Source organism: Lactuca serriola, chromosome 2, assembly GCF_051521515.1.
Source record: "Lactuca serriola cultivar US96UC23 chromosome 2, Lser_US96UC23_V15, whole genome shotgun sequence".
Taxonomy (NCBI): Eukaryota; Viridiplantae; Streptophyta; class Magnoliopsida; order Asterales; family Asteraceae; genus Lactuca; species Lactuca serriola.
This window is the reverse complement of record NC_136409.1, coordinates 22,503,359-22,575,447: the sequence shown is the minus strand read 5'-3', so window position 1 is coordinate 22,575,447 and position 72,089 is coordinate 22,503,359. Positions and strand designations below refer to the sequence as shown.

Genomic DNA, 72,089 nt, shown 5'->3' with positions numbered 1-72,089 from the left:
TGAAAAAACACGAGTTCCGGTGGCCATTTTCGCACAAACAACAAGCTTCTGCGAGGGGTGGCGGCGTGTTCGGTCAGCGGCTAGGGTTTGCGAGGAGTTTGTGGCCAAAATCTAGTTTGTGGTCCGAAGCTTGTTTACAACCGAGGAGAGTTTGCGGTCCGAAGTCGCACACATGTTCGGTTCAGTCCTCGCAGGTCAGCAGCCTCGTGTGCGTTCAGTAGTCCGTTTGCGGTCAGCAGCATTGGTGCATGAGTTCTCGATGGCAACGAGTATACAAAATAAATTAGGAGTTGCAAGATTCGAACTCGCACCTCTAGCATACCCAACCCACGCTCTTACCAATTGATCTAGCAAGGCACTTGTTATTTGTCTTCCGCATTTAACTCAAGTAGCTTCGCTGTTTCGACCTTAATTTCGGAATTTTGACAAATTTAGCCCAAAAATCAATTTTTTGAATTTTAAAAATTCCATTTTTTACCCAAAACTTGGACTTTTAATTTTTTACTTCCTAAATTGACTTTTGACCTTAACATTTGACTTTGACTTTCAAGTTTGACCTTTGACTTTAAACTTTGACTTTCTCGTTTAACTTTCAAATTTTCAAATTTAACTTTTCGGTTTGACTTTTAAGTTTGACTTTTAAAGTTTGACTTTTAAGTTTAACTTTTTAAGCTTGACTTTTAAGGTTGACTTTTGAGGTTTAAGTTAAAGGTCATTTTTTTTTAAAACAGTGAGTTCCTCAAACATCCCGGTCAATGAAGTTTCATGTTCTAAATCTTGGGAAGCTACAATTAAATTTCTTCGTGAACAAAATGATTTACTAAAAAGGGAAAATGAGGACCTTAAATATGAAGGATATACTCTTAGGAAGGCAAAAAAAACCCCTTAAAAACACAACTAGAGGCCAAAACTAAGAATTTTCGAAAACTTCAAGAGGAATATAGCAACAAAGGTGAAAACTATGACTATGTTAAGAGACAACTTGTCGAATTAACTGCCGAACTTGATGCACTGAAAGTTAATATATTGATGTTGAATTCACGTTTAAGAAATTTGATGTGTCAAGTGAGGTAGTTGCATTAATGATTGAAAAACAGCTAAAGTTCAAAGATAATCAAAGCAAGGGTCTAGGGTATATTAGCGTTCCACCTCCCTTTAATGACAACTATAACCTACCCCTTGAGACCAATGAGGAAGAAATTCTTGCTCAGTTCAGCCAAATCCATGTGTCAGCTTCAGTTAAGACTGAACAATCTGGGCCAACTGAGAATATTAAGGTGAACGTTTTTGATGATTCTACTTCTTGTGCAGGTAAAGTGATAGAAGATGAGAACAAGGAGAACACTATTGAAGAAACCAATGACTCTTTGAACTCTGAATATGTTGCTTCTAATTCAGTTACTTCTAAACCTGCTACTGGGAAATACAGGCCACCAAAATAAGCTAAACAAAGTGTCTGCAGCAAGTTTGCATGTGGGAACAATCAAAGACAAGGCAATGGCACACCACCAAGGGCAAGCAGAAACAACTCCTATGTGAAGAAACATACGTGTTTTCACTGTGGAACACTTGGACACATTGCCAGAAATTGTCCAAATTGTGCATACTTCCCTACTACGCACAAGGATGGCAGAACGCGCCAGGAGGGAGATTCTCCAAAGGAAATCATTCGAGGTCACAATCGCGAAATTGTGACTGGAACGCGAAAAAGGCCAAGAATCCAACTCCCAATGTCAAGAAGGGAATGTCGGTCAAGAACCCTAATCCAAGAGATGCTCCAGTGAAACCAAGATCGGTTAGATCAAAGTCATCTCGAAGATCGGCTTCAAGTTCAAAATCAAGTGCCGAGGCACCCATCCGCTCGAACAAGAAATGGATTAAACCCGACTACAAATGGGTACCAAAGGTTCATTCTCCCAAATCACCTAATGATTCTAACATTTCTTCATCTTCTGTTTGTGATAAGCAGGATATGTCATGTGAGAGAGTACCTTGCATAGATGAAAAAGGTCAACCCAACTTCAAAATGGATTGGGTTCCAAATACTAACTGATCCCGCTCTGTGCTGGAGCAGCTATGGAGGCATATCATCAAACTTCAGTTTATTTATAGTGGCTGATCCAAGCACATGATAGGGGACATCTCTCAACTATAAAACATTCAGAACTTCGTTTGAGAGTATGTGTCCTTTGTGGGAAGGGAAGAAAGGAAAGGATCACACATGGGGTTTTGTGCTTAATGATGTGAAGAATTTTCAGATTTGTTCTGAGATTACGCATGCTGTTCTCAGACCTTCTAGATGCAAATTCAATCGGTGACTTACGGTTTGAGTTTTCTTCTCGATACTCCTAAGTTATATTAAATTGATTCGTTTTGAAGACAATCTTTTATTTTCTTATAGTTTTTCATTTGAAAGTTTTGTAAATTGGGAAGTGACATGAAGTATAGTGCTAAAGGGCAATTTATGATGCGTGTAATGCACTAAAGCCGAATTGTCTAGACTTTGTGTTCAATGTGCTAGTAGGCACAAAGGATTTAAATGGACTAGACTAGGCATAAATGGACTGTGAAAAGACTTGACTAATATTGACTTAGATAGTTTTGTTTGGTCTGAAAATACGATGCTCGAATAGATTGAGCAGTGAGATAAACTAGGAACCTGTGAGATACACTAAAAATTAATTATCTAGAGTTGTGGTTTAACATTTCCCTGATGTATGGACTTATGTCCTTAATTCCAGTACTGTTAGGGCAACTCGAGGGTTCTGATAAAGTAGGTATGTAGGAAATTATTTTCTTGCTTTCTATCTGTCATTCATATGTTGCCTCTTTTGCGCAATTGAAACATATCCGACCTGGAATGCAACATATGCAACTATATTTCTATGCATCGTCTTATCTATGCAATTCTTTCTATATGTTAGCCATATGTTGTTCCCTTTGTGTGATCAGAAGATCCGACCTGAGACACAGCATATGCACCCTTCTACTTCTTTATCCCCTATCTATGTTAGTCATATGTTGTTCCCTCTGTGTGATTGGAAGACATCCGACCTGGGATACAACATATGCACTTCTATATCTGACTTCTTTCTGAATTGTAGTGGTGTTGATTGTAATGACATGTACGGAATTAGAAAAGATCTAGTGAATCATCATGTAAACTCAAGAACACAAGGAGTAAATAAATCTGTGTAAGCTCATATTAGATCTAGAAAGGATATACAAATGGGTTTGTACACAATTTCTATCTCCGGTCTAACACTCCAAATGATCATTCTTAAATATGAGTGTCACTCACTTCCTTATAAAGGAAAGACAACTCATTTACACATCAATAAAGGTAAGCCACATAAAAGCATGACTTTGCACCCTAACATTCTCCCCCTCAAAGTTAGGATTGGATGTCCCGGCTTCAGTCTCCAACGAGCTAGCGTGATCAAGACCAAACTCCCCATCGAAGTAACACCGGTCTTCAAATCCGCAAATTTATATGTGCATATTTGGCTATATATTTAGTATAGACTTTTGTTATTTATTGGCTAATTTATGGGCAAAAGGTACTTAATAGTGTTTAAATTGTATTTTTAGTCCAAAAGATATGCTCGGAAGCAAAAGGAAGCAGGAGAGGCGACCAAAAGCTCGGGAACTGAAGAGAGAAGAAAAAGAGCCAAATCCAGAAGCTACTCGGCGAGTAACAATGTCTACTCGACAAGTACCCACGAAGGTTCGCGAAGCAATACGTGAAGTCCTTGCCGTATACGGATTCCACAAAGGGGGCTCGACGACTCGGTTATTTAATCGACGAGTAGACCATGTTTTCTGAAAATTATAAATAGAAGTCACATTCCCGAATTGAGGCTCTCTAGAGAATCCTGGTGGAATTACTTTGCGACCAAGAACGAGTCTGGAGCTTAGAAATCGTGAGAGAACCCTAATCCTCAATTCTAAGAAGATTTAAGGTAACATAAGTTTACTTTTCCACTTTATTATTGAATAGAACTATGTTTGGATTATTAGAATTCATTTTTAGGTTGTTATCTGCTGCAATTATGAACTAATTCCTTTAGTTTCTGTTTAGGGTAGATAAGTTTGCTCCTATGGATTGATTTATATTTGGATTGATTGTTTATTGGTGAATCTTGTTAAATTAAGCTTGTTAAAGAACCTTATGCATTAACCATAGCTATTTTCTATTAATTGACAAGTAATTAAGCTGCATTAATATCTCTTAATTGCTTACCTCATATGATTTATGTGAAAACATTGTTATATTCCTAGGAATAGTGAATGTGAAACTAGGATTAACTAGAGAATGGGTAAATTAATGTGTGATCTAGTGTGATAAACCATCAACAAGAGGCTAATTGAATTATTAATTTGATTAACTAATTACAAGTCTTATTAACCCAAATAAATAAACTAGGGAATTTATTAGTTTAACCACTTGATCACTGCTCAAATTAATTTATTTTCTAAGGATTGGTAATAGCGAATGTGAATCTAATCACCTTAGTCGGTAACCAATAACAATTAATATATTGCATTACCATAAAATCAACCATAGGAGTAAATGAATTGAACCTAGATAGAAACCTTTTTATTACTAAATTTAGTTGGTTTTTACTTGTTTTTAACTGTTAGTTATTTAATTTGCGTGTTAGTTAGTATGTTTAAGTTTCTAGTTTTGCAAACTAGAGAAAAACTTTTTTACTTTTATTACTTGCTTAGTTAATTCTAGTTATTAGTTTAATTTCCATTCCTCGAGTTCGATACCCTACTTGCTCAAGTATACCACTAATAGACAGGTTCACTGCCTTTGTGTGTTTAAATTACATCTTAAAGTAGGACTAAAACCAGTGCATTTACATACACATCACAAATGAATATCCGAAAAAGTCACTTCGAATACCCATCATTCTCTCTTTTTATATAATAAAAAAAATTATTATAAAACCCATTAAGGGTGAGAAGCGCTCGAGGATTAATCTTCACAATACTCCCCCTTGATGTGTACCAAAAATCTTGCACGGAAAAAGAAATCACGAAAAAGCCTCAAAAAAATTTCAAATTCGTGAAAAATTTTGACTTTTTGGGTGAAAGTTGCAAGATTTTCCAAAATCCGGGTAAAAACTGTCAATAACAGAATTCTGCAGGGACCCGTTGCACCAAAAATAGCCAAATATGCGAAATTCTCCCCCATTTGTGAAACTGGATAGAAAATGTTAATTCGCACAAATTGCAGGGGTCTAATTCGAAAATTATTTAATTTCTCAACTTTATGACCCTGATTTCGAAATTGGGTAAGACCAGCCAACTTTTCGAAACTTCAGGGACCCTTTTCGAAACTTCTGCCGCCATTCTTCAAACTTTCGAAAATTAGTTCATCTTTCGAAAATGGGTATAAACTGTCAAAGTTTCGAAACTTTAAAGACCCATTTCGAAAAATCTGCATTCTCAACAAATTTTGTTACAATTTCGAAAGTGGACCTCTTTTGTCATATTTTCGAAAGTTCAGGTACCAACTTCGAAACTTCATGTTTTCTTCTTCCCCAATTTGTAAACTCGTGAACCACGTACCAATTTGTTACGAGTCGCATGTCGACACCAAAACCTTCGAAAGATTGAAAACAAAATTCGACTATCCCAATCAAAAATCTTCGACACTAACCCAAAATTTTCGTTAGCTGATACCCAATTCTCACAACCAAAACTTCCGAATCTTAGTAACCCAAATCCAAACTTTCGAAATTAACTCAAATACTTCTATTCGCTGCTTTGCATCAAAATCCAATTTGAATCCCAAATTATCAAATCATCGACATCAACTACTCCGAATCCATAGCCATTTGCTTTTTCCATCACAGCCTTCGAAATCAAAGTAAACTCAAGCCAAGTCGATTCTTCTTCGTTAGTGGATGTCGATTTCCAAATCTTCGACAATCAATGTTAACCATTAACCATCGAATAATCAACTCATTCCATTCAATTTCTTTGCTTTTTCAATCACTAACCTAAAATCAATATCATCGACATTCGAAATCAATATACCACCCAAAACCAATTTGGTTTTCAAGCAAAACATGTTCGTCATCAATCATCTACCATCACCCAAATCGATCTAAAAATTAACAATCGAAATTTGTTCAATCTTCCAGTCCAATCTTCGAAATCTGTTCAATCTTCCCAATCAACACTTAAAATTCGTTATCATGTTCTTCCCATCGAGCTTTAATATAACAAATACAACAACAGTCAAAATTGCTTTCTGCATCTAATAATCACAATCGACCTCAAAGCTTTCGATTCCTTTGTTCTCTTATACAGACCCATCGATCATACAATAAATCAAATCATCGACAATACAGGAACCATTCGCACATCAACCCAACAAGGCTTCGTTTTTAGATTTCAATCCAAATCAATTACCATCGCTTCGTTACCAATCGTTCCCAATAACGAATTCACAGCATTCGTTCTCCTCATACAAAATCAACTTCCCAGTCGACTCCAAATCACCAAACCAACATCGACTCTTCGTTATCAGAACAGTAACAGCAAATCAAACTCAATCTTTCGTTATTCATTCCAAAATCAATAGCAACCCATTCCCAGATCGTTCTTCAATCATTGACTTCAAAATCGAAATCTCCCAAGTCGATCTCAATATTCCAGTCTTCGCTTTTCAGAATCATTTCATCGACATCAATACATCAACTCCAAATATCGACTTCTCTTTTTAGCAGATCAACTTTCGAAATTAACAATCAAATTGCTTCATCTTGTTCGTTATCAAGCCATTGTTAACCAACATCGATTTCTTGACTCCATTCGTTCATCAATCAACTCCAACCTACTCCAAACCTTCCAAATTACTAAACAGCTCTTTGATTTCAGTTATCAGCCCAAAACACAGATATCAAACTATCAACTCTTCCAAATCTGATTTTGACTTTTTCAAGTTTGACTTCTCTTTTGAATCGATTCCAAGAGATTCCAAGAGAACAATCACAGATCAATCGTAACGTTAACGTGAACAAGTATTATTATTCAAAACTCAATAGTCTACTTGAACTCAATACCATTGATAACAACTTCAATTTTGACTTAGACACAAATTAATATTCAACGATAATCCAAGCAATACGAACTTTCAAAATCGAAATCGACATCAGTCAAATTAGTTCGACTCAAAAATGCCAATCAAACACGTGAGACTCAAATCAAACGATTGAGAAGAGACTAGAATCAACGATCTGTAAAAAAAATCGTGAACAGTAACAGATCATACCAATTGGACTGAATTAATTCAATGAACAATGATTTTATCACAATTGAATTTCGAATTATTGGGCTGAAACAATGATGAACAGTAAATGAATTTAGAAAAAGATTTTAAATTTTGATGTTTTGATTTTAAAAAAAATAATTTGATCGATCAACGTGCTTGAAACGGATTTGATCCAATGAGGCAACGTACGAATCGATCAAAAATGAAAAACGCAATCGAAATTAAGAACGTTTTGGAATTCATTTGAGAATTTGAGATACCTTTTTGACGAATCGATTTCCGTTTGCAACGAACGAATCAAATTTAGAAGATCTTGGTTCTTTAGTTGGAACAAGAAAATCTCCAATTTGAATATTGTACCATCCATTATGCAAGATGTACAACTCGTTCTTCATGTTCTTCATTAAACCAAGAACATCTTCAAAAGAATCACCAACAGTTTTGGGTTTTGACTCCAAATTCAATGCAACATTTGGAAATTGTTGCTTTGACACCAAAATTTGGTTCACGAATTTCAGATTCACAACAACATTTGACGATTTTTGTGAATAAACCCACTTGTTCTTCCTTTTAATCTTCTTCTTCTTTTTCTTTCTCATCTTTTTGCATCTTGAAGACTTGATTTCATGAACAAACCAACTTTCCACAACATCAACTTTGTGAATTTGAATCAAATCTTTTGGAGTTTGATACTTGTGAATTTATTGGATCACCGGATTTCGATAAGGAATCTTTCCTTCAAACGAATCACAAGAACACAAAATATCATCGTTTTGAACTCCAATCGAGCAAAAAAACTTTTTCATCATGAAAATCAACTTGATCTTCTTCTCATGAACTTCAAGAACATCACATTGAACTCCATTGTCTTGAACTTCAACAAACTTAAGAGCACAAAGATCATTTGGGTCTTCAATAAGAGAAACATATTTCTTATTGAACAAATATTTTTCTTCTTCATTCTTTTTATCAGAACTACGTGTTGATATGGACCAGTTAATTTCAGCCAACCATTTAATCTCACAAAGTGGGTGAAATATCAAGCTTCCATGATCATCATTCAATCCTCCGTAAGAAACCATAGTTCCCCATGTAATCAAATTGTTTAACACCAACCCATAATATTGATTTTTATTGACTTTGTATTTTACATCTTCAACGATCACAATCCAAGAATTATACGGCAAATTCACCATGATCACAAGAACTTGAAAATTTTCTAGAGAGAGTAAGTGAAAATCACTTGAATTCTAGTGAAGAAAATAGAATTGAATAGAATCAAATATGAATTCGATTTCTAGAATCAAAAAATCTCAAAAACACGAAGATCAATAAGAACATGAAGAATCACCAAATTAAGATTGCCACCATGGATCAATTCTGATCAAATCAAGAACACCCGCTTTGATACCAATTGTAGTGGTGGTGATTATGATGGCATGTGCGGAATTAGAAAAGATCTAGTGAATCATCATGTAAACTCAAGAACACAAGGAATAAATAAATATGTGTAAGCTCATATTAGATCTAGAAAGGATATACAAATGGGTTTGTACACAACTTCTCTCTCTAGTCTAACACTCCAAATGATCATTCTTAAATATGAGTGTCACTCACTTCCTTATAAAGGAAAGACAACTCATTTACACATCAATAAAGGTAAGCCACATACAAGCGTGACTTTGCACCCTAACATTCTCCCCCTCAAAGTTAGGATTGGATGTCCCAACTTCAGTCTCCAACGAGCTAGCGCGATCAAGACCGAACTCCCCATCGAAGTAACATTGGTCTTCAAATCCTTAAATGAATATCCGAAAAATTCACTTTGAATACCCATCATGAATGATTGTCTACTCACCTATAGTAAGGATTTCTTTGGAAGTTCTTGATTACCGGGGTATGTCAGGAAGTGGGGAACACATTCTAGAGCATTTAAAATTGAACCATTTAATAGGTTGTCTGTAGATCTCACTGCTGAATTTAAGTGGACAACAATATCCTTGGTCATCGTCAGCTAAATGTCTATTTAAGTATATAGGTACAACTATCTTGTCACTTATAACCTGTCCAATTTGTCAACATTCTTTATGTTTACATGGACCACAATACTAGTGATTAACCAGATCCAGACATGCAGGCGTGTGCTGATAATCAAGATTGAATTGCTTGACAACTTTGATCCCAAAAATTTGTTTTTATTAAATTTGTTCATAGTTTTCCTCTATACACAAATTTAGGGGGAGAATTAAAAATTAAAAAAAAAACAACAAACAATAATCCGAAAACCAAAAATTCAAAAAAAAAATAGTGTTCTTTCAGTTTTTTTTATTTTTTTTTCAGAAAAATATAAAAATGCAAAAATATTTTTTGTTTCTGTTTTACTTTTTTAAGAACATATGAAAAATCCAAAAATATCGTGTGCTAAGTTTTCTTTTTATCTCAAATTTTCTTTGTCATGAAAAGTGAATTCAGATGTAGATGAGACTCATGGAGACTGTATCGGAGATTTTCTGAGCAAGGCTTCATCTGTGATTTTCGAAGAATTCTCACTCGAAGGAACAAGAAATGAAGATTATTCTTTCAACAATCAATATTTTAACCCCAGAAGTAAGGTGAAACCAACTTGAAGATTATGTGACAAGTTGCATTGAAGCCTCCACAATCAATTTGCTACTATCTATGTACCTGCTGAAGTGATCCAGAATATTCGCTCTCTATTATTCTCTCTAAATATTCTCAAGATGAAAGTGTTGATTTTCAAGAATCCTTTCAAGAAGCCTCCTCACCCAACGTTTGTTCAAAACCAAATTCTGAAGAAATGCTCATCCATCCAAGATGAATTCATTCAGCTAGAAGATTCAGTTGTTCATCTTGAAGTTGTGAAGAAATAGAAGACAAAAAGTTGAAGCCAAGCTCCAAATGAAGATTGACAAGAAAAGCCAGCTACATTCTTAGGGGAGTTTGTTGGGTCAAAGAAAAGAACGCTATAAACCAAGGGGGAGATAGTTGGGTCAAAAATATGGTTTATACTTTGCTTTACTAAGCATTTATTATTTTTAGTCTTGGGCCGAAAAAATTATTAGTATATTTGTATTTTGGACCGAAAACGCATGTGTTTTTGGTCTTGGGCTTGAATTTTGGTCCATAATTATAAATAGGGTGCTAGAGGAGTGTTTTGAGATCATTAGCAAAGGAAGCCATTGTTGAGTGGAGCATATTCTAGAGAGAGAAAGTGAGAGAACTTGCATATGTGTGTGTGAATCTTGTGCTGGAACATCATTCTAATCATATAAACATTGAAGATTCATCAAGTTCATCTTCTTCTTCTTCTCCTTCTTCTCCAATTGATCTTGCATCATCCAATTGATTGGGATTCCGCACCATCAATTGGATCTAATTGATATATCAAGCCAAATTTTGGGACTTACAATTAAGTTGTTGGAGCGCAGTAACATTCCTAGTCTTATATGTGATTGACATACTAATTCTTGGAATAAGGATCTATATAGATAGATCATGGCAACTTAAATGATTAAGTAAAATTGCATTAATTGTTAAGGATCTTAAAGAGCTTAAGATAAAGGAATCTGAGAGACTCATCTTTTCAAATATCCCATGACATGATTTCGAGCACTCCTCAAAATTCTAGTACAATGTTCTGAACTAGATGATATGATTGTATTTCATATGTTGCGGCAATTGGATTGATTGTATATGTCATTATTACGCATAAAGGTCAGATAAGTCATATGCTTAGAGCATGTCGATTGATACGAGTATAATCCGAGAACAAGTCATGGTGTGACTTATAGGAACATTCTAAAGTACTTGCGAGAGCTAAAAAATATTCCGAATCTACGGAGAATTTGAAAGAAAGCTATGTTTAAGTTGTTAAACATATTTTGAACTTCGAAATAGATTAAGATGACTCTCAATCACAATTGGGTGTGTCCTCATGATGAATGAAGAAAAAGTTACATGGATAGTGTTTCCATGTAGATTTTAATTATAGTGACACATTAGAGTGAGAGTACATTGTGGTTTGGAGAACCACACACAAAGATGCTTAATGTATAGTTCATTATGACTATGAGTAATCCCATTACGCAAGTATTGGTATCTAAGTTATATTTAAACATCTAATACATTCTCGATAGTTTTCTTTATATATGAGTTATATATATATATATATATATATATATATATATATAACTGAAAATGTTTGTATCCGTAAAGTTTATACAAATCAAGTTTTTCAAAGCTACTTAACAAAGCTCCTTCATTAGCTAAAGCATGAAAGTCAAGTTGGTGCTATAGAGCATTGTTGATAAAGTAGATGTATAATGTATTTGATTAAAGTTTAGTACTTTGATATTGGAACTATACAAGCAACATATATTATAATGAGTTGATATATTGGATATGAGTCTTTCATTAAATAATTGTTGTGTTCTATATTACAATGTTTAAATCCTTGAATAACTAGGTTATTCTAAATGTACATAGTCGTTCATAGTTGTGGGAACATCTATGAGGTAAGACTAATATGAGTGGGTTGGTTGATTCTCATAAAGATGAGAATAGCAAAAGTTTCTACCAACTCCGTAGGTACTTGATTAGGAGAATAAATATTAGACCTGGCCCGCATCAAAATGATTTTATGGATCGTAGTCATGAGTGATTTTTTGATGAAGGTTGTATCTTTGTATTCCTAAACATGAGATACATATTTGGGACTTGAAGTGTAGGAATTGTTGTGCTTTGACATGGTTTAACGTTGTTCCATAAAAGGTAGTCATAAGGGCTATTGTTGGGTATGAAAGGAACTACATTGATGGGTGTATGCAGTCAAGATGGGATTTGTCCCTCTTATTCGTTGAGAGTTATACATCTAAGTCCTTACTAAAAGTTGAACACTAAATGAGATTGATCGTGATCCATATTTCATGTTCAACATGGTGTCTGAGACAAAGGAATAACTAATACCACACCTTTAGTAACAATTATAGCTTGGAGATCCTAGAAATTGTTGTTGATGAGATGGCACCCTTCATATGTTGTTAAGGGTAGTAGCTCGTTGCTAGACATCAGCTACTGTCTATGTCAGTCTGTAATGAATCTTGTGCAAGTGGGAGATTGTTGAATCTATATGCCCAATAATCATTATTAAGTGACATTTCTAATAATATATGATCCTATAGGGTCACACATTTATCAAGTTGTCACATTTGGTATAGTTATTATTAATATGATTATTAATAAATAATATCAATTCATGTATTTAATTAGGGAATAATTATTGTTTTGTGAAAATAATAATTATAAGAGAGTATAACTAGTTATTATTTCATATGGTATAAATTAATACGTCATGCATAACCTTTTCGACTAGTTGAATCCTTTTGTGTTTTACCTAAAGACAAAGTTTATATTTTATAATTTTTAGTTTATAAAATCCACACAATTTCTCTTGTTTATTAAGCATGGCCGAAAGTGTAGAAAGTTATGGGAAGTTGCTTGTCAACCTCCCTCCGTTGTCCCCCATGCCTCTAAAGTAAGGTCATTACTTTAGATTATAATATGGGGTTGATTTTACTTTTGCATGGTTATATAAGACAGTGTTTTGCATGAGTTTGAAGCTAGTTTTTTGGTCTTAATACCTCCCTTATTACTAGTGGCCGAAAGATCCATATCCCTCCTCCTCTCTCTCTTTTGAAGTTAGTATGGTGGTTTAAAAGCTTCCTTGAGTTGTCTCCTTTAGTGATTATATGATTTAAGCACTTAAAGTTTTAATACACTCAATACTAGCATTCCAAGTGCCTCACTCTTGATGGTGGATACACATAGAGAAATCATACTCTTTGATTTTTGCTATCTTCATTAACACCTCAAAACCAAGTCGGTTCAAAGGCTTCAAAGGTTGTCATTCTAAAACTCTCTTTCGTTGATTTTTTTTTCATTATAACCTCTATAAATAGATCATTGATGGTTTTGTTTTCTTATAAACTAAAAAATAAACTTGTTATTGTATAAGACAACCGTTGTGGTTTTTGTGAAAAACAAACTGATATTTTCTATTAAAACCCATCACTTAATTGTAATAGAATTTATTTACTGTTATAAATTAAATATTACCTATATACTAACAAAATAAGTAAAGAACATAAAATTTTGTCATATTCAGTTGTCTAAATATTTAAATTAGTGTATATAATAATTTTTAGACTAATTAAGGATCTTTTTAATCGTTTTAGTCATCAATCATCAGAATTTAGTCACCCAATATCATATATTTGTTGGGTTTTAGTTCAAAAATAGTTTCATAAACTAGAAAAATATGGCAACGGAATACTTTAATTTTTGAAATAACATAAACATTTTATACCCACCAAGGATCTTCTTGCAAGTTATAGAAAGATTAAACACCAACCAAAGAAAGGATGAAGAAATAACAACCTTTGTAGTTCTTTGGGTCCTCTTGCGAGGCTTGGAAGTTGATGAAGAATGTGGAACCTTTGAGACACCAACAATGACTCAACTTGATGTAGAATGCTAGTTCTTTATGTAAAACTCTTAAGTTTTGAACCAAACCCAAGTATGGTTCAAAAAGAGCAATATGCAAGCATCAAATCTTCAAAGTGCAAGACTAGAGAAGAGATGGAAGATGCTCTCGGCCAAGAAGAAGAAAGAATAGGGAAAAGCTTTCAAGAATGCAAGCCTCATTATATAGTGTCTTAAAGTGAAGTCTTTAACCATTAGGTCCTTCAACTTTAGACAAACATGTCCCCATGTCATAAGCATGTCCAATCATGCCTTCCCCCATGCTTGTACCTTTTTAATAAACAACTTGGAAAGCCATACTTCTCATTCTTTATGCAAATTACGAAATTATATATAAAAAGAAGAAAGTTAGTTTAAATTTTATAAACTCAAGGTTTATAAAATATAAGCTCTGTCTTTCGAGTAAAAGACAAAACGTTTCAACTAGTCTAAAAGGTGTGCATGACTTAATAATTCATACCATATGAAATAATGTAATGTTACTTGCTAATGAAAATTATTATTTCCATAAAATAAATAATTTCCAATTTAATTATAAGAGTTTTATTGAATATTTATTAAAATGAATTTCAAATAAATAATCAATTGTATCAAGTTGTTGTTAGTGTGACCCATTAGTATCATATGTTAGTTAGAAATATCATTTTAATATGACTCTTGAGCATACTAGATCTTTCAATCTTCCACTTGTGCAAGACTCATATTAGACTGATATAGATAGTGGTGAACGTCTAGCAACATTCCACTCTCCCTAAGACCATATGACTATTTGTTCCATGCTATCAACGCCCAATTTCCAAAAATCTCAAAGCTACAATTGGTGTATAAGGTAAGTGTAACGTCCCAAAATTCAAGACTGCAAATTTCATTTAATAAAACATTACGTTAAGCAAATTCATTGTTTTCAAACATAAGCAAGGTGTTAGTTTCCCAAATACATAATCATTATCAGAGTAAACATTCCCAGACTGTCTAAGCTATGGTGTGTGCCATGCGATCATCCCGAGCTCCATCATCCGCTACTGGAAGTACCTGAAACCAAAACTGAAAACCGTAAGCACGAAGCTTAGTGAGTTCCCCACCCTACCACATACCATGCATAACCACATACTGCACATACTGGGCCGCGCCCGCTATCCTGGGCCTCGCCCCCTACCTCGGGCCTCGCCCGCTACAACGGCCCCGCCGCTCTAGGCCCTGCCTGGCTTTGAGCCCTGCTCGGATACAGATCTGTTTCAGGTAGGCCTCGCCCACTAACATATAATAGCACATAAACATCTCACATAAGCTAAACACATACTAACGGATCTTGTCCTAAGGCCTCGCCTATCTCTGGGCCCCGCCCTTGACCTGCTACTGATGAGTCACGGAACCCCGTCCATGCTCCTACTAGTAGTGAGATACGGGCCCAACCCACACTCACTCCTTTCCTGACTTGGGCCTCGCCCCTGCTCTACTGCTACTGAGATGTGGAACACCATCCACACTCTGCTATTGGTGAGATACGGGACCTCGCCCACACTCACCTCCCTATCAGGCACATACAAGTATCACACAAACAACAAGTATAAACTATCACATAAACCATTCCTTGGGCACCCGCCCTCTATCATTGGACCTCGTCCCGAGTATCATACTAGCATACTGTGCCTAGGGCTAACCCCCGGGTCTTCTACTCATAACTACATGGGCCGGCATTGTGGCCGTAGACCCATTCATACAATGGGAAACTCACCTGATACTGTTGAACTGCTGCTGCTAATCCCTTTGACTGCTACCTGACCACTGACTCCGAACTGCTGCTCCACTAGCTCCCCGAGCTACCAATATCAATACAACACTAAGTCAAACTGACCCCTGACAGACAACCAAGTCAACTCTGGTCAAGTCAAAGTCCTGGTCAAAGTCAACCTTCTAGGTCAACCCTACTCGCCGAGTCCCTATGCTCAAAGTCCTTCCAATCACGACTTGACTCGCCGAGTCAGCCCTTGACTCGCCGAGTCTACTGATTCCCGAATCCTGTCATGTCCAACTCACTGAGTCCTTGCTCGACTCCCTGGCTCGAGTCTTAACTCGAAGGGTTTGGGACTACGCGACCTGACTCGTCGAGTCCAAGAGCAGACTCGCCGAGCACAAGGCAATCTTCATCCAACTCGCCGAGTTGTTCATCCAACTCGTCGAGTTCATGCCCATCTTCATTCGACTCGACGAGCTGTTCATCCCACTCGTCGAGTTCCTCCTCATCTTCAAGCTACTCGCCGAGTCCACTCGAAGGACTCGCCGAGTCCATTCAGATCTATATACATGCAGAGGACTTTCGAGTCATGTATGGACTCTAAACTGTGGATCTACCCTTCCCAAGCCTATCCCCCATGTAAAGTTGCAAACTTTACGTGTAGAGAGGGAGATCTAGGCAAAAAGCACCATAAACTAGGGTTTAAGGCCAAGGGGCTTCAAAATCGACTCAAGGGATGATACTTTATGCTTCTCCAGTCCATAACACACTTGGATCTGAAGTAGCAACTCCAGATCCGGCTCCTAACTCAAAATAATATCATTATTGCTAAAGAGCCCCAACAACCACACATAAATCTAGATGCAAAAAGGGTCCAGGAACTAGTTATACCTCCAAAAGCTCAGAAATGTCTTCCCAATCCCGGATCTACAGCCCCCTTCTTGCACTCTCAAGATTCTTCTTCTTTCTCCAAGCTTAATGCACTCTTGAAGACAATAAATGGCTCAAATAGAGGATATGGCGGCTAGGGTTTGATATCCAGGGTTTAAGAGGTAGTAAGGAACCCTAGGAAGGAGATTAAGATGTTTATATAGGCTCCAAGTCCCAAATTTAGGGTTTTCCACGCACAAACCAGACTCGCCGAGTCCACTTGGCCGACTCGCCGAGTTGGTCACTTACTCCTCGACCCGGATCCCGCTCCGACTCGCCGAGTCCGTCCTTGGACTCGCCGAGTCGACCCCTAAACTTAGGGTTTTCTTCCCTTTCTTGGTCTTCAAAACTTTGGGTGTTACACTAAGTTTATTAGTTATCCCTTTGCTACAGACATCATGTTGAACATTAGATTTGGATCGCGGTCAATCTAATTAGTTGTTCAACTTTTGGTTAGGCAATTTAGATGTCTAACTCTCAACAAATAAGAGGAACAAATCTCATCTTGACTACATAAGCCTCTTGCATACTTCACACCATACCTGAAAATGGCTTTTATAACTGCCCGATTAAGGAACAACATTTGATCATTATCAAAGCATATTACTTCCTACACTTAAGTCCCACTATGTATCTCAGGTGTTAAGGATACAAAGATAGTACCATTTAATCAAGTATCATTCATGATAGTGATCCATGAGATCATCTTGATGTGGGTCAGTTCAATACTAGTTCTCTGACAAGTACCTATGAAACTTGGTTCCAACCACTTGCCTACTTTCATCTAGTGAGAGTCAACTAATCCGATTCATATTAGTCTTACTTCATAATTGCTCCTACAGTTATAACCAACTATGAACTTTTAGAATAATAATATTATTCATGGATTAAATTTTAATATAGAACACAAGTATTAATGTGATGACTATATCCCAATATATCATAACATTATCTAATAGTTGATGTTATATTGTTCCAATATCCAAATACTAAATCCAAATCAAAAACCTATTTCTAGAATAATAAAGTCTTATAGCTGAAGTGTTACCAATCATACTTAGCCCAAAAGAATGACTTTATTAATGGATCTGTCAAATTTTAATTTGTGTGAATTATGTGAATACTATGATATCCACACTTAACTTTACTATAGGTATAGTTAAATATCTTGGAGAATATGATTGGTGTTCTTTCATTACATAGAGTCTCTTCGCTTGATTAAGTATACTCTCGAAGTCACAAAGATTTTTATGTGATCCTTGAATGGAAGAAATCAACATAGCTTTTCAATGATTCCATTCATCCAATCATATTTGAATTCAACTTCTAAATTAGTGTATTATTATTTTGTAGTAGATTGTGTCATTATGTTTTGCTTGGACCTTATTCCAAAAGAACTTACCCTTCATTCCATAATGAAGTCAAAATCCAATTATAATTCATAATTATTTGTATATGTTTAGAAATTAACGTCTTGTGTAGCTCTTTCCATAAAGATCTTTTCTAAACTGATTATCTCATATGTATTCTCTTAGTTCTTCTAAAGTACTCTTAGAATGCTCTCATATTCATCCAGTGACTTAACCATGTAGTCAATTAGTATCCTATGACATGCTTACAGCATGATCAAATATCATGTCCTACGCATAATATGGCGTAAATGATGAATTCATTTTCCAAGAAAATAGAATATAAATCATTTCATCTAGTTCAAACCTATGATCTATGTACTTTTGAGGCTAGCTCAAAATGGTGCCATATGGCAATGCCAAGAATTCTCCAAAAGAATCTTGTGTCTTGATCTTTTTCAAGATATTGCCAATATATGTATAAGGACATGAAACTTTTAACATTCATTTCATCTATCTCTTATAGATTTTTCATTCCAAGACTGTATCTTCTCCTTCCTAAGTCTTTCATTTCAGAACCACTTTCTGAGTCAAGGTGAAAACGAATTTGCTTAGTCAGAATGTGATTTCAAAAGATTAAGTATATCTTATTCATACAAGATTAGGAATTTCACTATGTTCCCACTAGTTCTTAGAAAACACACATGTTCTATTCATTTTAATATAAAAACACACATTGTGATTTTACATAAAATGATGATTATAGCATTTAGATGTTTGCTTTATATCCACAAGTGGATCCCAAGCTCTACACATTTTGTTAGGATAACATGGATTAAGAAAACCTCCACGCTAATCTATATAGATATCTTCCAGTAGATGTCTGTTAAGAAAATCGGTCTTTCTTGAAATCTAGTTGTTATATCTCATATTAAGAATATGAATTTATAGTAAATAATTTCCTTGTAGATCTAATCATTGCTACTTGTGAAAAAGGTTTGATCACAGTCAATTTCATGAGTATGATGAGGATCATAGTCAATGACATGAGTATGAGAATATCCTTTTACAACAAGCCTTGCTTTAAATGTGTATTGTTATCCATGTAATTTATTCTTTCCAGGAGAATCATTTTCTCCTTCTAGCCTTGCTATAGGGACAAATTTTAATCAAGCCTATACGTGATTCTCAAACATGGATTACATCTCATGTTCATGACTCTAACTCATTTATCAAATTCAAGATCTGACATAGCATCTTGGTATTTGATGGATTTTCCAGAAACCATCAATAAAAGCTCATCAATGAGAGATTCCACATTTCTCAAGTCATAGATGATTTTTACCACTAATGCGAACAATTTGTATTTATGAATAACTGTTATTCAATTTTAACAATCCTTGTTAAAACTAGTGCCAACTATTACAACATAAGGTTATGGTCCTTGAGCTGCTTCAAGTTCCATGTTCCTCCCACTTGTTTTTTCATTAGAAGCTTGCTTTCTACTAACTTAGCTTTCACAAGAATAAAAGAACTTATTCATGGTGGGTTTCCATATAATAATCTAAGCCACATTTAGATTATTATACAAATATGTACTTAGTAGATTTTGGATTTAGAAGCTTTAGTCCAACATCAGCTTCAAATCCATAAAACGTTAAGTAAGATGAGGATGGAGCATCTCCATACTTAATCTTATATAGATATTTAATCTACTTATTAGTTGGTATTTGTATTCAAGATACAATTAATAGTGATTGAAGTATTATCCCAAAAATATTAAAGGAGGATATTTCTACCAATTAGAAAGTAAATCATACCAAGTAAGATTTAATTCATCTTTTATTATCATTAAGGCCTTAGATGGATCTTACTGGTTTGTATCTCAACCTTTTTAAAACCTTCAACCAAGATTTCACAATTATGTTTTACCATGTAAAATATAATTAAAACTACTATAGTTGTTAATAAAGTTGATTTGGTATCTTGTGCTTGATCTCAGACATTCATTAGAAAGGATGTCATACATCAAAGTGTATAGTTCCTTAATTATTTTCTCTACACCTTAGTGAAAATATCATTAGGAATCCTTTACATATAAATAAGTTTCACATATGTCAAATAAAATGCATTATTTGTCTTCAAATATCAGTTTCTTGAAGTTGGAATATGTGAATGTCATTTATATAATAAAGATAACAAATGTCCAAGATGAGTTTGATTTAAAACAAGTTTAAGTCAAAAAGTGCTTGTATATAGAACTTGCTTTTATTTATGAAATGTTGATATTTACTTCAAATTCTATTAAGAGCTCGAATCTCATAAATAGAAGTTAATCATTTCAGAATATGAATATTATCGTTATGAAGTAAATTATCAAACATTTGAATAAAATAACTGAGACATAAATTTAGACATGCTAAATTAAAACATACTTTGTTCCAAAACAAACATTGTTTTACATTACAAGTAATTTATGTTTTAAGCATAAATAATAAACTAAACTCCGTGAGTGTAGTTCCAACTTGATTGTGCTCAGCTGGTACTCTTCAATAAATATCTGAAAGCCATTTACAAATATTTGGTTGACATTTAAGTACCAAGTATCTAAGTGTTATATGAAAAGTATGAGTTCTATCTAGTAGATACTAGAAGTACTAGTCTCTTCCAGACTTTCTTTCCAAATAAGAGGAGTAAATCCTCTTCCAGTGTCCAGTTTCTTCACAAAAGAAACAAGATCCATCTATGTGGGCTTTAGTAGATTTCTTGGACTTAAAGGTGTTCAGTCCATAAAACATGGGTCTCCTGGATCACACAAAGTGATTCTTTTAGCCTTATATTATTCCAATGTTTAAACTAGCTTTAAAAATATCACAGTATTTTTTGGAATATTGCTTGAATTGTCATATCATGAGATATATGTTTAATTTATCCAAGACTTCCTAGAAGTCATGAATAACTATTCCTAGTTTGATGTCAGAAGCATCTTAAGTATCACGGTGATGCTTTTACTAGGTATCATGTTCAGGTTCATTGCTCAAAGCAAATAGTTTAAGACTAGGACCTTTAAGTGTATACAATTTCATATCTATTACAAGATTGTCTCTTAAGACATGAACCCATTCATTGAAGTTGTATCTAGTGAATGTTACTGTTTCATTAAGTCATTAAGGAAAATGACAATTCATGATAATGAAAATGGATTATATAACTACAAAATTTCAACAAAATTCATTTAGTATTTTCAATATTTAATCTTTAATAATTAATACCCTTTTAGTTTCCAAAAACATTAATTATCAAAGACTAGGATCCAAGTTGCAAAACAAATAAATGGTTAGGTATCCTTTATCCCATACAATTGAATTCAACTCGATAGATATCGATTATCAATTATATCTTACTATATAATTCCTAAATTTATAGGATTTCTAATAATAAATTTAATTAGACATGTTTGATCTCATTTATGCCTCGGAACTCTCTTCTTTAGGTATCCTTTATCACAAAAGATTTCCGATCAAATCGCCCAATTTAAAAAAACATGTGTATTCGGCCTATAACTTGGTTATACAAATCGCGAAGACACCCCGGGCCATCAAAATACAACACTAAGCAGTTATGTATCTTTTATCCAACTAGTGCATACAAGAGATGTGCGAGTATTTTTCAAAAGGATTGCATAGATTTGAGGTTTGTAAAATAAGAGTCTTTATATGTTTTATAATTCTAGTTTAAAAACATATGATATCATGGTTATTACATGCATATAAAGCCATGGTATCAATTTTCAAAAGAAAATTACTTTTAAAGGTTCTATATAAAAAGCTAGTTTGTTATATAATTTGACGCAATTCAATTTTAATAACCGGTATTAACTTTGAGTGTATTTGAACCTTTTATATCTTTAATAAAACTTCATTTTATTACTTATATATGGATTTTGTATAAGTTACAAAAATCACCATTTTAAACTTAAAATGGAGTATTTCAAAATTTGACGTTATTAACGACTTTATAAAACTGGGTTTTATTTTTAAAATAATAACTTGTTACATTTTATGTCCAATTTTGAAAACTCAAACACCATGTGATGTTTATTTTGTCCAGAATTATTTTAGTATGTGAAAAAAACTAATTTTATCAACCACACAAAATAATGCATAAAATAAACAACACAAACATGCATAAAAAGATATGTGTATAAACATAACCATCTAATGACATTTTGTGAGCCCAAACAAAAAATGTCAAGTCCATTCCTAAAGGTACATTTAAAGGGACCAAAAACTTCTTGTAATGTTGTTGTAGAAGCTCTCACTTGAGTAAACACTTATTGCTTGCAAAAAAAAAGGAAAAACTTCTTGAAGGTTAAAATTCAGCAACTGTCGCTAAAAGTCCAACAGCCATTTTAGACTTGAAAATTGCTCTTTTTGTTTTCAAAAATGGTTCCAACTTGATCACTTGTTACATTTTGTACAAATAAATTGTTTCTAAAAACTAATCTATTACTTTACAAAAATAAACAAGAAAACTAATATATTCAATTTATTACATATCATATGAATATATAAATTATTACAACCATTTTTATAAAATAACCAACATAACAACATAACAACACATTGGTCATTGGCTAGTTTATACACATCATATACATCAATATACACATCAAACAACCTTTCTTTTTCTAAGACAACTTTAAATGAAAAAATGCATGGAGCTTTTGTCACATAACATAACAAAACTTCTTGAAGGCTAAAATTTAGCAACTGTCGCTAAAAGTCCAACAACCCTTTTAGACTTGAAAATTGCTCTTTTTTTCTTCAAAAATGGTTCCAACTTGATATATTGTTACATTTTGTACAAATAAATTGTTTCTAAAAACTAATCTATTACTTTACAAAAATAAACAAGAAAACTAATCTATTTAATTTATTACATACCAAATGAATAAATAAATTATTACAACCATTTTTATAAAACAACCAACATAACAACACATTGGTCATTGGCTAGTTTATGCACATCATATACATCAATATACACATCAAACAACCTTTGTTTTTGTAAGACAACTTTAAATGACAAAAGATGCATGAAACTTTGGTCACATAACATAACAAAAAAAAGTTGTCAAAGAAATTATGTATGAACTTATTTTATACAAAAACAAGTTATCCATATTCTCCAAAAACTAAGATTTCCAAAAATCAAAAAATCTAACCAAACTTGCAAGGTGGCTCTGATACCAATTGTTGGGTTTTAGTTCAAAAATAGTTTCATAAACTAAAAAAGTATGGCCACGGAAGACTTTAATTTTTGAAATAACATAAACATTTTATACCCACCAAGGATCTTCTTACATGTTATAGAAAGATTAAACACCAACCAAAGAAAGGATGAAGAAATAACAACCTTGGTAGTTCTTTGGGTCATCTTGCGAGGCTTGGAAGTTGATGAAAAATGTGGAACCTTTGAGACACCAACAATGACTCAACTTGATATAGATAGCTAATTCATTGTGTAAAAATATTAAGTTTTGAACCAAACCCAAGTATGGTTCAAAGAGAGCAAAATGCAAGCATCAAATCTTCAAAGTGCAAGACTGGAGAAGAGATGGAAGATGCTCTCAGCCAAGAAGAAGAAAGAATAGGGCCAAGCATTCAAGAATGCAAGCCTCATTATATAGTGTCTTAAATTGAATCCCTTAAACATTAGGTCCTTAAACTTTAGACAAACATGTCCCCATGTCATAAGCATGTCCAAGCATGCCTTCCCCCATGCTTGTACCTTTGTAACAAACAAATTGGAAAGCCATACTTCTCTTTCTTATATGCAAATTACGAAATTATATATAAAAAGAAGAAAATTAGTTTAAATTTTATAAACTCTAGGTTTATAAAATATAAACTTTGTCTTTTGAGTAAAAGACAAAAGGTTTCCAACTAGTCCAAAAAATTGTGCATGACTTAATAATTTATACCATATGAAATAATGTAATGTTACTTGCTAATGAAAATTATTATTTCCATAAAATAAATAATTTCCAATTTGATTATAAGAGTTTTATTGAATATTTATTAAAATCAATTTCTAATAAATAATCAAGTGTATCAAGTTGTTGTTAGTGTGACCCATTAGTATCATATGTTATTTAGCAATAACATTTTAATATGACTCTTGAGCATACTAGATCTTTCAATATTTGACTAATCAAAGATTTTTTTTGAAAATTTTGATTGTCTGGCTTTTTTATTAGCTTAGACCGCCTAGGACCGCCTATAATTGCCCATCAGTTACTCTGCCTAACTTGAACGACTAGCATTAATCATAGACAGTAAGAGCTCGCCTAGTGCCTAGGCAGTTGCCTAGGCTGATTTTTACAACATTGCCGCCAACATTACCTACATGCGAATTAGGAGTGGAGAGCACCAATGTGTAAGGATCCGTGAACCCGTGGGACACCCTGGTGGGTACTAGTTTTGTTTCTCAGTTTTCAAGTAATAGTTGGACGAATTATCGTCCCACAATAGATGAAGGAAAAGGAAGCTTGCAATATTTCAAAAGGCAATAAGAGCTCGCAAATCCAAATCCAGGCAACCATAGAAAAGAAAGGAAGATGAATTGCACCAAGTCGCAACTTATTGGGCTAACTAGATCAATAATTGCAAAACTGTCTATGACTTGGAAACAACTCGAGTTTGGGTAACAATAATGGAAAAGACGATGAAAAGAGCCCATGAAGGCACTGGAAATCAATTCAGAGGAGTGAATGTTGCTGAAAAACCATCTCTAAATGAAGACTCCAACGAGGAGGGCATTGAGGCTCCAATCATTGATGAACCAACATTTGGTTGTCGTTTAAGTGATGAAGAAGTTCAGAAACTTGCAAACAATGAAGACTTTCAGATATACATCTCAGAAGATGAACCGAGTGGTTCTAAACACTTCATTTTAAAGCCAAATCCCAGGAAGAATAAGCTTTCGGTTTCAAGGAAAGAGTTCCATGATCTCAAAGGAAAATTTGATCAAATCCTCACTGCAGTCTCAAGTACTCAACAAACCACAGACCCCTCAGTTGCCTCACTGCAACATTTAGAGCAAAGGATCATGGAGATTTAAGTAATGGAGAAGTTCACTGTTGATCTTATCTTTCTAAGAATTGAAATGGGAATCAGAAAGCTGGATGTTTAAAGGCAGCAAGATCATCAACAATTCCTCAAAAAGGAAGAAGAGTTCCTGAAAGAAGTTAATGCATTGAAAGAAAATCCAAAAAAAAGTGTTAGAGGAACAAGAGCTGAAGACGAAGTATCCTATCGATGAGACACACAAAGCTTATGAAGCTAGGTATACGGAACTACAACACACCATCAGAGGACTTAGGAGATCCGTCTCAGCGAGGGAAACTATTGATGAGATCTGTTACATCTTCAAGAAAGTCTATGAATACATCAAGAATCCTAACCTTATGACAACAAATGATGTGAGCGGACAAATAATGATCAATTTCTCCAAGACCTTTAAAAAGCTTGAAGAGTCGAAGGCAATGTTTGAGGAGAAATCTAATCCTTCTTTCTTAAAAGGGGAAAGGCCACTATTGAAGTAAGCTCCTCTAATAAAAGCTCCAAGTCACCCTCTCCTCGCCAAAAATCCCAAATGCCTCCTCAGAAAAAACCAACTCCTCCTACTAGGTCTCCATCTCCTCCTCCAAAACACAAAACTCCAACTCCACTGCAATCACCTAAGAAAACCTCGCCTCCAAAAGAGTCCACTCAAGAATACTACATGTCTGATGACAACTCCAACGACGCTACAGTCACCAGAAAAAGAAAAGCGGATTGGAGAACCACAAAGTTTTCTGAAGACATTTGTAAGGCTCAACGTTTTGATACCAAAATCATTGAAACTCTAATTCAAACGTGGTTGAATCCGTTCAGAACACTGGTTGACAAAGACTATGTCCCCCATTTGACTTATAGCGAGCCTCAAACTGACATTTATTGGGATATTCCTTTATCCCCCAATGCTCATTTCTTTCAAGTCTTTGAGGAATTTGATCCTTCAATCCCAAACCACCGCATAATGCCAATGGACTTAGAAAGATTGAATCAATTACACAACAAGCATGGGAAGAAAATTGAAGACATATGGTGAAATGATGCATCGGAAGTCGTCAAAACGTATAATCCTTGGTCTTTCAAAAATGCAACTTTCTTTTGATATACTCTTGTGCGATTTGGAAAAGGGTATTTTAGAACTCAAGCAGACTTCGTTTCAATGAATCTAAAGGAGATCTTCTTGATTTCCAGAGTCTTCAGCTTTAAGATCGAGAAGCATCACAAGATGAAGGTCGCATATGCTAAAACTTGTGACTTTCTCAAGTCTTTAGTGTGTGACTTCGCAACAATAGATATTGAAATTCATCCGGTACTTGTAAATCGAATGGGTCTTCCTCCATTTGATCCACAAACGATGATTACCGAAGACATTCAAGAAATGAGCTGCGGAGCCACCAATTCTTCTGATCTCGGCATAATCTTCAGGACATCCAAAGATACAGAAAAGCACTTCTTCCCTATAAGTATATTTCACGGTGCAACAAGAAAAATTTGGAAGATATTCTCAAGCTTACTGATAAATAAAAATTCACTGTCGATGAAGTGAAGTTTGAAACTGAAATGAGAATCAAATGGTTGTTCGTTGTAACGAAGTTTTGGTGGCTCCTTATCAGATTTCTCAAACTTGATAAGTACATATATATATATATATATATATATATATATATATATATATATACACATATATATATATATATATATATATATATTGTCACACCCCCGAACCAGACGACGGAAACGTCCGAGGGCTCGCGTGACTTAAATTGAGTATCATCACAATGAAATAAATGAAACATAACAAAAACATCATCATGCATTAATACATTACAACGGACCGTGTTCACATCAAGTACATTGTCTAAATATTACATGTACATAGCATAAATTTTTAGAGAGTTTTCAAAACATAACATCCTAACACACTTGGTATTATTCTTCCGCTTATCTGTTACCTAAGAATACAAGTTATTTTGAAAATGTCAACATATGGAATGTTGGTGAGTTCATAAGCAGGGTTGTTATGAAAATGTTTTGTGCAGTTTATAAAACCCAGAAAATCTGATATTTTCTGAAAAGACAATTGTTTATACTAAAGTGTGAAGATCCATAGGTTTGTGGATGAATGATTTCAAAGCGTGTATAAACAAGAAGTTTGGCATTATAGTTATTGAAAAATACAAGTGAATGGTGTTGATTTCCTCGAAAAACCTGGTTTTTTCCGATAATATAATATGATTGTTTCGAATTATTATACCGTCACAACGAATGATTATGAATTCCCTTGATTACTCAGATAGCATTGGATTTATTATGTGGGTCGTTATAACCATGCATGATAATGACTAGTTCGTCTGTTTTGGCATTCTAGTGAACGCCGAAATTGATCTTAAGATTTTGTCACCCTAGACTGGCCGAGTCTAACTGTAGCGAATAGCTGAGGTGTGGGGGAATCACCCCCGTATAGATCTATACACAAACTCTCACTCTCCCTCCAGGAGACTTTGATTATAACTACAGACTACGACCGACACTTAAAGGTGTCGTCCGTTATTACCCACTTAATCCAAACGAATTTGATTACTATTGATTAACGACATGTATTTGTTTACTTGAATTGAAGGTAAGCCTAACAAACGAGGAGAAGAGGATTACGAGATCCTACTAATTACATATGTTATTTAAGGTTGTTGGGTATACGAAGGACGCGTTGGCCCATTTCACGTATGATTTATTTGGACCTTACTAGCAATGCTAATGGGACACCGAGGCCCAATAGCACGTAAAAGCCATTGAGGGTCCCTTAAGCATATAATTGGGTCGCAGGAGGCCCAAAAGACATGTATTATTATTGTTAGGCCCAAAAGTCATGCTAATGGGTCACGAAGGCCCAATAGACATGATTAGAATCTTTCAAGCCCAACAACTTAAATATTTACTTGTTTTAGGTATATCATAATTGTCGGAAGGTCTGATTGTTCAATTGTTAAATCGCAAAGGCATAAAGTTTGTCGATTGTTTATAACGATATTTGAAAATATATATGTATTTTTCATTCTGTTTTCATAAGTTATAATTTGGTATTTTTGACCCAAATATCTTAATAATATAATAATTGACTCAAAAATATTGGTTTGACATATTCATCCCTTCTTTAATAAAAATGACAATCTTAGTCCCTTTTTATAAAAAAAATGACATTTTAGGCCCTTAAACTATTTTCTTGACATTTTTGGCCCATAGACTTATTTAAATCATGTTTTTAGCCCAAAATTTACATTTTGGCAGTTTCAGCCCCTTTAGTAAAGGATTTTCATTTAAAGTCCAAACTTTTCGCAACTTTTACAATTTTGACCCAAAATCCAAAAACTTTGCATTTTTTTATCCTTTTTGGAAAAAAGGTTCATTTTAACCCCTAAAATAGATTTATTTACCCTTTTACCCACTGTTTTGAGAAATTTACCATTTCAAGCCCTTAAAACACATTTTTTCGCAATTTTGGGCCTATGGGCCGAAAAGCCCAAAAATTTGGCCCATTAGGCTACAATTTACATTTCTAGTCCTTTGAAGAGAATAATATTCATAAAAACATCTATTTTAACTGTTTTGACCCTTTTGGTCCTTATGAAAACCGTGAATGACAATCTTTAACTCAACTTTTGTTTATTTGACAAATATAGCCCAAAAATGAGTTTTATGTTGTAATATGGTTATTATAACCTTAGAGGGTAATTTTTCTTGACTTGGTTAATGTAATATATCTTAGATCACATATATTTTCCTCCTTGAGCTATAGATCTCGATATTTCTTTCCTTTTTGGCACATATTTACCACATAAACACATGAAATCACACATAACATACACATACACATAGATCTACACATTTTACTTGTATTCTCCCCCATAAAACTTGTGAAAATCGAAAATAGAGGGGTATGAACTCACCTTTGCTTGTTTTCGGTTTGAAGAAAGAAATGGAAGAGTTTGATGTTGTTTTCGGCCCTAGAAAGCTTCTTGAGAAGACTTTGGCTTAGATAGGTTCTAATAAGCATGATCATGAACTTTCATGAGTTAGAAGGAGATTTATAAAAGATTCAAGAAGCTAAACCATGGATCTAAGCATCAACTTACCTAGGATGATGATTTTTGTGGAAGAACCTCCTTGAAATGTTCCAAGATCTCGAAAATTTTGATGGAGGAATAAGAGTGTTCTTGAGAGAGTTTGGGATGAGAGTTTGAAGATGTGCGTGTGTGTTTGGTGATCCTTGGCCGAGAGTAGAAGAAGGAGAAGATAGAGAGAGGGTGAGGTGACCATTATAGATGCATGTTGGTCCATGCATGGGTACATGGTGTGCAATAAGGAGGTGACACCTCCCAAAGTCAACCCTCCCCATTTTTACATCTTTCTTTTTTTTGTTTCCTACTTGGGCTGAGAGAGGGAGAGAAAGAGAGAGAGAGAGAGAGAGAGAGAGAGAGAGGAGAAAGAATTTGGGCCTTTAATGCTTGAGTCCATAATATGGGTCCAATTTGATGGTTTTTAGCCCATTGGGCCTTTTAGAGTAATTCACAACCCAATATACATCAAGGGGTGAGTTTTATGGCCCATTAGGGCTAATTAGATTTGTTATGGCCCAATAAGGCCCATTTAGATAAACTAGCCCATTTTAGGCTTATAAGGCCCAAAAAGATTAAGTTTTATGAAAGTGGGTCCAATTAGGGCCCATTTAAGATTTCTTAGCCCAACATAGTTAAATTGGAAGTTTATTGGTCCATTAGGCCCAATAAAAAAATCCTAGTCCAAAATGGACTTGAACCGGAATTTTTAGGGTTTCCAACCTTTTGTTGACTATTTGAATATTCGTATAGAGTATTTGATGGAATTTTGTTGTCATTGAATAAGTACCATTCATGTTTTCAAGTTTTAGTTACAATGTTATCCTTGTTAAGGGTTTTACAAAGCATCAAAATCTGGGCTTAATCAAAGGTCACTTAGGAGGAGATTAATAAGGATTCTTGAGAAGATGTGAATAGATGAAGCCTCACTGAACCGAAGAGTTGCTTGTTTTGATGTATTGAAGAATGTATGAAGACCGGAGAAAAAGACATAGTGAAGAGTTGCTGGCAGTTTGTTGTTTTGTATGACCGTAAAGTTACAACAATGGTAAGCTTTTGCTGGCATTGAGTGTTTGGTTGTAAGTGTCAGTTTAGGCGTGACAAGCATGGCCGCCTATCCTTATCCTACTTTTTGTATAGACCAATTCAAGACATGTACTCTTTGCTTCTATAAATAAATGATCTTGTTGATCGATAGAAGTGTCTCCGATTTTATCTTCCTTGTAATTTTCTCAATATTAAAATACAAGTCTCCTTATCTTCATTATCTTATACTTTGTTGTTCATTAATTACTAACTTGTGTTTGCATTCAAACCATGATTCAACAAGTATCTTTAAACTTGTTTACGTTTATTGTATTTTGTTGTTATATTTCCTTCTTAATTCCACAATCTTATTATTGTTAAGGTAACTAAAGATCTATGAAATTAACTTAATCTTACGCACCCTAATCTCTTATGCATAAGATCTTATCTCAACATCTTTCATAAATGGTCCATATGGTTAGGAAAAGACGATTTTATCGTCACATGTCACACATATATTCAGACTTCACATATAAAAATAAATGATGTTAGTCACAAGGATGATCCATTAAAAATTTTCAAACCATATTGACCATCTTTTATATTAAAAATTAGCACGGATTATACTTTATATTTTCAAAAACAATAGGAACATTTAGGAAGATTTGTTTTTTTTATTAATATTGATAAAATAGGTGTACACCATTATTCCATGTATATTAATTCCAATCCATGTCAGCCTAAAAAAAACCTATCAAACCGGCAATAACATGTAAGAGTGGTCCTAATGGAAATTTTGTTAAAAAATTGTTGGCTGCTAGAAAAAAATTTAAATATATTTGTTTAAAAAAAAAAGAAAAAACAATATATAACGAATTATATGTAAATTATCCACTAAATAAAGCTGGACCGAAAAGACACATCTTGACAAATACTTTTTTTCAGAAATCCAAACAACTAATACCAGAAACAGAAAATAATCTTTTTGCATCTATAGAAGACCATGCATACTTCAGAAGGGATAACATTTCGTACCATATAGTGCCCGTCATAATACTGCTTTATCTTCAGTGTTTTTGGAGCGTCATGCCAAGTTGTTATAAAACAATGCATGTTAAAAAATTCAATAGCTACAGCAAAATATTTAATGTGAAACTTTTAACTAAACCAACTGATACAACTTTCTATTGTGACCCAATAAAACGTCAAGTCAAAATGATCGGCATAAAAAAATTCACAACTTGGGTTGCTTTATTTGATAAATGAATAATATAGTGATAAAATACAAAACGATCAAAATATAATGGTTTTTATATAATTTACCAAATATTTAAACACACCGAAAAGAATAAAAATCAACATCTAGAAATCTAAAAAACAATCCCAAAAATTAAAGATACCATAAAACATTCTACCAAAATCACAAAAACAAGTCTAGGTATATCAAGAATCTATAAATTCAAAGTCTCATTATACGGTTCCAAAACCCAAAAAAAAAAAAAAAAAAAAAAAAAAAAAAAAAAAAAAGGTAAAAATCCAAGTTAAATCCAAATCCAAACACATCCCATCCAAATCTTCATCAAAAAAACACCAATCCAATTCCCATCCTCCCACAACCTCAAAATTTGGCTTCCAATATCTATACAATCAACGAACCCCATAAAACACTTGACTTGATCATCCATCCAACCACTCATCATCATATTATTTACTTCAAAATCTGGGCTTAATCAAAGGTCTTGATTTGAATTTGGCATCGAAGACTGATCGCCATTCGGTGAGGCTGCATGCGCAGGATCTGAACTGCTGGTGCTTGTTTCGCCAGGTGTCGATTCGGTTAAAGTGAGGTTCTGTAAAGAAGCTTCTAGAAGTGGGCCTTTTGCGTATTTTTGCCAATCTCTGCGACTTCTAATGTTTTCACCCTGAAATGTAATAAACCAATTGTCCGAGAGTTTTGTATAGAAATGTCCATTAGTATCATATACCCTGAATTATTCAATTGTTGTCCCAAAAAGTCTCCTTTTTTACATTTTTTGTTCTTATTTGGGGCTTTTGTAACATTTTTTAGCCCCTATTATAAGAGGGTATTACATTTTGGTCCCTGGATATTCTTGATTTTTTTAATTTTGGAAACAAAAAGCTTTTTTTTAATCTGGTTCTTATATGAGTTTGGGTCCCTGTTTTAATTAAAAAATAACATGTGGACAAGATTTGCGAAAATCAACAATGCCTTGAGGAGGACCAAAAACAGTTTTTGTAATTGGAACAGGGGCCAAAAATGTTAAAAGAATAAATTTGGGACCAAAATTGTAAAAATCAGCTATAATCAGAGACTAAAAATGTAGTAATAAACTAATAATAATATATCGGTATCTATTTAAAAATGGATATATTAGGGTATATACAAATACTGAAAAATCACTTGTACTTCCATTTAATCAAAATATGTAATTAAACCATTTTTCTCTCTTAAGTAAATTATAGTTTGCTACGTGAATATAACTGATTTTTGCAACATTGGTTTTAAAACATTTTCTTGCAAATTTGGTCCTTATTTGAGGTTTTTTTTTAACGTTTTTGGTCCCTATTCATAGTTAAATTACTATTTATGGTCTACAAGTATAACTGATTTTTGCAATTTTTGTTCCAAAAGTAGTCATTTTACCACTTAAAAAATCTCAAAAGAAAAGCCCAAAGTTTGACCTTTATATCAACTTAGCTAATGAAGTATTATTTTTTTAGCGATTTAGCCACTGAGTGAACTATTATATGATAATCATAATGAGTAATAGTCCATTTAACTAAAATGATAAAATGATGGAAGTACATTGAGCTTTTTTGTAATTTACTTTTTTCAGAACTTTGTAAACAAGAAAATTGGTTTTTTTGTGGTTAAAAAGTATAATGGTTTAATCAATAAAAAGATAGTCAAGTGGATAAATTGATAAAAAGGTGAAAATACAAGTACTGATCTGTATAATGCCCTAAATATCTAAATAATATAACAATAAGTATATGATTTATTTGTATAATTTTACTAATTAATCGATATAAGTATATGATTTAGACATGCATATAGAAAGTACCTGAACTTCAATAACAGTAGAGTCTCTCAAGGAATTTAAGATTAGTTGAATATCGCTTGTTAAACTTTGAACCTGAAAAATCACACACACACACACACACAAAAAAAAAAAAAAAAAAAAAAAAAAAAAAAAAAAAACTGTGGATTAAATTGAGAAAGTGATACATGAAGTTTTTTACAAGGTTAATTTTTAAACATAAAGTTATTGGAAGAAGCTCAGATCATATATTGACAATATATCAATTCAACATGAACAACTCCCTGTCATTACAGAAAAACACATCAAAAATATTTACCAATTAGAACAAAAGTATAAAACATTTACAAATAACAAGCAGAAATACACACACATAACAAGTGAAGTTTAAAAAAAAAATCAAAAGTTAATAGTTTATATGTTTTGTTAATTATAGTACATACAATATACATAATTTTTCAAATTATTTTACGATATAACATAAATAAAATAAATTTAATTTACTTCAAAAGCACATTTAAAAACAACAACATCAGTATTTAAACAGGAGGTTAAAACAGTCATTTAGTAGACAGTTCATCCAGTTAAAAAAACACTCGTTATGTATACACTAACAAACATATCATTTTCCATTCAATTACTTTTATGACTTACTCCATAATAAATAAATAATTAATTACTTACCCTTCGAAATCCAGCTATTAAACTGAGTGACACCCAACCTTCTTCATCCATGTTTGACTTCAAATAATCATCTTTCTTCAAATTTTCTTCACTGTGGTAAATAAAAATTGCATGAAAACCAAGTTACAAGTGAGTGAACAAAGTATGATGTTTAAAATAGAACAATTATAATATATTATATATAGTTTAATGAAGTTAAAATACCTGAAATAATATTCAATCTGTTGTAGGATCTTAACAGGTAAAGGTGTATCCACAAGAGGGATAAACATAGGAGGTGGAGGAGCACGAGGGAGAATAGGTGCATTCCTGTAAGCCTCTGTAGGTAGTGAGGACACATACACAAATGGTGCTGCCATTTCTGCAAAATTTATAAATATTTATTCATAAAAGAATTTTTCAAGATATATATATATATATATATATATATATATATATGTAAATACAGCATATAGCTTTAACATTATTTTATTACAATGAATGAGACTATATGTACATAAATCTGAAAGGGTTGTATTACAATGTTCATTCATTCCATGATAAAATTAAAGTGTTTGGATGTGCATTTTGAAAGTGATTAATTCATGATGAACAATTAAAAAGTATTAATTAAAACTGTAATAAAACATGGAGCAAAGAGAGATTCTATTTTGATGTAATTGTAAAACTTGAAGTTGTAAAAACCACTTTTGGCAATATTAGGGTTTGGATGCTAATTATTTATTAAAGTGATAAAAAAGGATTTACAAGTAAATTTATTTAATCTTTAATCACAAGTTCCATTGCATCTAGCATTAAAATTAATTATTCAAAGAGTTATATGCAAAACGGGGATGTCATGTTACAAAATGACCACTTTATGGAAAACTATAACACGCTGAAATCAGTTTACATGGTCCCCACTGTGTGATCATTTTTTCATTTGTCATTTCATGAAACTATTTCTCAGCATAAGATCAATTTTGTGAAATAAGAACAATGTGGAAAAAGAGAAACAAATTTGCAAATTATTAGAAAAAAAAAAAAGTGGTCAAGATTCATTGAAATGGTCAGCAAAGAAATTTGACAAATGAAAGTAATTTCTCAAAGCCCAATTTGGAAAACAAGTGGTTATTTTTTGAAACTTTTTTTCAAAAGGGGGTTATTTTGTGACAAGTTACCTCTCATTTTGGTGATTACAGTTGTTAATCCTTATTTTACATATAACCAGAAGTAGAGCATGCAACTTGAAGTTGTAATAATCACACTTATAAAATGTGCATAACAATATGAACTCACCATAACCCATGGGGGTTCCATATGGTCTTATAGGCTGGGGAGCAATAAAAGGAGCAGGACCCAGGTGAGCTTGTTGCATATAACCCCTAGGAGGAGGTGGAGGTGGTGGAGCCATTGGAGGTTGTATAGCAGCATGATTTTGAGGACCCCTCCAATCACGATCATGGTGATCTCGCCTACCTCCATGGCCATTGTTAAGAAAAGGTCCTCCATCACCACGAGGACGAGGGCCAAAGTTATTCCTCCTCCTATTTGATGAATGATGATCATTCATGGCATTTGAGTGACCCATAGGTCTTGGAGCAAAACTGTTGCCATTATAGGGTGATTGATCCCTTACTGAAGTATCCAACACAGCTGGTACATAACCACGATATGACATGTCATAAAGAGGAAAACGTGGCATTGGTGGTGGTGTTGGTGGTTGTGGTGGAGGAGGTGGTGGTGGTCGATTGTAGCCACCCCCTGAACTTCCACCTCGTTTCATTGACCTTTGCCGGACAGGGTTGACATGGTTTTGATTAGCATGATGGCTTGCATTAGGTCTAACAGGTCTCTGCGGCTGTTGTGAAATTACAGGTGCCTGTAGAAAAGCAATAACGATAAACAATCATGAACTCGAACAAAATGTGAGCAACTATTTTTTTTCCCTGAATTTGGAATTATTAGTATTGATTGCGACGAAAATAGCAGTTTCACACCGAATATGTATGTGATTTTATAAGTAAAAAATCAAGCAACATAATCGAACCTGAGAGACAGTGACGGATCCATCAGATGTATGTTTAGATGTCTCCGACGTGAAAGACGTCGATTTCGGTAACGCTCGAGTCAATTCCGAGAGCGCTGGCCAGGAAGCAGCGCCCATCACAGGCGTACTACTCCCCTCAACGACGCCGTTTGGCGAGGGTTTGTTCCAAGCCGACTTCTTTAAACCACTCGCATTGCCGTTACTACTACCCTCAGACGCCTCCAGAAGCGTTTCCACAGCCGCCGCCTGCTGCGGCTCCGTTACCGTCAACTGATCAGAAACCACAAGGTTTTGCTCCGGCAAAACAGACGATTGCGATGCAGACGGCGAACGCGGAGCAACCGGGTCCGGCTCACCACCTCCACGAACGACTTGAGCCCACGGCGATGGTAAACAGTTCCGCTGTGAATAACTGTTAGCACCGCTGCCGCTAGTTCCTTCCGCGGAAGGGGACGAATCGGACGTCATTCTGTTTGTAGATTTTTGATCAAATTGCAACAATGAGGGTCGGTTGGATTGAAGAGAAGATGGAATTTGAAGAAACTTTACATTAATCTAATTAGGGTTTGCAAAAGTGAGTGATCGAGCCGTCGTCGACTGCTACAGCCACCACAAGGGAATGATCGGAAAGTGAACGCGAAAGGGAGGGGTTTGCCCAGGGCTTTGGGAATCTATAAACTATAAGGCCCATTCATTCTTCTTACTGGGCTTTTTACAAATCTCATTTGCCTCTATAACAATACCACTATATTGTATGGAAACATTTTTCGGAAACAAAGTGGTATTTTGGGAATGAGAAAATCAAATAAATTAATTTCATTCTTAATTGTTCACTAGACTTTAATATCTAAGAAACTATCAACATCATTCATAAGTCATAATGAATGAATTTTGCTTGATGATGTTGTATTTGTAGACTAGTACGTTGATTTTTTTAAAGATAATGTGTAAATAGTAAGAGTGGACCCTTAAATATATATTTTGATATGTAAGCAAAAATTATTTAATATTATGATAAGATTTGACGTTGAATAGGCAAGTCATAGCTAATTATATTAGTGACTAGGATTTAAACCGGAAAAATTGTTTATTTGTAAATAACCAACAATGGTAAACAGTGACTGACCTGTGACAAAATTCATTAATTCCAATGTGTTTTACGACAAGCTAATTCGTTCGTTAAGTTCCTCCCGAATTTCGTTGATGATATGTCATTGTTGGCCTTTAATGGCGAATTTCCAAGGGCATGTCCATTGTTGATTCTTATGTTTTTAGTAGCGTAAACAAAATTTTTGGCTCCCTTTATGATACATGTCATATGCGGTTGTATACCTTGCACCTCTTCAAATTCAACCTTGTGTATATGTATAAATTGGCTTGCTAGTCCATATATTAAAGATTTTAGAAAAATAGATTGTACTTTTATAAATAATATGTGCAAAAGGTTCTATTTTTATAATACTGTTGAGGTCTGAAAAAAAATATATATATCATCCCTGAAGTCATTAACCATGTGAATGCATTTATAATATCTCCATTTTTTTATGATATTATGGAATTAGATAAAAATATTCTTTGGATTTAAGTTTAACATCCGACATTATTGGATTTATATTGATCATTCAATGTTTAGTTAGCAAAAAAGAAAAAATGAACTGGTTTAAATAAAGGAAACATCGTCACATAACTAAATTAGCTTAAGCTAAATACAAGGTGCCATCAAAACTATTGTGAGAACGTAAAAGTAATCAACTAAACACATGATGTAATCTAAATTATTATAAGAACGTCAAAAATGATTATTTAGGGTTGATCAATTTGAACCTAACTATCAAAGACATTCTCTTAATCTTGTATATGTAGTAATATTTATCCATGATTTGTCTATTATAATTTAGGAATTTTCTAAATAAAGCAATATTATATTAGGTAGATTGTTATATTGATTAATGAGTAGGATATCGATTCATGGAAAAACATCTCAAGATCAGATTGCATGTTTCAACCATGATATGTGTTGGAATTTTGTAGTATAATAGTTATTTTAGGTATTCGGTTTTGTTATTTATTTAATATCTGCAATATATATATATATATATATATATATATATATATATATATATATTAAAAACGATGTTGTTTATGTAATTTTTTTTAAAAAGTTTACTATAAATGACTAATAATATATTGTTTTATATGTATTTGGAGTTGTTTTTTTGTTAAAATGGCAAAATAATAATTTGCTCATTTATTAGATTTGTTCATCATTCTTATGAGACAACATTTAGACTTCTTAAATGGTTCTTCTCTTAATAACATTGTACTAAATTATTCAGTTTTATCCAACCAACCACTTACTTTGTTGTACCACTAATACCTTACAAAATGTTGTCAAATCGGTTTGAAAAAGAGGTACAATATAGAAAACATGTTTTACATCAATAACAAGATGAATGATTACATATGAATACTTTTTTCCGATCTTTTTTCTAGTTATAATCATTTCTTCCTTGAAGAATACAAGTAACATCTTGTACAATATAAGCTTTAAATTTTTGGCATTGCCACACACATTTGAGTGTACATGAGTTTCCTTGTTTTGGTAGGAAAACTCGTTATTCTCCTATATTTAAATATTTTCAAAACATAATTGTCTAGAGCAAAAAGGAATGGAGTGCTTCCTTATAGAGAACATGCATACCGCTCCTTGAAATCCTAAAACTTAAACCTTTGAATAAAAATATTTAGAATTGTACTCGACTTGAGTAAGTTTGACCGAGTCTCCAATTTGAAGAAACGATGTTTGAAAACGTTTTTGTCACACCATCTGTTGTTGTAACGATGAACGAAAGAGACTGGTCGTTCAAATACGAATGTGATTACCAATTAGACCCCCAAATGCTTGACATGGACGTCCAACCGGTTCTCGACCCCTTCACCTGCACGGATTGAAGTGACCCGGCCCCACCAAGAATTGTAATCAAAACAAGCTCAAAATAGTCTCTCCCGTTCATGGTAAACCGAACTCCACCATGTCTCTTACATGGTACCCTAATGTTAATGCATTTATAATATTTTCATTTTTTTTACGATATTATCGTTAGATAAAAATATTTTTTTGGATTTAAGTTAAAAATACCAACTTTATTGGATTTATGTTGATCATTCAATGTTTAGTTTGCGAAAAGGAAAAAATGAAAGGGTTGAAATAAAGGAAACATCTTAAATAACTAATTGAGCTTAAGCTAAATACAAGGTGCCATCAAAATTATTATGAAAACGTAAAAATAATCAACTAAACACATGATGTCATCGAAATTATTGTAATAACGTAAAAAATGATTATGTAGCGTTGATCAATTTGAACCTAATTATCAAAGGCATTCTCTTAATCTTGTACATTTACTAATATTTATCCATGATTAGTCTACTATCATTTTGGAATTTTTTAAATAAAGCAATATCATATTCAGAAGATCGTTATATTGATTAATAAGCAGGATATCGGTTCATGGGGAAATATCTCAATATCATATTGCATGTATTCAACCATGATATGTGTTGGAATTTTGTAGTATGATAGTTATTTGAGGTATTCAGTTTTGTTATTTATTTAATATCTGTAAGATTATATATATATAATTAAAAGCGATGTTATTTATTTAATTTATTGTCAAAAAGTTTACAATATGTTTTATATGTATTTGGAGTTGTTTATTGTTAAAAGGGCAAAATAATAATTTGCTCATTTAGTAGATTTGTTACGAAACAACATTTAGACCTCTTAAATGGTTCTTCTCTTAATAACTCAACACTAAATTATTCGGTTTTATCCAAACAATCTCTTACTTTGTTGTACCACTAATACCTTACAAAATGTTATCAAAGCGGTTTAAAAAAGAAGGTACAATATAGAAAACAACATGTTTTACATCGATGACAAGATGAATGATTACATATGAATACTTTTTCCGATCTTTTTTTCTAGTGATAATCATTTTTTCCTTGAAGAATACGTGTAACATCTCGTACAATATAAGTTTTAAATTTTTGGCATTGCCACACACATTTGAGTGTACATGAGTTTCCTTGTTTTTGTAGGAAAACTCATTATTCTCCTATATTTAAATATCTTCGTAACATAATTTTCTAGAGAAAAAATGAATGGATTGCTTCCTTATAGAGAACATGCATACCGCTCCTTGAAATCCTAAAACTTAAACCTTCAGATAAATATATTTAAAACTGTATTCGACTTGAGTAAGTTTGACCGAATCTCCAGTTTGCAGGAACGATATTTGAAAAAGTTTTTGTCACACCATCTGTTGTTGTGACCATGAACGAAAGAGATTGGCCGTTCAAATACGAATTTGATTGCCAATTAGACCCCCAATTGCTTGACATGGATGTCCAACCGGTTCTCGACCCCTTCACCCGCACCGATTGAATCGACCCGGCCCCACCAAGATTTGTAATCAAAACAAGCTCAAAATAATCTCTCCCGTTCAAGGTAAACCGAACTCCACCATGTCTCTTACATGGTACCCTAAAAACCACAACACAAAACACAAATAAAAACATAAATTTTCTCATGCCCATGTTCATAGACAATTTTACTATATTTTTGAAAAAGAAACATATTAGTTTATATTATATTTTGTTTATAATCGCAGACCTCACGAGAGTATACTATTTACAATCTTCAATTTTGATTTATTAAAAGAATTGTATAATTGCAAGTTGCATGCAAATGCAACATGTTTCTTTTACTATTCTATGTAACGCATTCAATAAATCTTAGCAATTAAATCTTGTGATGATAATAATTTTTTGCAATCTTAACTACTTACAAAATTTAAGAAAACAACAAAAAAAAAAAGTGTAACAAATGTCAAAAATTATATGTTAAACCTATTTGACCTATTACTCGATATGTTTTGTTTGACAGTATAATCAATCACCGATTCATACAATAAAAAACACGAGAAAAAAATACCTTTGAAAGATAACAGGAATGATTCCACCTTTGTAGATTCCAATTTTCTCCCAAGCAGGCTGAGCCATATCGAAATGCTGGAGGGGTGGGTTACACCACCCTCCAGCATTATTCGGTAGCGCATAATTCGGTGGGCAAAAGTTCGTTGCAGTAATAGTAACCGAGCCCTTCTTGCACCACCTTGAGTCAGCCTTTCGGTCGCATACAATCTTGTAGCATTGGCCACACGCTTTGCCCTTGTTGAAAAGAGATGTACTCAATGCAGCAGTTCTTGTACCATATCCGGCTAAGTGCAAGTCACCATAGCCACATGCTCCACCTGCAACCAAGGGAATACAATCAACATTTGTGCTTCATGGATTCTACAATATGCATTAGTGACGAAAAAACTCTACACAATGGGTGTAAATTCAGGATTTTTAACTAGGGTTTGTACTATTAAGAGTAGAAGAAATGCATTATCGTACGATTATGAACTTGAACTTAATGATATTCATTTATAGTTGCTTCATGTGAAAAGTGAGACGCATTTTACAATGTAGTACTACTTTTTACAAAGGTGTAAATGCTTATATATATGCAATAATATTTCAAGTTTTTACTATTTCTTGAAACACATTTTTGTTAATATATGCAAGAGAAAATTGGTGACTAACAGAAAGACAAATGATAAGAACACATTACCCATTGTTCCTGAAGCATCGCTGCCTCCATAAAATGTGGCATGACCTTTACTCCACCCTGAAGCAGTCAAGGCATCAATGTCAACAAGAAGGTAACAGAAAATATATAACAACAAAATGTTGGTTTTTGCCATTTTTAGTTTGCAAACAAAGTGAAGAAAAATGTGAGGAATGAAGAAGTTTGAGAGAAAATGTATGACATTTAAGGATTTACAAGATCGCGATTGGGAAGATGGTAAATTAATGACAAGTGTATCATCTATGGAACATCTTCACATGTAACCATAGTGTAGAATAATTTATTTTTAGATTATAAATATCATTAAAATTATTTTGATGAAATGTTGGGATCCTGTCATAGATTTGAATCTTGAAACAAAATCAATAAACTTCTAAGAAAATAAAGGGATCATTGCATAATAATTTTTTTTGTCATATACAACAATTTATGTCTTAGAAGATTATACAATCTGGATATTGTAAAACCATCAAGAGTATAAATTGTTGTATATAAGGAAAAGTTATTATGGATCACCTCGGCTAAGAAAATCATGCTAAAAATACCTATTGAAGTTGATAACAAATTAGGCGTTGTAGAATTTGAAAAAGATAATTTAAAATAATAGTTTTTAAATTTGAAATATAAAATAAGTAAAAGAGCTCGGTGAAAGTTAGTACATATTTATATTGAGAATGGCGGAGCTAGGATGAAAGTTAATTGTTGTCCATATGAAACTAAAAATTAGTTAATATAACAAAACACCAATTGAATTTTCTCTTGTAAATAAATCAAATCCATGGAAAAAAAAAAATCAAACCTACTTAAAAGATTACTATTCAAATGCAAGAGAGAAGAGAAACCAATTGAAAATATCAACTATAGAAACACACTTGATGCAATAAAAACTAAACAAAAAACGCAATGTAAATTTGTTTACAGTCTATGGAAACAATTTATACATTAAGTCATTGCTAAATTGCTAATAGCCTTTTATTGCTATTTCAGTTGATTTGAAATTAATTAAACCTTTAAGGCTGAAACGTGCAAAAATCCTCAAAATCTTTGGTTGAATTTATTAATATTAATGCATATGCTTTTTGAGGTGCCATAACTTCCCTGTCTAAGTTCTATTATTTGATACATGTACTAATTTAAGATTTAATAAATTATAAAATATAAAGTACATATTTTAGTCTTATGTATGGTGAAACGAGTTTAGTAACAAGTCAAAAATGTTAAAAACAAATTTTGGTACGGATTAGAACATTAGGCCGCGGTTTGATTGATACATAGTACATTATTGTCTCCTACTTATAAATACACAATACGATAAACTTGATAAGGAAAAGTATATTATTACAATATTTTAACTCTATTGGAAAGTGATTTAAAAATGTTATATTTTATTAAATATTGAAGAATTTGCATCTATTTTAAACTTTCGATGACATCATACAAAAAGCCATGATAGATGTCTTTGTGTAAAAAAAAATAGATTTACGAATAGAATATAGGTTTTTTAATTAGTTTGAGTTACTCGTTATAAAAAAAATGATATAAATACATATAGATGTTTGTTGTCGATTAATAGAAGGCAAAATATAGGTTTTTTAATTAGTTTGAGTTACTCGTTATAAAAAAAAATGATATAAATACATATAGATGTTTGTTGTCGATTAATGGAAAGCAAACTTAGATGTTTGGTGTCGATTAATAGAAGGTAAACTTAAATTATGTATTTACTATGGCTAAGGGTGCCGACTATCATCTCATTTTACTATTTTCCAGTCAATTCATCATCAAGTCATTTCCTCCTATTTTTCCTCACCCCTCCTTGATAAAAAAACGACCACTTATTATTTTTTAAATTAATAAAAATACATATTGCTTGGCTTCCTTATACTTCTTGCATTAAAAAAATATACTGCTTAACTTGGGAAGATGTAAGAGAGGAGACGCTTGAGTTTTGTATAATTGTATCCTACGGTAATAGGCACCATACAAGGACATGTGGGTGTGGCGGTGTGGCCCCACCCACCACAGTCCCAGGTGGGCATACCGCAAGGTGCAATTGTGGTACATCCACCAACCTAATATCTTATCCGGGTTGCTTATGAGATACAAGAGAGAGATATGAGTTGTTGCTCAAAGTGAAAGCAAAAATGATGTATATATGTTGTAGTAGATTAAAGTGTGCAATGCTTTTAATGTTTGTACGATTTTTCCTATACTTGACTTACTTTTAGATAACTTATCTTTTATGTTATCAATTTGTCTTGATAGTGATAGTGATCAATTTGTTGATGGTGATGAAATAATTCAAATCAATTAATTCATAAGCAAATAAGTTAAACTTATCTTCTTTTTACTCTAATATACCATAAATATTTTGGGGTTTAATTTGACTTGGAAGATCTAAAATTTGTTAAATTTAATTATATAAAGATGACATTTTAATTTGACTATGCATATGAGAAATAAAAATTATATGTACCAATAATATCTTAATTTAATATTATTGAGGAATCTCTTCATATTCATAGCATCCACCTTAAGCATGGATTTTCATAGATATGCAAAGATATGGACATTATAAATTTATATCCTTTTTGGATTATATTTATAATTAGATTTTCTACTACAAAGATAAAACTTTAATATTGATTATAATAATTATTTTTTTTCTTAAACGACTTAGTTCACAAATTCACTAAGTTCATAAATTACATATTTCGTCCTAAATAAATTTTGAACCTATTGGGTTTGATAATAGAAAAAGGCTAAGATAATTAGGATTTTTTATCTATTTCAATAATAAACCAAAAAATAACCTCTCCCTATATATATAAGGATGGCAACGGGGCGGGTTTGGGACAGGTTTTGGTAATCCCGCCCCCGTCCCTGAATATGAAAATCGATCCCATCACCGACTCGATTCCCAACGGGTACCCATTTACCAAACACTATCGGGTCTGCAGGTATCCCAACGGGGTAATGGGGATCCTCATTTAACATTCAAATTAAGAATAATTTTAATGCAATGAGAATACAAAACCATTAGACTTATTGATACAAGAATTAATTCATATCCAAAATAATTTTGATAATTTACAAAACCATTAAGAGTAGACATATTTATTCTGATACATAAGTGGTTACTAGTGGCAAAAAAAAACAGTAAATACACTAGCATTCATAAACCTTAATATCACTATTACTCTAAATACTATGAATAAAGAAAATGTAAAAACACTAGCACTACAGATAAACAGAAAGCTATCTAAGATATTATTTTTAAATCGTTCACGACAAAGAAGATAACTCAAAGAAATATATATATATATATATATATATATATATATATATATATATATATATATATATATATATATATATATATGAACGGTTTCAGGTAATGGGTTTCGGTTTCGGTTTTGGTTTCGGGTAATCGGGACGGGTATTTTGTTTACCATCCCCATAACCAAACCCGCGAAAATTTTCTAAAAGCATACCAAACCCAATCCCGACCCCGATTAACCGACCCCAGACCCGACCCTAATATGTTGGTTTTCGGTTTTTACCATCGGGTTTGGTTTCTTTTGCCATCCCTATATATATATATATATATATATATATATATATATATATATATATATATATATATATATATATATATATATATAAGGTACATACAAGAAAGGCCTAGGAAAAATAGGAGAAAATAAGGAAAAGATAAGGACCCATATATGGTCAATATACGGTCTTCAATACTCTCTCTCAAGCTAGAGTATGGATGTTAATGTTCAACTTACCAAGAAGAAGATTAAGTTGATGAGCTCTCAATCCTTTCGTAAATAAATCTGCTATCTGCATCTTCGAAAAGATGGGAAGAACACTCACTTCCTCACTTTCAACTCTTTCATGAACGAAGTAGCAATCCATCTCTACGTGTTTGGTTCTTTGTGGAAAATCGGGTTGTTGGCGATGTGTATAAGTGTCTGGTTATCACAAAACAAAGGAGTTGGTCCATCAATGGTAACATCGAGTTCGCTTAGAAGCCAACACATCCATAAGAGCTCACTGACAATGGATGCCATTAAGCAATTGTAACATCCCGAAACTCAGGTAAGCTTTATAACCCTTCTACTTTTGCAAGTTGTCAAGATAAGTCCCTTAAGTTGAACATTGGACTTATGAGTACGTTGGGCGTAATTAGGTGTACGCCGCGCGTACTCGCGTGCTTATTTTGGACGCAGACTCACTTAGGTACGTTGGGCGTACTCAGGGTTACGCTGGGCGTAATGTGCCCAGATGCAAACCCTAATTATGGCTTGTGCACTATAAAAGGAATGTTAAGTCCTTTACCCCCAGCCACCATACTTCATTGAGTGAGGCCTAAGAGAGCAAAAAACCTGTTTTGAGCTTGTGTGTGTGTTCTTAAGCTTGAAGGTGCCTTCTTAAGGTGAAGAAGGAGAAGAGGAAGCCATTGTTGGAGCTAGAAGTTTGAGAGCAAAAGTAGATCCGAGTTCTATAGAGGTTGGAGCTCCTTTTTGAGGTAAAAAGCTCAAAGCTTTCCTTGTATTTCATGATTTTTGTTTATGGACCCATTTTTAGGGTTTTTGGTTCAAAGGTGGAGACTTTTTGTGCAAAGGATCTCCATAAGCTTAGATCTGGCCTTTCCCAATGTATTATGTGATGAAAGTTCATAAAAATCCAATCTTGGTCGTGGATGTTGAGTCATGCATGAGATATGGACTTAATATGGAAAGAGGAAAGGTGTTTTGAGGGTATAAGGGCCTTTACAGCCATGCAAAGGCTTAAAGGTTCCGAATTTATGGAATAAGAGGTTTTGAGGGAGTCAGATTTGGAAGTTGGAGAAGTGGCCTAACCGTTTAAGACCAAAATCCATAAAGAAGCTGAAATGGGACTTACGTTGGGCGTAATCCCAGTACGCGCAGCGTAAGGGGTCGCACACCCCGATTCTGTAAAGGCACCGGGTACGCCCAGTGTATATGTTTGGTACGCGCAGCGTAACCCGGAGGATTGACTTTTGTTGACTTTTAGGGTTTGGTCAACTTTAGTGTATTTAAGCCATGAGAGGGGTAAAATGGTCTTTTAGTCTCCTGAGAATGATAGGAAAGGAAGGAGTCTAGCCTTGGGGAAATGTATTAATGTGAAGTGTTTGTTATGATTAGGCGGAGGCTAGACCCGATTCATAGAGTTCGAGATTATTCGAGATACCGAGGTGAGTCTTCTCACTATACTGTACCTGGAAGGGTACCTATGTGTGACCAAAAGGTCTTGTATGATATGATGTATGTGCTATATGCAGTTATGTGATATGTATGTGCTATGTATGTTATGTATGATAAGGACTGAAAGGTTAAGATGACATTTATGTGTTATGTATGTTATGTATGCTAAGGACCGGAAGGTCAAGACGATATGGACCAGAAGGTCAAGAGGATACGGACCGGAAGGTCGATACGGGTAGGGCTGGAAGGTCTACTGGAGTGCGGGACGGAAGTCCCCTGAGACACCTGGATCGGAAGATCCCATAGAGTGTGGCATGGAAAGGCGTATGTGTGGTATGTGGTATTTTGGGGAACTCACTAAGCATTTATGCTTACAGTTTTGTGTTATGTGTTTCAGGTACTAGTGACGATCGCGGGAAGGCGCCGACTTGACTCGTACACACACTAATGGATTTGGATATGTTTTGATATTGGGATGTAATGTTATGGATTTATATGCGATACAAATGATATTTTTATAACTATTATGAATAAAAGTGTGTTTTAAATGTGAAAAATTGTTTTGAAAATTTACGTCATTACAGCAATATTCCGCCTCGGCAGACGAGCACAAAACGACAGACTATTTTTTCTTTTTCCACAAATTAGGAGCCCTCCCCTAAGAGAAGGACGTAACTGGTCCTAGACCGTTTAGAAAATGGGTAGCCAAGCCAGTTGGAATCACTATATGTTGTAAGATTGTATCCTCCACCATGAGGAAGAAGAATCCCTTGTCCAGGAGTGGCTTTAAGGTACTGTAAGACATGATGAGTTGCATCAAGGCAGGTTTGTCTGGAATCTGCAACAAATTGACTTAAAACATTCACAACATATGTGATCTCTGGGCGGGTAGCTTGTACATAGAGAAGCCGGCCAACCACTCTTCAATATTGACGACCATCAACCTTTGGTTCTGTATCTCCTTTATTGAGTTTTATGTTAGGATCGATGAGAAACGAGCTACGACAACACCCTTGAAAGCCACAATCTTTAAGGATATCAAGAATATACTTTCTTTTACTCAAAACCATGCCCTTTGAAGTACGTGTTACCTCTATACCAAGAAAGTAGTTGAGAGTCCCTAAATCTTTTATGTTGAATTGTCTATGCAAATCTGCCTTTACAGAGTCAATCTATTCTTTGCAATTTCCAATAATTATGATATCGTCTACATATATTAAAGTTGTAACGAAATTGTTGTTTTGATTGTAGATGAAAAGTGAGTAATCGACCTTGCACTGTTTAAAACCGAGATCAATGAGGGAGGCAGTGAATTTTTGCCACCAATTGTGGGATGCCTGTTTAAGCCAATAAAGAGACTTTCTTAATCAACAAACTATCGTTTCATTTTCTCTAGAATAACCTTCTGGAATCTTCATATAGACCTTTTCATTAAGGCCTCTGTGTAGGAAAGCATTACTAACATCGAGTTGATTAATGATCCAGTTTTTCTTGGTAGCTACAGCTAAAAGGATCCTAACCGTGACCAGATTTGCCACTGGAGCAAAAGTATCATGCTAATCAACTCCTTCTTGTTGCGTAAATCCCTTGCAACAAGTCAAGATTTGTATCGTTCAACTCCACCTTCGGGTTTGTATTTAACCTTGTACACCCATCTTGAGTCATGGCGCAGACCGAGTCTCCTTTTGCATAGCATCTTTCCATTTTTCATCCTGTATGGCTTGATTAAAATTCTTTGGTTCATCGCGGGATTCGATGGCCACTAAGAAGCTTTTGTGAGAACTAGAAAAATTATAATATGAGACAAAGTTAGAAATAAGATGTACCGTGGATGGGGTCTTGATTGGAAACATACTACAAATGGTCAATCGATGAGGGAAGGTCTACATGAAAGTCTTTCAGGTGAGTCGGCTGTGTTTTGATTCTTTTAACACGTTCCTGGGAAAAAATGGTTTCCTTATTGTTTTCGAAATGAGGTGTTGGGCTATTGGAGTCATGATCCAAGTCTTCTTGTATTTCATGTGATTCATTATATTCTTGCGATGGCCTATCTGTTTCTATAGGCCCATCATTTGTTTATTCATTGTTTTTATAGTCGGTATTTTTAGTGCTAATAGGATCTTCAATCTTTTTAAATAAATCCTCATGCAAAGGATTGGGAGCAACCTCCTTACAAGAGAAGACATCTTCACAACATTTGGTGGCTCTAGATATGATAATTTTCTTATATTCTAGGTCATAAATCTTGTAACCCTTTGTCCCGATTGGATAACCTAAGAAAATTTCAGGTCTACCTCTTGTCTCGAACTTGTCTCCACCGTTGTTAGTGTTCTGGTAGTACACAAGACATCTGCAAACTCTCATGAAGTCATAGTTCGGCTTTTCCTTATGAAGTAGCTCGAAAGGAGTTTTATCATTGATTACCTTGGATGGTAACCGGTTAATGATATGTGTTGTGGTCAAGACACATTCTCCCCATAATTGTTTTGGGAGCTTAGCCTCAAAGCGTACGGCCCTAGCTGTCTCAAGAAGGTGTTAATGCTTTCTTTCAACGACTCCGTTCTGTTGAGGCGTATGGATGCAAGTAGTTTCAAGTAAAATATTGTTTTCTTGGTAGAAAGACAACATTTATTTCGATGTAAATTCTCTCCCAATGTCACATCTAATTCTTTTAATATTTTTGCCAAATTGCGTTTGAACCATTTTGTGAAACGACCTTAAATGACTACTTGCTTCATGCTTAAACTTTAAAAGAAACAACCAGACAGATCTACTATAACCATCTATGATGGTCAAAAATATCATGCCCCGGTGGAGGAAGGTGTACAATATGCACCCCAAATATCACAATGCATTAAATCGAAACAATCCTTGGTTTTAGTAACACTACTCGAAAAAGTAGACTTGGTATGTTTAGCCCTTGAACAGGAATCACACATGTTATTTAGAACAATATTTTTAAGAAAACTAATCTTGTTGAGTTTCGTAGCAGAAACATGTCCTAATATTCTGTGTCACGTCTTATGTGTAACAGCCATAACCTTTCTCTCACTTCTGACCATGCCATCCAATAAAGACCCTTCTCGCGTAATCAAACCTCTCGTGGAAAGGTTCTGCATGACACAAAAATCTGGGAAGAATGAGATAATACATTGTAAACCGTTGGATAATTGTCCAACAGATAACATATTGCAATTAAATTTTGGGACATAAAGCACGTCTTTGATTTTAGTACCCCCTGTGAGGGTACATTCACATTTTCCTTTGACAGGAACTTTGATGCCATTAGCGATAGTAACAGGTGCTTCAAACTTGGCTTCAGTTCTGTTATGAAGACAATTCGGATTGTAAGTTATGTGTTATGTGGCTCCTGAGTCCACCACCCACTCATCATCATCTTCCTATTTACCTACGAAGTTCACAACACATGGTTTCTCACTTCTTTGGTTGTCATTATCTTGTTTGAAAGTCTTTAGGAACAACTCGTATTGCTCCTTTGAAAGTCCAGGGATAGGACGCGATTCGTTCTCTGTGTAAGCGACTTTGGTTCCATCACGTTTCGCCTGGTTTCTTGACTACCATTCGGGATAGCCAATCACTTTGAAGCATCCTTCTTTGTTGTGATCGTCCCTTCTACAAATAGTGCGGTTTTGCACGTCATTGCGTTTCCCGTCTCTTAAACTGCTTTTGTCTCGTTTCACAACATCTCGTCTTCTATTGTTTTACTTTCGGTTCTGGAAGGAGTCCTTGAAAGCGATGGCTTCACTCGCTGGTTTCCTGTCTAAGCAAATGGTTCTTTGTCTCTCATCCTCGGCCACCATATGAAAAGCATTGCTCAAAGTAGGAATTGGTTTGGTAGCCAAGATCTGTGTTTTGATTACTGTGAAGTCGTTATCTAGTCCCACGAGGAATTTGCAGAGCCTCTCCTTCTCCTTTGCTTCACTTAGTTGTTTCCCGATGTCACAATTGCACTTATCACAGATGCATTGGGGCGTAGGCATTACAGAACCAACTGCATCCCAGAGGTTGCGAAGTTTAGTGTAGTAAGCCGACATAGAGGTTCCAGATTGTTGTGTTGTGGTTAGGGAAAATTTTAACTCATAGGCTCTAGGAGCACTTTCTTTTCCAAATCTTTCAAGTAGGTCGGACCAGATGTCATAAGTCATTCCAACGTACTTCACGTTGCTTCTTATCTCCTTTTCCATGGCTGTTGTGAGCTACCCTTTGATCATAGCATCACAACGCATCCAAGGCATATAGTTGGGTGTTTCTTTGTCGGGTTTTTTGATTGTTCCATCAACAAATCCTACCTTGTTTTTGGCGAACAGGAAATTCATCGTCTCTTTAGACAAATCGTTGAGGAGATCATTTACGTGTAGTTGTTTTGGGTAGTCTAAGGCATGAACGTAATAGGGTGAGTTCATGTTGGGATCGTCTTCATCCTTGTTTCCACTGGCACTGCCCTTTTCTCCCATCATGATGCGGATAGAATTGATCGAGATTTAGGTTTGGTGAGTTTAGAATATGATCGATGAAAACCGTTCTAATACCATATTGAGTTTGATAATAAAAAGCGGCTAAGATAATTAGGATTTTTATCTATTTCAATAATAAACCAAAAAACAATCTCTCTCTCTCTCTATCTCTCTCTCTCTCTCTCTCTCTCTCTATATATATATATATATATATATATATATATATATATATAGAGAGAGAGAGAGAGAGTACGTACAAGAAAGAGCTAGGAAAAATAGGAGAAAATGAGGAAAATATAAGGACCCATATACGGTCAAAATACGATCTTCAATAGAACCATTCATCTTAGGCTTTGGCTGAGGAAAATACTTTTGTAAAATCCTAATATCACTAGGTCAAACGTCATTTGTTAATAGTTGTATCTAAAATCATATTTTTAAAGTTCGTCAATAGAAAAACTTTGGGTACAAAATACAAGTCACACCTCCAACTTGAAACCACATCACCCCATCGTCGTCATCACTATGGACCTGAGACAAGACCATAACATGGACCAAAGCAGGTCTCCATGAGATTTTGAAACATCTTATTACGACCCAAATTAAACATGATCTCCCAAACAACTCCTTATGAGATGGAGACAAACAATTCATCCCTATTACATTTATGATACAGAGCTTGTTCTTGGTGGTAAGTATGCTATGGTAGTAACCTTGATCGAAATTAAAAACATATGTTAGAAAATACGACAAACTAGAATATGGTTAGTAACTATAATTTTAAATTTTAGCGATTGATTCTTGATTTTGGAAGAATAAGTTTCTATAGCGTACTTCATTTTCACATACTAAAGGAAACTACATTATTGTTGGAAATTATGTAAAAACAAAACTATAGACATTCTACAAAGTTAGTAATGTCAGATTTGGGGTATAGTAAGGCTTGGAATTCTGAGAATTGTGTAAAACACTTTCAGATTAAAGCATTTGGGTGGTACTCCTAATATTCTTTAATCGGATAAGACTCAGAGAGACAAGAATTTGGAATGCTTTGATGATTATTTCATTTGTACCAGAAAATGAGACCAAAACCGAATTTATGATCTTTGTCTGAAAACTGTCATATGACAGTTTCAAACTGTCATAAACTGTAAAAACTGACATAAAACGGAAGTTTGGATAAGGGTCAAACAATGGTCAATTCTCTGAAAATACGTTTTTCTGATGCATTTTTTATATAGCAACATACCCTATATGACCCCAGCCAAGGACTCTGCCCCTTGGACCCCGCTCCTAGGGGCACTGCACCTGGACCCCCGTTCGTTTAGGGGCTTCGCCCCTAAATGATAGTGTACTTTGAAAAGTTGATCAAACTTAAACAAGTGTGTACTCCACACCTTCCTTACTTGTTTAATATTTATCAAGATCACCTTTGGTCAACAAAGTAATCCCATTACACTTAAATAATATTGATGACAACAAATCACCAACAAACCTCCCCCATTTAAGTGTAATCTTGATTAATTTAAAATGAAAAATAACACCAACAAACTGATGCATAAATGAAATATCGTGACGATTGAATTTCACCTTAGTATATTACACAATCCAAATATTCGAATATCAGGGTGTCATTAAGGATTGAACCATTTCTATCCATAGTGAATACATGAAGATAATACACACAACAGTTTACATTCTAATAAGTTCTAACTTGACACTATATTTTACTAGCTTGTGTCCCATCCTTCAATAAGCATATCAAAGCCAAGTGCTAACTTCTTGAAGCAGCTAAACTTCATGCTTATATAGGTAGACCTTTTATTCTTGCACCTGCAAATGCAATTTTTCAAAAGAACTATTAAGAATATAAATTCAACCTCCTTTACTTGCAGTACTGAACACATACCTTGGGATGATGATAATAATGTGTTCCAATCTTCAAATATCAAGATTTCCACATTGAATTCAACATCTAATATCACATTAGATGGGAATTGCGTATCTCAATATAAAAGATTTTAAGTGGACTTTAAACCCATCCCTACAGCTGCCTTGTGCACAAGATCTCTTGCTAACCCTTTGGTTAGATGATCGGCTAAATTCAACTGAGTTCTTACAAACTCCACAGATATCACACCAGTCATGATGAGCTCACGAATCATGCTATGTCTAACACCTAAATGTCTAGACTTTCCATTGTATACTTGACTATAAGCCTTAGCCAAGGTTGCAGCACTATCACATCTGATAGAAATGGTAGATATCGGTTTGGGCCATAATGTAATTTCATAAATCAAATTCCTTAGCCACTCAACTTCTTTACCAGCAGCAGACATAGCAACAAATTCAGACTCCATGGTTGAGTTAGTAATACAAGTCTGTTTCTTAGATGCCTAAGAAATGGCACCCCCTACAAGAAGAAACACCCAACCACTAGTAGAGGAGTGATCCTCTAAGTTGTTAATCTAGCTGGAATCTGAATAACCTTCTAAAACAGAAGGATATCCACTATAAGTTAAACCATAATTCATGGTCCCTTTTAAGTACTTGAATACTCTACTCACGGCTTGCCAATGATGTGAAATAGGATTACTAGTATATCTACTAAGCCTTCCCACAACATATGCTATATCAGGCCTAGTACTAATCATGGCATACATTAGACAACCAATAGCCCTTGAGTATTCTAGTTGAGACACTGGAGATCCTTTATTAGGTAGAAGCTTAAGACTAGGATCTATAGGAGTGCTAACAGGAGAACAATTCTCAAAGTTAAACTTTTTCAATATCTTCTCAATATAATGAGATTGAGAAATTGAAATCCCATTGTTTCCTTTTCTAATTCTTATACCAAGAATTACTTCAGCCTCCCCCATGTCTTTTATATCAAAACTAGATGATAAGAATTTCTTGGTTTTATCAACTTCTTCTAAATCAGTACCAAAAATCAACATATCATCTACATATAAGCAAATCATGACTCCTTTACCAGAAGTATCAAATTTGCTATATACACACTTGTCAGCTTGGTTTAATGCAAAACCATTAGACAAGACAACTTCATCAAACTTTTGATGCCATTGTTTTGGTGCTTGTTTCAAACCATATAATGATTTCTTCAACTTGCACACTTTGAGTTCATTTCCATGCATCACAAACCCTTCAGGTTGTTTCATGTATATTTCCTCATCCAAGTCACCATTCAAGAATGCAGTTTTCACATCCATTTGGTGAATCACAAGATTATGTATAGCTGCAAGAGCTAATAATAATCTAATAGTAGAAATTCTGGCAACAGGAGCATAAGTATCAAAGAAATCAATGCCTTCCTTTTGTCTAAAGCCTTGGATAACCAATCTGGCTTTATACTTATCTATTGTGCCATCCACCTTCATTTTTCTTTTGAGGATCCATTTACATCCTAATTCCTTGCAACCAGGAGGTAAATCAACCAATACCCAAGTATTGTAATGCATGATAGAATCAATCTCATCATGAATTGTCTCTTTCCAGAAATATACATCCCTAGAAGCCATAGCTTCACTGAAAGTCTTTGGATCCTCTTCAATATTAAAACAATATTGATGTTGAGAAATAGTCTCATTCCTTGTTCCTTCAACTAAATATAGTTGAAAACCAGATCCAAAAGACTTAGCTTTTCTAGCTCTGGTGCTTTTCCTAGGTTCGGGTACAGAACTTGCACCACCAGAAACATCTTCAGCTTGAGTAGCACTCTTGCTGGAAGATTGATGAATCATGTCCCTTGGTCTAGGTATAGATGTAAATCTTTCTTCATCAAAAATAGCATCTCTTGACTATATCACTGTGTTTACAGACACAAAGTCATTAGATTCTAAAACATAGAATCTATATGCTTTGGAATGCTCAGCATATCCAATAAAGATACAATCTATACCTCTCTCACCCAACGTTTTCCTTTTGGGTTCGGTGAGCCTTACAACCGCTCTACAACCCCAAACTTTGAGATAACTCAAATTTGTGTACCTTTTTACACCAAAGTTCCTAAGGAGTATTCTTACTCCTTTTATTTGGAGTTCTATTCAACATGTAACATGCAGTTAACATTGCCTCACCCCAAAACCCTTCACTTAAACCAGAATACGACAACATGGAATTAACCATTTCTTTCAAAGTCCTATTCTTCCTTTCAGCTACACCATTTTGTTGTGGTGTATATGGAGCTGTGGTTTGATGTATTATTCCAGTTGATTCAAAATAAAGTGGATCATAATACTCACCACCTCTATCAGTACGTAATACTTTTATTAATTCATTTTTATGAAGCTCAACTTGTTGTTTATAAATTTTAAATTTATCAAGTTCTTCATCCTTAGAATGTAGCAAATAGATATAACAATATCTAGATGCATCATCAATAAAAGTAACAACATACTTCTTGTTTCCAAGGGAAGGTGTTGCATGGAAATCACATAAATCACTATGTATAAGATCCAACACCTTGCTTTCCCTAACAACATCTTTGAAAGGTTGTCTAGTGATTTTAGTTAGCATGCATGTTTTACATTTTTCATTATTTTGCATATCAAAAGCAGGAATTAAACTCATTTTTGACATGTCTTTTAATCTCTTGTAATGAATGTGTCCTAGTCTAGCATGCCATAATTCAGATTTATGAAAATTATTGCTAGTACTACTAGAAACCATGCAAACAGAATTATCACTAGAAGGATAATTAATATTAAGCCTAATCATTCCATTACATATATATAGCCAAATCCCATAAAAGAACCATGTCTTGACAAGATTTACTTGTCACTTTCTAACACTTGTTTGTAACCACAATTATTTAATACAATTTCAGACACGAGATTCTTACGAATCCCTGGAACATATAAAACATTGTTCAAACACAAACATTTCCCAGAAGTAAAAGTAAGTAAAATAGATCCTATGCCCTTGATTGGTTCAGTTGCAACATTTCCCATTTTCACAACAGATCCATCATCAATTGGTTGAAAGTCCTTGAACCAATATAGATCTTTGCAAACATGACTTGTTGCTCCCGAATCAACCCACCATGCAACATTATCATCCTGCACATAAAATGCTTCAGAAATCACAGAAATATAATTCTGAATATAGTTAAAATTTTGCATGAAAACAGATGAAACAACTGAAAAATACAACCAATTTTAAATTTTCAAAAACAACTCGATTCCATTAAATCATTACAAAAAGGTTTTCAATACAAAACATTTAGCGTATTCCCAGAATTACATTACTACAAAATCATGAGGAGCGGTACGATCACGCCTTCGCCTTGCCACGGTCTCCTGAAGAACCTGAAAAACATAAAACCACAACTGTAAGCCCGAAAGCTTAGTGAGATATCCCCAAAATACCAACCACATACACCATACACGCATAACATGTTGGATAAGGTGTCTAAGTCCATAACTTATTTGGTATATACTTGACCCGACCCGGCATGATCCATTTGGGTTGCACTTCACCCGAACAATTTATGGATAATTTTATGAGAGTTATACACATATGTTTATTAATATATTATAAGTTATAATATATTAATATGAAGTTATGTTATTTAATTAGTCTTAGTCTTAAATTAATTATGAATTAATTTAGAGATTAAAAGGAAGACTAATTAGATTATGGGCTATTGGTTTTATATGGTGTGGGCTAACACTCATTTGTTAATGGGCTAGGCTTGGATGGAAGTCCATGGATGATCCATGGAGCTTTTAACCCATGGATCCTTGGAGAAGGAAAGGTCATGGGTTATTAGGGTTTCACCCTAACCATGTACACTATATAAGCATGCTTATGTTGCATGAAATAGCCACTAGTGTGTGTGCTTGTGTGTGGCCAAAAATATAAGTGTTTGTACACTCTCTCAAAGTTTTCCAAGTGTTTGTGGTGATTTGTGATTCCATTTGAGGCATTCACATTATTGGTGCTTGGCTCTCAAACTCCAAAGAATCAATCTCATCAAAAAGGTATGTAATCTCATCTAACTCTTTTATGTTTAAATGTTCCCCATGCCATGTTAGATAGGTTATGAACCTTGGAAAATTATTATTTTGCATGTATTTAGACAAACATAGATCCAAGGTTTATTAGGGTTGCATGCACACTTAGGAAGTGTTAGATTGCTCAAAACCCAACAGTGGTATCAGAGCCTAGGCTTGCTTGTTTGATACTTGATGCAAAATAGTGAAAAAGGTTGAAATTGTTGTTGTCTGGCTGATGGACTCGCCGAGTCCATGGGGGGACTCGCCGAGTACAAGGCAAAATTCATCCTACTCGCCGAGTAGAATGATCAGAATGTAGAATTTCGACTTTTGCTGCTGGAAATGGACTAGAAACATTACCCTAAACTGTTTTGGTGTTTTAAAACTTGTTTTAGTTGGTGTAATGGTTGTTCTAATCCATTTACAATAGCATATATCAAAATTCCATGATTTTATGTGTTCATATAATTCTTGAAATTTTGATGATCATGTTCATGTTCTTATGAATTTAGAAGATGATAGGAATTATTTGCTGAATTGTTTAGAATTAATTCTTAATCATTTATGTGTTTTAATGGAGTCCATAATTTGTCCTCAAGTTATGGATATCCAAAGGTCACTTTTCTTTAACACACACATTTAAACACATAAGTTACATGAAAATGAAGAGTCTTCATTTTATGAACCTTTAATTCATAAGTTATGAAATGAAAAGTTTTGGATAGTTACAAAACTTGCCCTCAAGTTTTGGAATTTGTAAAGTTTCACACACTTTAATAAACTTTAATTCCAACCCTTAGAGTTTTAATAGTTAAAATTCAACCCTTATACTATTTATAACATTAATGGTTAATTATTATATATATGTATGTATAAGAATAAGTCGTTCTATCGTTAGTAGGCCTCATTCACGAAGCCGGTCTATAAGGTGGGTATAAGGTTGTTGCCTATAAAATGGCAACTTAATGGGTGTCCAGTCTCACCCACCGCTTGCTTGACTGGTGGAGGGTCGTTAGCCGAACGGGTAGGACAATGACTTTAAATCCTCATTAAAAGTATAATGATTATTATAAAGTAACTAAACCTTTTTAATTCCCAATCTTAGTTATTTTAGGAAAAATGTGAACATGGTGCTAGTCCATGGAATTCACACTTTGTACCTTACCAAGTCGTTGGTGGAGCGTGTGTGGTTAACCGACACACTAACTTGGACTAGTAAGGATCACGAAGGGTGACTTAATGTTTGTCATAGATCAATGGAGCGTGTGTGGTTAACCGGCACATTGATTAGGTGATAATATTAAGGGTACCAAGTGAATTAGCATGGTTATTCACACCTTGTTTTGTGATCCTCGGCATCCCAGTCACAAAACTTGAAGGGCACAATCGAGATTGAAACATGCCATTGAAAAGTTCAATGAATCTCAAAAGAATCTAGGAATTTCAAATCCAATTAAAACCTAATAATTCATTTTGTTTTTCATGGTGGAAATTGGTGAATCGTCATTCACCTACCTTTCAAATATATTATTACTTAGATTACGGCATCCCTCTTCTAAGTATAATATATTGTGATTGGATCCTAGCCTTAATATTACATTTGGGTGTCTTATTAAGGATTCTATATATCTAATCTAAACTTGCTTTCTTCTTTTAAATGTCTTCCAACACTAATGCTTCAGGCTCTAACCCAACTGGTTCTTTCTCTCTCATGAATCTTTGTGGGAGGGTCATCTTTGATGGTTCCAACTTCATGGATTGGATTAGGAACATCAGGATGGTTACTCGTTATGAGGACAAGGAATATGTCCTCGATAAAGAGTTAAAAGAGCTTGATGAGTCTACTACTACTCCTGAGGAGATCACTGAATTCAGGACACATGAGAGAGATGCTACTAAGGTGGCATGCATCATGATGGCCACGATGACAGCCGAGCTCCAAAAGTCCTATGAGGACTTCTACCCTTTTGAGATGCACCAAGACCTGATGGAAAGGTACCATCAGAGTGCTCTTCAGGAGTGGCATGAAATAATCTCCTCCATAATAACAGCCCGCATGAAGGACAGTGATTCCGTCACGGCTCACATGCAAAAGATGCAAAGGTATGTGGACCGTTTGCTGAAGCTGAATGTGAACATCCCTGAGGAGTTGGCAATTGACATCATTTTGCACTCCTTACCTTCTTGTTATGACCAATTTCATATGACATATCATATGAACAAGGAGGAAGTTACCCTCAGCAAGCTTCAAGGACTCTTGAAGACCACTGAAACCGGTCTTAAGGGCAAGGCGGTTGTTACCTCTACTACTCCTACTCCAACATCTACCCCTGTTTTGGCTATCGGGCAAGGCAAAGGGAAAAAGAGGAAGCACCCTTCGAAGGGTACCAAGGGAAAGTCTCTTGAAGGCTCCTCATCGAAGACCAAGAGCGGTTCTGTCACTCCTTCTGCCATTCCCAAGGATGCTGATTGCTACTATTGCCTGGACAAGGGGCACTGGAAGCGAAACTGCCCTAAGTACCTGCAGGATCTGAAGGATGGGAAAGTGAAACCCACCCATGCAGGTATTTACACTATATTGTCTAATTACTCAACATATTCTAACTCTTGGGTGCTTGATACAGGATGTGGTATTCACATATGTTCTGATTTGCAGGGCCTAAGAAGAAGTGAGGATGTGGAGCACGGGAAGATAAACTTGATCATGGGGAATAGGAAGGCTTCACCTGTTTCCAAGATTGGAGTTTATACTTTGTTGCTTAATAATGGGTTAAAATTAGATTTGAATAAATATGTGTACTCGTCTGAAATGGCGAGGAATATTATTTCTTTTCATGCTTTGTACAAACAAGGTTTTACCTTTTCGTTTGATAATGAATGTGGTGGTATTAATTCTTTCTTTAAAAATGTGTTTTATTTTAAAGTGTTACCTTGTGATGGTGTGTATGAAACTGTGTCGATTGTAGACAACTTAGGAAATAATGTGTTGTATATTGATTCTTCTACTAGCCTAGATAAAGCATCATTGTGGCATTGTCGTCTTGGACATGTAAACAAGAAACGCATAGGCCAACTCCAAAAGAGTGGAGTCTTGGAGTCATTCAACCTTAAATCGGATGATAGTTGTGAATCTTGTCTACTTAGAAAGATGACAAAATCACCCTTCACTGGAACTTGTGAAAGGGGTGAGGGTTTGTTGGACCTAATACATACTGATGCATGTGGGCCATTCAAAACCGCCACAAGGGATGCTAATCGGTATTATGTGACTTTTATTGATGATTTTAGTAGATATGGGTATGTATACTTAATCAAACATAAGTCAGAAACCTTTGAAAGGTTTAAGGAATTCAAACAGGAAGTAGAAAATCAATTGGGCAGGAACATTAAGATGCTTCGATCCGATCGAGGTGGTGAGTATCTTAGTACCGAGTTCCTTGACTATCTTAAGGAGTGTGGGATTGTCTCACAATTGACTCCTCCCAGGACACCACAACTAAATGGTGTAGCTGAGAGGCGTAATCGAACCTTGTTGGACATGGTTCGCTCTATGATGAGTCGAGCTTCGCTACCAATCTCTTTTTGGGGGTATGCCTTAGAGACTACCGCCCATATCCTTAATCTAGTCCCTACAAAGAAGGTTACCAAAACACCTCATGAGATGTGGACTGGGAAGGTTCCTAATTTAGACCACATCAAGATTTGGGGCTGCGAGGCTTTCATGAGGCGTGAAACTCACGATAAGATCGAACCCCGAAGTGAAAGGTGTATTTTCATCGGCTACCCACAGAAATCTTTTGGTTACCTCTTCTACAGACCCGGTGAGAATGTGGTCTTTGTAGCGAGAAGAGGGGTCTTTCGTGAGAGAGAATTTATAAGCCAAGGAGACAGTGGGAGGCAAATTGATCTTGAAGAAATTCAAGAAGCAATTGGTGAAGGAACCTCAGACACTAGTAATCAACCTGAGGAGGAAACTCCTGTTGAGCAAGCTGACATGTCTGTACCTCCGAGGCGTTCCACACGGGTTAGGAACACACCTTCATTTTATTATGGCTTTCATATTACTACGGAAGGTGATAAGTTTATCAATGATAGTAAACTGGTAAATTTGGATGAACCTAGCAGTGTTAAGGAAGCCATGGCAGGCCCGGAGTCTGCTAAATGGAAGGAGGCTATGGACAGCGAGATACAGTCCATTTATGACAATCAAGTTTGGAACTTGGTTGACAATGTACCAGGCCGTAAAACAGTCGGGTGCAAATGGATCTTCAAGAAGAAGACCGACATGGAAGGAAAAGTGCATACTTATAAGGCTCGACTGGTTGCGAAGGGTTTTACTCAGACTCAAGGTATTGATTATGATGAAACATTCTTGCCGGTAGCAAAGATTAAGTCTATTAGGGTTATGCTGGCCATTGCTGCATTTCATGATTATGAAATATGGCAAATGGATGTCAAAACCACTTTCCTTAATGGAAAGTTGGCTGAGGATGTGTACATGAATCAGCCAGAGGGTTTTGTCAGTGCAGAGTACCCTAATAGAGTATGCAAGCTTGAGAAATCCATTTATGGATTAAAACAAGCATCTCGTAGCTGGAATCTTTGTTTTGATGAGAAGGTCAAAGAGTTTGTCTTCTCGAGAAGTGAAGATGAGTCTTGCGTGTATGTCAGAGCTAGTGGGAGTATAGTTAACTTCTTGGTACTGTATGTGGATGACATACTACTTATAGGAAATGACATCCCAACCTTGCATGAGGTTAAGTCCTGGCTTGGGAACTGCTTTGCTATGAAGGACCTAGGGGAGGCTGCCTATATCCTAGGGATAAGGATATTAAGAGAAAGGAGTAAAAGACTAATTGGACTTAATCAGAGTACCTACTTGGATAAGGTGTTGAAAAGGTTCAACATGCAGAATTCCAAGAAAGGAGATTTACCGATCCAAAGCAATGCCAAACTGAGTAAGACTCAGAGTCCGAGTACAGAGGCAGAGATAGCTGAGATGAGCCAATTACCGTATGCTTCCGCTGTTGGCTCGATCATGTATGCTATGACTTGTACCCGCCCTGATGTGGCCTTTGCTTTAAGCATGGTCAGCAGGTATCAGGGGAACCTTGGCAAGGCTCATTGGACCGCAGTAAAGAACATTCTCAAGTACCTGCAGAGGACTAAGGATTGGATCCTTACCCTTGGTGGGAGTGATGACTTGAGAGTATTAGGGTATAGTGATGCTAGTTTTCAGACTGATAGGGATAACTTCCGCTCTCAGTCGGGCTGGGTCTTTACCTTAAATGGAGGGGCAATTTCTTGGAAGAGTTCCAAGCAGGAGACGGTGGCTGATTCGACTTGTGAATCAGAGTATATAGCAGCGAGTGAAGCAGCGAAGGAGGCGATATGGCTGAAGAACTTCATCGGAGACCTTAGAGTTGTACCAGCTATTAAAGAACCTATGGAGATTTTCTGTGATAGCAATAGTGCGGTTGCCTTAGCCAAGGAACCAAGAGATCATGGCAGATCCCGACACATTGACAGAAAATATCACTTCATAAGACACAAGATTGAAGAAGGACTCCTCGTGGCAAAGAGGGTATCGTCAGATGAGAATCCTGCAGATCCCCTTACGAAGGGACTGACGAGGGTGAAGCATTTTCAGCATGCGAGGCGCATCGGGCTGAGGGACGATATTAGTTTTACAGATTAGATAGTTTTCCTGAAACTTGTAAAATGTAATCGACATTTGATGATGAATAAAATTTGTGATTTATTTATGAGTAAAGTGTTACTGCCATTGTCAATTATTTACTATTGTTTCAGTTTTGCATGTTTTGACTTCCAGAATAATTAATTTATTCAAACCTCCACAATCGGTCATACGTCGGAAGTAGGTATGAATCAAGATTGTCTAGAATTGGGTTTGTAGATGGCTAAAGGTGTTTAGACATGGCAATGGTTGCTGCAACGTTCATGAGTACTCATAAGTTATGAGTATTGGTATAAACCCACGCTCACTTGTATCACTTCATGGAATTTATCTCGAGTGATCGTGAGACGATAATATCATATAAATCTTCAAACCTAGATATATGAGTTGTTACCTATGAGTTGGTTGTGCATTGATTGCACGTAAACGCATCAGTAACTTAATGTTATAAAACGTGCCTTTGTGTACAATTCAACAAGTAGTAGAACAAGCATATGAGTCGAAGTTTATATGTTCCTTCTAGAAATAGAAGCGATATCTGGGCCCCTCGATGATTTTGTGTTGACCCATGTACCGGGCCCGGTCAAAACTAAACTGATGTGTTCAGTAAAGTTCTTTGTCAAACAAATCGGAAATCGAGAAACAACTGCCAGACAATAAGCAAGACATAGTTCCATGTGTTTGTCCGGCTGATATCATGAGAACAGAGGATTATATGATCACTTGTCTTAAAATGGCGCTTCATAGTTCAACAGAGTTTTCGAGAGCTACGATTGCTGGTTGGTTCCTGAAGTTATAAAGGCAAATACAGTTATTAGACTTATCCAAGTGGGAGTCTATTGGATAAGGTGTCTAAGTCCATAACTTATTTGGTATATACTTGACCCGACCCGGCATGGTCCATTTGGGTTGCACTTCACCCGAACAATTTATGGATAATTTTATGAGAGTTATACACATATGTTTATTAATATATTATAAGTTATACTATATTAATATGAAGTTATGTTATTTAATTAGTCTTATTCTTAAATTAATTATGAATTAATTTAGAGATTAAAAGGAAGACTAATTAGATTATGGGCTATTGGTTTTATATGGTGTGGGCTAACACTCATTTGTTAATGGGCTAGGCTTGGATGGAAGTCCATGGATGATCCATGGAGCTTTTAACCCATGGATCCTTGGAAAAGGAAAGGTCATGGGTTATTAGGGTTTCACCCTAACCATGTACACTATATAAGCATGCTTATGTTGCATGAAATAGCCACTAGTGTGTGTGCTTGTGTGTGGCCGAAAATATAAGTGTGTGTACACTCTCTCAAAGTTTTCCAAGTGTTTGTGGTGATTTGTGATTCCATTTGAGGCATTCACATTATTGGCGCTTGGCTCTCAAACTCCAAAGAATAAATCTCATCAAAAAGGTATGTAATCTCATCTAACTCTTTTATGTTTAAATGTTCCCCATGCCATGTTAGATAGGTTATGAACCTTGGAAAATTATTATTTTGCATGTATTTAGACAAACATAGATCCAAGGTTTATTAGGGTTGCATGCACACTTAGGAAGTGTTAGATTGCTCAAAACCCAACATAACATGCCACAACATATCTGATCACAGAACAGCCATGCACTTCGGGTCTACTGTGTGACTGGTCCGCCGCACCGACCTACAGTCCACCTAGTCCACCCTCTGAGTCTAACCACATACATCGAGTTTGCAGTGTGATTGGTCCGCCCGCACCCGGCCTTCAATCCACCCGGTCCACTCTCTGAGTCTACAGTATGACTGGTCCGCCCACATCGGGCCTTCAGTCTGCTTGGTCCACTCTCCGAGCCTCGGCACGTCTGGTCCGCCCTCTTGGGGCCTACAGCCTATCCGGACCGCTCGCTGGGCCTTCGGAACAACCGGTCCGCCCTGGGTATCTTGGCCTACAACACAAAGAAGGACCCGCCTCAACCCAACTCCAGTCCAAACAACCATGTGCACATATACATACAATCATATAGCAGTTCACAGTCAACAAGAAGATCAAACAGATCACATAACATATCATCATCCTAACCCGGAGACCGACCTAACAGATTACTAGCATAGCATCTCCCTATCTCTCAGGATACCGATCTTAATCAGGTCTCTAACATATATCATCCTAGCTCTCAGGATGCAAACATATCACAGTAACAACATAACAACAACTACCCGGATCTCAATCCGATAAGGGCCGGCCTTGGTGCCTTAGACCCTGTGGATATAGTGAGGATAACTCACCTCAAAACTGACGGCTGGAAGGATAAGATCCCGCTGCTCCAAGCTCCGACACGAACTCCTCCACTGAACACCAACACACTCAACTCAATAAATACCCTTAATTACCAAAATACCCCTGAAAGACAACTGGTCAACCTTTGGACAAGGTCAAAGTCAACCCCTGACTGACTCTACTCGCCGAGTCAACCCGATGACTCGCCGAGTCCCCATACTCAGAACTTCCCTCCATCTGCAACCTAACTCGCCGAGTCACCCCGAGACTCGTCGAGTCCAACAACTCTGAGTCCACTCGCCCACAACTCACCGAGTCATCCCTTGACTCGCCAATTCTCAACTCAACCAGAAAATATTGGGACTCTTCGACATGACTCGCCGAGTCCAAGAACAGACTCGCCGAGTCTAAGGCTATCTTTAACCTACTCGCCGAGTTGTTCATACAACTCGCCGAGTTCCAGGTCATCTTCATCCAACTCGCCGAGTTGTTCTTCCAACTTGTCGAGTTCGAGCTCATCGTCAAGAAACTCGTCGAGTCCACCCATGTGACTCGCCGAGTACCACCGGTCTGAATCCATACAGAAGCATTCCAGGCCATGCAATTGATCCAAAACATAGATCTAGCCTCCTACAACCCATCCATCACGTAAAGTGGCAAACTTTACATGAATCCCAAGAGATCTATGCATTTTGCACATTAGGGCTAAGGTTTGGGACATGATAGCTTCACCCAACACTCAACACAGGGACTTTATGCACATTAGGACCATCACCACTCCAGATCTGAGGTAGCAACCTCAGATCTAACTTCCAAACTCCAAAACATACCAAGATAAGCTCCCCACAAACCCCAAAATGATGAATCCAAAAGAGTAACAGCCCAAGGACGAGATATTACCTCCAAAAGAACGCCCCAACTGCAATGGAACTCGAATCCAAGCAAAGCCCCTTGCTCCAAGACTCTTCTTCTTCAAGATCTCTTCAACAACCACCTCTCCAAGCTCCAATTCACTCAACAATGGGGTTTCTCCACGAAATTAGGGTTTCTGGGACTCAAGGGGTGATAAGGAGGCTGGGGAGGAAACATAATGTTCCTTATATAGGGCTCAACTTCCGGATTTAGGGTTTTCTCCATTCAGTGCCTGCTCGCCGAGTCCAATACACTGACTCGCCGAGTCGGCCACTTAACACGCGACCAAGTCGCGACTCTACTCGCCGAGTCCACCCATGGACTTGCCGAGTCTATCTTTCCCATATTACTCTTTTAGCCCTTCAACTTTACTCTTGCTATTCCGGGATGTTACAATTCTCCCCCACTTATATTAGGCTTCGTCCTCGAAGCCTGCAACAACTCAAATCCTAGAAATACTCCTGCCATGCACCTCCTGGCATTAACCCAACCAGGTTCCTCAAAATACAACCATAGAAACCAGAAGCACACTTTCTCCTTTCTTACGGTGTCCTGACCACCGTCTCGAGCCGGGCACCGGCTGTACCCTCTGATAATCACACTCAACAACCAAGAATTACCCATGATGCATCACTGCTCCAAATCTCAACAATCACTCGACCCATATGGGCTAGAAAACCATGAACCATCGGATCCCCGATCCCAATCCCACTCTATCCATTCCATGATGACGGCAAGAACCATTCTCCAATCTCATAGCAACTCCCACGAGTTCTCCTCTTGCAATCACATACACATGCTGAACAAGCTCTAGCACCCTAAGGTTGGGAAAACCCAATACACTGATGATATCCTCAAACATCCCCCAGGATGAGCCATTAATACATACCCAACCCTTGATCAGAATCACACTGAGAGCCCAAGACTCTCTCCCTGCATCCCTTCCGAGCCTCTTGGCTCTACATTCGCGGAATTCCCTCCGCGACCTCAGCAGACATCCCAAACCGGATGTGACTCCATTCCACTGCCGCAAACATGCTGCTCAATAACCATACTCGGATCACTCTAATCATATCTCTACTCTGCTGCTTTCACTTCCGTGAAACTGCACTCCCTCTCGGAGTTACACACCTCTCTCTTTTCCTTTACCAAGGAATCCACTTGGTCGCCTTGTCACTCCGACAAGTGCCATGGTGCTCGCCCAACGCCACACCACTCCTCTATAGCGTAACCGCTATCCATCCAACACACATACTCTGACTCTAATCGCAGGGACTCTCAAGCCCATGCACTATCTCAACTAATCGAGATCACTACCCGGGGCCAGACCTTCTAATGCAATCACACTGCAACATACACAATCCATATCCTCGAACCGATCCAACAATACCTGCAGAGTCTTCAGCATGACTGGACCGCCTCACCAGGCCTTCAGCCAATCTGGACCACTCCCAGAACCTTCAGCCAATCTGGACCGCTCTCAGTGCCTTCAGTTTGGCTGGACCGTTCTCCGAGCCTTTGGCCTGACTGGTACGCCTACCGACCTTCAGTCTATCCGGACCGCTCAACTAGCATTCATCATTTCGAGCTATCACTCCCGGAAATCCTCCTATGCGTAATGTTCTAGCCCTTTAAGGGTTCCGAACTCTGTCTCAATCGCACATGATCGATCCCGGCCTGTTCCCAGGCCCTCCATAATCAAATGCCCTAGGTCTGTATCCCGCCCCGCATGCCCGACACTTGCTCCTATCAGCCTATACTCTGGGCTGACAGAACACTGTTGAATCCCAACAACTAATCACCCTCAAATACTCATCGATCTCCCAGAGAATTCTCCAATTCTCCCCCACTTGTAGCACTAATTAACAACCACCGGTCGCCATCCATCACCGACCTCCCAGAACAATTCTGCACAAAGAAAACACTTACACACGGACTGCTTCCCACAAGCATAAACAACCTTAACGAGATCTCACATCAACACCGATTAACCCGCTCGAAAGAAACTCAATCTGCATCTAACCACTCCTCAGAAAGCAGATGCTACCCGACCTTCAAACCAATGCCAGGTTCCCACTAATAACTCTCATGGATGATAACCAACAAAATTCCCAAAACAATAACCCATAACCAAACCACAACCCTCAAAACGACGAATACCGCATCGAAAACCACACAAAGATACCAACACATAAACAATACACCACAAAAATCACAAGATAACAAGATATCAAGAAAGAAACATACCCGCAGCTGCATTCGGCACTGCTCTGACCTCCTCTGCCGCAAGCTGATAAGCACGACCCTGAGCCCTTGGGGGCTCCGCTCCACCCTGACCTCCACCTGTAATCCTCAAAGTGGCTGGTGCTGGAGCCTGCACCGGTCCTACACCAAGCTGTGGACAGTTGACCCTCAAATGTCCAATCTGATGACAATGATAACAAATCCTCAAATCCCGAACCGGCGCTAACTGCCGACAATCCCTCGCATAGTGCCCCTCCTTTCCGCACTTGTGGCATGCACCACCGGACCTACAAACTCCGGTGTGACCCCTCCCACACTTCCCACAAGTGTGGCTGCTCAGATCCTCCACTCTAACATCAACGGTCTTGGACCGTTTCGGCGCCGGCTGCGACTGCACCGGAGCCTGCCTCAGCTCACGCAACTGCAACTCAATCTCTAACTCACGCCGCCTAGCGGCCTCCTGCAACTCCAACAAGGTCTCACACCTCTGCACAGACACAAACTGTCTGATGTCCCTCTTGAGCATGCTCAGATATCGAGACATCTGATCCTGCTCCGAAGTGAACTCTGGGCAAAAGATCGCCCTCTTAGTGAACATCCTGGTGATCTCAGTCACCGACTCCGAACCCTGCTTCAGCTCAAGGAACTCCTGAGCCAATCTCTCCCTCTCAACTTGCGGAACATAACGAGTACTGAACATCTCCCTGAACTGATCCATGAAACCGCAGCCCTCTGCGCATCCGAATATGACCCCGTGGTCAATCTCCACCAATCCTTCGCCCCGAGCCTCAACAGGTTCAGAGCACACCTCACCCTCTGATCAGCAGGGCATGAACACGTGAAGAAACACCCCTCCACGTCCGATAACCATCTCATAGCGACGATCGGGTCCTGAACTCCATCGAAGGTGGGAGGCTTCGTATTATCGAAGTCCTGATACTGAAAGCCCCGACCAGCTCCTCCCCCTGCCGCCGCTAGAGCCGCTGTAGCCGCCGCGACAGCCGTCTCTGCGAGAGCCGCATAGCGCTCATCAAAATACTCAACCATGGCGGTCTTGATCGACCCAAACAGCTCTGGCAACTCAGCCCGGAACAACTATGCAATCTCATCACGCAGGATCTCACGAATCCTCGCATCCAACTCGCACGTGCTCATCTGACTGATAACCTCGGGCGGTACCGATCCGCCCGTAACTCTCTCTCCTGCTCCCAATCCTGATCCGGATCCACTCTCATCATGCCTCGGAATCTCCATACTGAAAAACACCACACAAAATCTCAGACTCTTCCCACTATCCTAGGATCCAACTCTCTCAACCCAACCCTAGAGATCATGGTTTCCCTGATACGCGTATGGGTCCTGTGCTTTCAGTAGTACGGGCCCATACTACCTTCCACACCTACCCATGTTTGTATGAAGTACTACCACAACACCCTAGAGAAACATGCATAACAACGCTCAACCCTCACCACTAGAGGAACACTGAAAATCTCCCATAAGGAACCCTAGGCTACAGGCATCACAAATCAGGCAACATTATCATGAAATCCTGAAGATCCCTAGCCTATCACTAGCATGCTGTTCTATCAAAGCTCAAGAACAAATAACATGCATGGTATTTTGGGGTTACTTACTGGCTCCGGCTGATCGTACCTCCGCGTCCTCCCTTACTCATTTTGAAAACCATTTTAAATACCCTTTTGAAGACTCTCCTCGATTTGAGACTGGAGTCACACGAATGTTCCTCCAATTCACTCAAACCAAGGCTCTGATACCAACTTGAAACAACTGAAAAATACAACCAATTTTAAATTTTTCAAAAACAACTCGATTCCATTAAATCATTACAAAAAGGTTTTCAATACAAAACATTTAGCGTATTCCCAGAATCACATTACTACAAAATCATGAGGAGCGGTACGATCACGCCTTCGCCTTGCCACAGTCTCCTGAAGAACCTGAAAAACATAAAACCACAACTGTAAGCCTGAAAGCTTAGTGAGATATCCCCAAAATACCAACCACATACACCATACACGTATAACATGCTACAACATATCTGATCACAGAACAGCCATGCACTTCGGGTCTACTGTGTGACTGGTTCGCTGCACCAGCCTACAGTCCACCTGGTCCACCCTCTGAGTCTAACCACATACATCGAGTCTGCAGTGTGATTGGTCCGCCCGCACCGGGCCTTCAATCCACCTGGTCCACTCTCTGAGTCTACAGTATGACTGGTCCGCCCACACCGGGCCTTCAGTCTGCTTGGTCCACTCTCCGAGCCTCGACACGTCTGGTCCGCCCTCTTGGGGCCTACAGCCTATCCGGACCACTCGCTGGGCCTTCGGAACAACCGGTCCGCCCTGGGTATCTTGGCCTACAACACAAAGAAGGACCCGCCTCAACCTAACTCCAGTCCAAACAACCATGTGCACATATACATACAATCATATAGCAGTTCACAGTCAACAAGAAGATCAAACAGATCACATAACATATCATCATCCTAACCCGGAGACCGACCTAACAGATCACTAGCATAGCATCTCCCTATCTCTCAGGATACCGATCTTAATCAGGTCTCTAACATATATCATCCTAGCTCTCAGGATGCAAACATATCACAGTAACAACATAACAACAACTACCCGGATCTCAATCCGATAAGGGCCGGCCTTGGTGCCTTAGACCCTGTGGATATAGTGAGGATAACTCACCTCAAAACTGACGGCTGGAAGGATAAGATCCCGCTGCTCCAAGCTCCGACACGAACTCCTCCACTGAACACCAACACACTCAACTCAATAAATACCCTTAATTACCAAAATACCCCTGAAAGACAACTGGTCAACCTTTGGACAAGGTCAAAGTCAACCCCTGACTGACTCTACTCGCCGAGTCAACCCGATGACTCGCCGAGTCCCCATACTCAGAACTTCCCTCCATCTGCAACCTAACTCGCCGAGTCACCCCGAGACTCGTCGAGTCCAACAACTCTGAGTCCACTCGCCCACAACTCACCGAGTCATCCCTTGACTCGCCAATTCTCAACTCAACCAGAAAATATTGGGACTCTTCGACACGACTCGCCGAGTCCAAGAACAGACTCGCCGAGTCTAAGGCTATCTTTAACCTACTCGCCGAGTTGTTCATACAACTCGCCGAGTTCCAGGTCATCTTCATCCAACTCGCCGAGTTGTTCTTCCAACTCGTCGAGTTCGAGCTCATCGTCAAGAAACTCGTCGAGTCCACCCATGTGACTCGCCGAGTACCACCGGTCTGAATCCATACAGAAGCATTCCAGGCCATGCAATTGATCCAAAACATAGATCTAGCCTCCTACAACCCATCCATCACGTAAAGTGGCAAACTTTACATGAATCCCAAGAGATCTATGCATTTTGCACATTAGGGCTAAGGTTTGGGACATGATAGCTTCACCCAACACTCAACACAGGGACTTTATGCACATTAGGACCATCACCACTCCAGATCTGAGGTAGCAACCTCAGATCTAACTTCCAAACTCCAAAACATACCAAGATAAGCTCCCCACAAACCCCAAAATGATGAATCCAAAAGAGTAACAGCCCAAGGACGAGATATTACCTCCAAAAGAACGCCCCAAATGCAATGGAAC

The 72,089-nt window shown here is 36.2% G+C and overlaps 3 protein-coding genes across 3 annotated transcripts; all 3 read right to left on the bottom strand.

The window, feature by feature from the left end:
* Positions 1-31,494: 31,494 nt before the first annotated feature.
* Positions 31,495-36,566, bottom strand: LOC145086057 (la-related protein 1C-like). Its single transcript, XM_079023779.1, has 6 exons — positions 35,901-36,566; positions 35,150-35,732; positions 34,076-34,232; positions 33,872-33,962; positions 33,212-33,283; positions 31,495-32,047 (listed from the first exon to the last, which is right to left on the bottom strand). Exons 1-6 carry the CDS (start codon positions 36,366-36,368, stop codon positions 31,856-31,858), a joined length of 1,563 nt encoding a protein of 520 aa, XP_078879905.1. The 5' UTR covers positions 36,369-36,566; the 3' UTR covers positions 31,495-31,855.
* Positions 36,567-39,812: 3,246 nt separating this feature from the next.
* On the bottom strand, positions 39,813-41,810 carry LOC145086056 (expansin-A11-like). Its single transcript, XM_079023778.1, has 3 exons — positions 41,581-41,810; positions 40,897-41,215; positions 39,813-40,446 (listed from the first exon to the last, which is right to left on the bottom strand). The coding sequence occupies exons 1-3, from the start codon at positions 41,711-41,713 to the stop codon at positions 40,140-40,142; spliced, it is 759 nt and encodes a 252-aa protein (XP_078879904.1). The 5' UTR covers positions 41,714-41,810; the 3' UTR covers positions 39,813-40,139.
* An 8,747-nt stretch (positions 41,811-50,557) lies between these two features.
* LOC145089056 (uncharacterized) lies at positions 50,558-51,040 on the bottom strand. The gene has a single exon (XM_079027554.1). The coding sequence runs from the start codon at positions 51,038-51,040 to the stop codon at positions 50,558-50,560; it is 483 nt and encodes a 160-aa protein (XP_078883680.1).
* Between the last annotated feature and the right edge of the window lie 21,049 nt (positions 51,041-72,089).

What these genes read in the sequence shown, in the direction of transcription:
- LOC145086056 (XM_079023778.1), bottom strand. Translation starts at nt 41,713, where the DNA reads ATGGCAAAAACCAACATTTTGTTGTTATATATTTTCTGTTACCTTCTT. An exon ending in CGATGCTTCAGGAACAATGG is followed by an intron (nt 41,216 to 41,580) that starts GTAATGTGTTCT and finishes CCTTGGTTGCAG; the next exon opens with GTGGAGCATGTGGCTATGGT. An exon ending in ATTCCTGTTATCTTTCAAAG is followed by an intron (nt 40,447 to 40,896) that starts GTATTTTTTTCT and finishes TGTGGTTTTTAG; the next exon opens with GGTACCATGTAAGAGACATG.
- LOC145086057 (XM_079023779.1), bottom strand. Translation starts at nt 36,368, where the DNA reads ATGACGTCCGATTCGTCCCCTTCCGCGGAAGGAACTAGCGGCAGCGGT. An exon ending in GATCCGTCACTGTCTCTCAG is followed by an intron (nt 35,733 to 35,900) that starts GTTCGATTATGT and finishes GCTTTTCTACAG; the next exon opens with GCACCTGTAATTTCACAACA. An exon ending in TGGAACCCCCATGGGTTATG is followed by an intron (nt 34,233 to 35,149) that starts GTGAGTTCATAT and finishes TAAATTTTGCAG; the next exon opens with AAATGGCAGCACCATTTGTG.
- LOC145089056 (XM_079027554.1), bottom strand. Translation starts at nt 51,040, where the DNA reads ATGGAAAAGGAGATAAGAAGCAACGTGAAGTACGTTGGAATGACTTAT.